This window comes from Manihot esculenta, chromosome 9, assembly GCF_001659605.2.
Source record: "Manihot esculenta cultivar AM560-2 chromosome 9, M.esculenta_v8, whole genome shotgun sequence".
Taxonomy (NCBI): Eukaryota; Viridiplantae; Streptophyta; class Magnoliopsida; order Malpighiales; family Euphorbiaceae; genus Manihot; species Manihot esculenta.
The window spans coordinates 36106182-36163587 of NC_035169.2; the positions used below are offsets into that span (position 1 = coordinate 36106182).

General features: G+C 32.2%; 9 protein-coding genes, 1 long non-coding RNA gene and 1 other non-coding gene across 11 annotated transcripts; 6 read left to right on the top strand and 5 right to left on the bottom strand.

Annotated features, from left to right (window-relative positions):
• Window positions 1-503: 503 nt before the first annotated feature.
• Window positions 504-1871, bottom strand: LOC110623790 (nuclear transcription factor Y subunit B-4). Its single transcript, XM_021768813.2, has one exon. The coding sequence runs from the start codon at window positions 1869-1871 to the stop codon at window positions 1446-1448; it is 426 nt and encodes a 141-aa protein (XP_021624505.1). The 3' UTR covers window positions 504-1445.
• Window positions 1872-6031: 4160 nt separating this feature from the next.
• Window positions 6032-8363, bottom strand: LOC110623643 (probable methyltransferase At1g29790). Its single transcript, XM_021768643.2, has 2 exons — window positions 8024-8363; window positions 6032-7561 (listed from the first exon to the last, which is right to left on the bottom strand). The coding sequence occupies exon 2, from the start codon at window positions 7542-7544 to the stop codon at window positions 6147-6149; it is 1398 nt and encodes a 465-aa protein (XP_021624335.1). The 5' UTR covers window positions 7545-7561; window positions 8024-8363; the 3' UTR covers window positions 6032-6146.
• Window positions 8364-11314: 2951 nt separating this feature from the next.
• Window positions 11315-17150, top strand: LOC110621986. The gene is made up of 4 exons (XM_021766307.2): window positions 11315-11447; window positions 11629-11675; window positions 13467-14300; window positions 14702-17150. Exons 3-4 carry the CDS (start codon window positions 13467-13469, stop codon window positions 16700-16702), a joined length of 2835 nt encoding a protein of 944 aa, XP_021621999.1. The 5' UTR covers window positions 11315-11447; window positions 11629-11675; the 3' UTR covers window positions 16703-17150.
• Window positions 17151-21612: 4462 nt separating this feature from the next.
• Window positions 21613-24924, top strand: LOC110622212 (zinc finger protein GAI-ASSOCIATED FACTOR 1). The gene is made up of 3 exons (XM_021766643.2): window positions 21613-22096; window positions 22800-23196; window positions 23736-24924. The coding sequence occupies exons 1-3, from the start codon at window positions 21877-21879 to the stop codon at window positions 24655-24657; spliced, it is 1539 nt and encodes a 512-aa protein (XP_021622335.1). The 5' UTR covers window positions 21613-21876; the 3' UTR covers window positions 24658-24924.
• Window positions 24925-27180: 2256 nt separating this feature from the next.
• Window positions 27181-35620, top strand: LOC110622987 (acyl-CoA-binding domain-containing protein 4). The gene is made up of 18 exons (XM_021767777.2): window positions 27181-27484; window positions 28188-28258; window positions 28749-28812; window positions 28905-28976; window positions 29171-29365; window positions 29489-29566; window positions 29890-30000; window positions 30223-30289; window positions 30365-30426; window positions 30874-31013; window positions 31587-31713; window positions 31791-31905; window positions 32355-32443; window positions 33393-33476; window positions 33537-33725; window positions 33833-33988; window positions 34200-34259; window positions 35084-35620. The coding sequence occupies exons 1-18, from the start codon at window positions 27326-27328 to the stop codon at window positions 35270-35272; spliced, it is 2028 nt and encodes a 675-aa protein (XP_021623469.1). The 5' UTR covers window positions 27181-27325; the 3' UTR covers window positions 35273-35620.
• A 1748-nt stretch (window positions 35621-37368) lies between these two features.
• LOC110622519 lies at window positions 37369-42402 on the top strand. Its single transcript, XM_021767049.2, has 2 exons — window positions 37369-38821; window positions 39614-42402. The coding sequence occupies exons 1-2, from the start codon at window positions 37714-37716 to the stop codon at window positions 42010-42012; spliced, it is 3507 nt and encodes a 1168-aa protein (XP_021622741.1). The 5' UTR covers window positions 37369-37713; the 3' UTR covers window positions 42013-42402.
• A 1911-nt stretch (window positions 42403-44313) lies between these two features.
• LOC110623558 (autophagy-related protein 18a) lies at window positions 44314-46817 on the top strand. Its single transcript, XM_021768546.2, has 4 exons — window positions 44314-45178; window positions 45585-45798; window positions 46072-46198; window positions 46412-46817. Exons 1-4 carry the CDS (start codon window positions 44351-44353, stop codon window positions 46530-46532), a joined length of 1290 nt encoding a protein of 429 aa, XP_021624238.1. The 5' UTR covers window positions 44314-44350; the 3' UTR covers window positions 46533-46817.
• A 543-nt stretch (window positions 46818-47360) lies between these two features.
• LOC110623559 (probable histone H2A.5) lies at window positions 47361-48167 on the bottom strand. The gene is made up of 2 exons (XM_021768547.2): window positions 47854-48167; window positions 47361-47723 (listed from the first exon to the last, which is right to left on the bottom strand). Exons 1-2 carry the CDS (start codon window positions 48055-48057, stop codon window positions 47490-47492), a joined length of 438 nt encoding a protein of 145 aa, XP_021624239.1. The 5' UTR covers window positions 48058-48167; the 3' UTR covers window positions 47361-47489.
• A 2361-nt stretch (window positions 48168-50528) lies between these two features.
• Window positions 50529-50599, bottom strand: TRNAG-CCC. Its single transcript has one exon. It is a non-coding gene; the product is annotated as a tRNA-Gly (tRNA).
• Window positions 50600-50837: 238 nt separating this feature from the next.
• Window positions 50838-54340, bottom strand: LOC110623039 (formin-like protein 11). Its single transcript, XM_021767866.2, has 4 exons — window positions 52557-54340; window positions 52291-52481; window positions 51955-52190; window positions 50838-51772 (listed from the first exon to the last, which is right to left on the bottom strand). The coding sequence occupies exons 1-4, from the start codon at window positions 54338-54340 to the stop codon at window positions 51044-51046; spliced, it is 2940 nt and encodes a 979-aa protein (XP_021623558.1). The 3' UTR covers window positions 50838-51043.
• On the top strand, window positions 53927-54712 carry LOC122724589. The gene is made up of 2 exons (XR_006352061.1): window positions 53927-54069; window positions 54188-54712. It is a non-coding gene; the product is annotated as an uncharacterized LOC122724589 (long non-coding RNA).
• The last annotated feature ends 2694 nt before the right edge of the window (window positions 54713-57406 follow it).

Sequence of the window (57406 nt, forward strand, 5' to 3'; positions counted from 1 at the left end):
CATTTTTATCAAGAAAACCATCACGTTGTTCCTCATTAGAACTGTACTTGTTAGTGTGTTTTAAGGATTTCAGCTTTTGTCTCGTATTGTTGTCTAAAACTCCACTCATTTGTGTTGGGAAACTATTTTAGTGGGACTTTCCTTACATCTCCCTTTTGTATATAATTGTAAACAAATCTCAGATTCCATAGATACTGAAGATAGTTGAGAAGTGGTCCTCCCCAAAGTCACAGAAGTGCTTGGTTGTGTGTTGATTATTGAAACCCTAATCTTATTTTCTAGGGTTTTGGCAATCACCCACCCTTTATCGGAGTTTACCCAATCCAATTTGCAAAGCATGTAAGTTAAAAAATTGAATGCTTGAGATTGTACTTGGTTTTTCACTCTCTGTGTTGTATAAAGCCTCAATCTTGTGGTCCCCTATTCTAGGGTTATGTTACATTTTACAATCTTTATACTAATTTTTTACAGATAATTTGCAATGGAAATATTCACATGTAATTAGGAAAAGAATCAACAAAGTATTGCAGTATAAATTCATCCTCATTTGGAACAAAATGACCTAGATAAACTAATTATATATTAATCATTCATTCACATCATATGATGTTAGTGGGAAATATATTTGAAACTCTGAAATCTTCATTTTCCCTCTTTCTTCCACACACACACACAAATTGCAAAGAGCAGATCTGAACTACTGTGGACTGCAGATTAATTTTCTTATACTTAATTAGAAAATCCAAACATAAGGATTTGCCAGTAATTGTGTGAACAGTCATAATCAGGTGATGACCAGTGAATGGAAAATCTCAAGTTTTGAACAGACACAGCAATGGTGTCCCCCTTCGCCCACACACACAGACCTCATTGAGAGAGAGAGAGAGAGAGAGAGCTGCTAGGAGAAAAAACAACAAGACATTCTTTTGCTCAACTTTTTGATAGTTTCTATATGAGAAGTATTAGTTTGTTAAATTAATATATTCACAGATAAACTCCAAAATTAGGGTTAGCTAAACTCTGATACATTTGGGTAACTTTCCCTTTTCAAATCTCTGAACACAAATGAATGATTAGGGCATCAATATATCTCCTTCTTCTTCTTCTTCAACAAAACTACTATGAGCTAAAACGAATCATAACGACTGGCAGATGCAATTACAAACTAAGTATACATATATATATATATTCTTAACTAAAATTAAACAGGAAAAGGGAAAGAAAGCAAGAAAAAAGCCAGTTCCAAGAAGAAAATGATTAAGTTACCTCACTACAATCTCCCCACAACACAAGTCATGATTACATCTCCTCAAGACATTGAAGACTTTATTATACTAGAGCTCAGTCGTTTAAACCTCTGAATTCCATAAACTTTGCTGCTGTTTCTTCTCCTTCTTCATCTCTCCATCTTAAAAGAGAATCCAATTTCAGTATTGAGCTCATCATCAATATCTGAAAGAGCTACTGCTGTTACCTTTCTCAAGAACCCTAAACTCCATTGGTGTAGGAGTCTCAGTTTGCAGCTCTTGTTCATCTTTTTCTTGAGTGGAAGCAGTAGCTTTGTTTTGGTTAGCTGATCTCTCTCTTTCAGCCTCTCTATATTTATGTAAATATCTGACTATAGCCTGAGAATAGTTATCAAACCCTAGAGAGCTAAGAGCCCAACAGATGTCATCTCCATTCAATGTCTTGCGATTCTCCTTGTGACACTTGTCTGAAGCCTCACCAGTTACAAAACTTATAAATTCCGTGGCACATTCTTGCATTGTTTCTTTTGCTTCTTTGGAAATCTTGGCAGTTGGTGGTAGGATTTGCTTCATAATCCTTCCCACATTGGCAATTGGCAACAGTCGATCTTGTTCATCTACCATTTTTACTGCTTGGCTAGCTGATTATCAGTGACCTTCTCTAACTGGGACAATATATACATATCTTTACTCTTCAAATTAATTGGGGACATCATGAGTATGATGTCTATGTATGAGCCAACATACATTCATGCACCCAATATCCGAATATGTTTACATGATCATGTAGTCGGCGCACCATTGCTCTATGTCAACATGTATGTTATGTATGTATGTGCGTAATGCATATCATCTACAAAGAGTATAACCAATATTAAAAAATCTATTACAATTTTCTATGAAAAAACTATTAATGAATTTTATTTTTTACTACTTGTAAAAATATATAAAGTTGATTCAAGTTGATCAATTATTAATATTTTAATTCAAGAGAAATTCTTTTTTTAAAAAAAATATTCAAATATATATTGGCCAGGCTTCTTTATATATGAATCCAATAGCCAACAATTTTGAGGCAAATTAATAAAGCAAGTCTACTTTGCAATTGCATGTTCACTTGCTGAAATTGAGGGTACAGTATAGCTAGAAACCTAACCCAACCCTAGCCAGCAAATCATGAAGTTCCCAATCTCAGAGGATCTTTGATGGTCCCCTCCCACAATTATTTCCCTTTAATTTGTTTAACTAATTAAGTCCATCTAATTATTTTCTAACTGTTCTTTTTTGCTTAATAATTAATGAAAATTTAGCACAATTTAATTAAAATATTCCTTCTGCTGCTCAAAGTGAGTGGACTACATTCAACCACGTTGCATGTCTTGGGATTACTCTAAGCAATAATCAACCAAGTTATTTTTAAACACTAGTGTGATTAACTCAAAAACTTAGGTTAATTTTAGGGTTGTCTTTCTGTTTGGCAGCAAAGCATTTGTAGCTATCGTGAATTCTATTTTATAATTGGTCAAGTTCTGAAAACCCTAGAAAAGGGATTTAGAGATATGTATGATTCCACCAAGACCTCTATTAGGTCCTAAGCTAAATTAAAGACTCTAATCTATGCATTGATGGGTTGGAATTCATGCTTCTCAGTCTTGTAGGAGGGACTGTTCGCTCTCAGCTTGAAATTAGTGAGCAGTATTTATATTTAAGAAACTAAATATAGCATTTATATGTAAAAAGTTAAAGTATTCACTAAAATCCTATTTACATTTAGGGAGCAAAGTATATATTTAATAAATTTAAATTCCATATAATATATTATGCTAAATTAATTATAGATTAAGCTAAAAATTTTTTTTAATAAAATGTAAATTTTATTAAATTTCAAGAACGTTCAATTCAAAAAAAACCTCAATCAGATCTGGAATAACATGGTTACCATGAGCAAGCGCATGAGTTACATCATTAACAGACCTACGAATAAAATTAATAAAAATAGAAATCATTTCTGAAATAACAGATTAAATTTAATAAAAATATATTTTGAATTTATTAAATTAAACTCATTAACTTGATATAAAAAAAAATCAATTTTTAAACTTTTTTAAATAAAAATGCTAAATATAGAAATATATTAAAAATAAATTTATATTTCACTTATTTTTATTTGAAAATTATAATTTTCATGGATATCATATACTTTTAAGTGGTTCCTTTTTGAAATTCTTCTCTAATTTTATTATTAATTGTCGAGCTTTAAATATGATAAAAAATTATTTAAACTCCGTCAGAAATTTTAATAAATATCATTTGACTAAAACGATATAAGAAAAAAAATAGACTAAAAGATAAAAAATTTTATTAAAAATTTTCAAATATTGAAAGTGAGTCTTTAATAACAAGGAATACTATTTATAATAGAAAAACACTAATATGTAAAATTATAAAAATATCTAAAAAAATAATTAAAATATAAAATTAATCTCTAAATGATAGAATTTTCATATTAAATTTTGTGATCAGGCCTGTAGGTCGTGCATTTGAAATTCACTTTCTGAAAAGCTATCGTGGATTTTCATCGGACGTCAGCAGTAAAATTAAATTCAGTCTAAATCTGTCCTAAAATTTTAAACTAATTGATCCGTGTCAAAATATACCATTTACCTTCTCTATTAAAATTTATTAATTATATTCTCCTTTTTCAAAATCAAACATCATATCGCCATTTAAGGGTATTTTATTGGTAAAGAATTGAATTTTATAAGCTACACTAGGAGCATCAGGATTTTTTTTTTTTAAGAAGAACAATGATCACTGAGTAAAGATAATCCACAGAGTTTGAAAATGTACTTTTATAATAAATCAATTAGGAATATGCTTAATCATACAAATTAAATATATATGTAGTGGGTCATAATCCAAAATTTTGGTACAAATATTTAATTATCTCTTAATTTGGCTTAATTCATTTTGTAAATAAAAAGAATTTAATTGAATTCTTATAAATGATGAGAGATTTTTTAATCTTTTCAGAATAATTTTTAACTTTAAAAAATTTGAATTCTTTCATTTAAAAAAAAATTATTACAAAATCAATTAATTAATATAAATTTTTACAAAATTCTTAATTACGTATTTATAAATTACAATAAATAGATTGTGATCATTTTTTATAATACAATAAATTTTCATATGTATATAAAAATAATATGATTATATTGTAAAATTAATTATCCATTTAGACTTATTTGGACATAATTTTATTTGTATAAGTCAATAATAAATTTTAATTAAATAAATACTAAAATTATTTATAAATTTTAAATTAAATCGTATGAGAGCCAAATGAGAGAATCAGCCACAAATATTTTTTGCTTTCCAAGCACGTTGCTTTTCTTCTCTGCAAAAAAGTTCTAATAACTTTTGGTAAAATCTCCATTTATCCAAATTTATTAATTCTTGGGTGTCATTGAATTCAACATTTAACTTGCAAAGCAATAGAAAAGTTTTTTTTTTTTTTTTTTTTTTTTGGTGTGTTAAAGGATGCCTTTTAAATATTTTTGGAGAATTTTTTAATATGTTTTATAATTGAAATAGACAATATATAGTTGGCTTGTGTGCTGGTTAATTAATTTGTACATTTAAATATTATATAAAAAAAGCTGCACAAAGCTTCTTTTAGTGAGCATCTAGGGTTTGCAACTTTATTAGGGTTTCCCATTACTCATTAAAGCAATGTATAAAGCCATAAACAAATGGCTAACTATGGCCAAACCATCCCTGTAATTAGGATCAACTTAGAATAAGAAGATTTTTTTTTTTAATTGGTCACCAAATTAATTTATTAAGCTTCTCTTTTCTTCCCTCTTTATGATCAAATGGGCATCTGATCTCATCTTCTTCCACCATTATCCTCTTAATGAACAAAAACAGATTGAGCTTGTTCTGAAAATATTTAAAATTAAATTAGTTTTATTTCTATTTTAGAAATTTAAGTTCACACTCAAAATTTAATGTTGAGATTAGAAGAGGTCTCAACATCGATCTGAGTAATTGATTTTAAAAGGAATCGAAGGGAAATTTCAGACGATAGTTTTAATTCCTGTGCTTTAGGGTTTATACAATGGGCTGATTTTAAACTCCAAACATGTGTTAAAAACCCATTGGCCCATCAAAGTAATTGGTCACAGTTGGTTTATAGAACTCGAGTCTCGGTTCTTGCATGATTTTTCTGTTGGCAATTATAAATAAAACAAGGTGATAGTTAAAAGAAATTACTCAATAGTTCAATATAATTGAAATTCAATGATGCCAACTGTCAAATGTTGACACTGTAAGAGTCAAATTTGATAATTGAAATTCAAAAAAAGAATTGATAATTGAAAATCATGGCTTTCAACTCTATAATTATGGGAAGGTTTATATAATAATTTTCTTATAATTATAATTTTGAACCACTAACTTTTTGGATTTGGTTTATGTTTATATTTACCAAACTTTATTTAAGGTCTCTGGTTTGGTTCAACAATTATAATTGTTGATAATCAATGACCATCCATCAATTGTTGTCAATTAATGGTTCAAAGAGTCAAAAAGTTGATGATTGAAAAATCAAAGCTTTATGAGTAAAAATTGTGTAATTCTAAATTTTTATGAGTAAAAACATGTAAAAAGTTAACTTTAAACTTTCTTATATGTTTTGTATTCAACATTGCAGCCTAAGCTTCCTACAAGCCAAGTCTAACATAAAAAAGACTTGTGGCAATGCTTATATCTCTGTCAAATGAAAAAACAAACTGAATCGGCATAAAATTTGCGCAAATAAATTGTATCAGAATTTCCAATGTCATAGATATATCAGTTTTCAAGCATGTATATAAACAACTTTTGATTACCAGATCAGATAGCCCTTGGAGGTTTTTCTAACACTGCAGATAGATAGAGTTCATCCTTTGACTTGGGAGTAATAACCCACTTGTGTTTCTTGTACCTGAACTGAAGAATCATGTACATATAATCATCCAAATCCTTCCTGTAACAAAAGAATCTGTCAATCCATAACAATCCTCCAGGCCTTAAAATCCGATCCCAGTCGAAAAGGATGAAATCCATCAACATCAAGTCAATCCAGCCATCCATAAACCCAGTGGTGTGAATCAAGTCCATGGTGTTGTCAAAGAATGGAAGCCGCTGGTTCAATGTCACATACAAAGGAATTAAACCTCTGAGGGCAATCATCTCACTGAATGGAGCCCCAAGGTTCAGTGCAGTGGAGATAATGGTAACATTTCTTTCTTTCATCCTTGCAGCAAAAGTACCTGTTCCCACACCAAAATCCAGACCAATCCGAATCTCTCCAGGCTTGATTGCTAAAACATCTGTGATAAAAAAATCTACAGGAAGTGAGCTATTTGTAACCCACTTCAGCTTTTCCTTCTCCATCTCAAAACAACCAGTGCATTTTGAGTAACCCCTCTTGGGATTCTTGCTGGATAAGCACTGAAAGTTCCTGCACTGATAATTACTCCACCTGACATTTCTATCATCTGGCAATTTCCACAAGGATTCATTAATGGGGTATGGCTTCTGGTATACCTTGGAGGCCCTGGTTAGGCATCGTCTCCGGGGCAAGGGATCACATCCACTAACCATAAGCTTCTGAGCCAGATTCCAATCATCTTTACAATAAGATCCTATATCATAGTCCATGTATTCTTCCAATTCTTTCTTCATTAAAGTACAAGCATGCCCTATTGTATTATATATCCTTTCAGTTCCATATATATTAATCTTCCCAACTCTGTTTTCTTTTGGGGATATGTACTTGCGAATCTCCTCTATAATAAAAGTGTTGATCATAGGCTCCTCCTTGATTGTTGAGTTTGCAATCCTCGGAAGCCGAATCTGCCTAAGCGAAAGATGGGCACTGTGGAGAGGCCTAATCACCTCCTGCTCCAAAAATCTCTTGTGCTCCAACCTCGTGATGCTAGTTTTATCCAACTCATCTTTGTGCTTCTCCAAATCTTGCACAGAACGTTCCAGCTTTTCTTGTAATTTCTCCATCTTGTCGAGTACCTCACCAATTCGATCTGTTAATGCTCTTACATCAAACACCTCGTAAACATCATCTACACCATAAAAATGATGGCAGATTTCTTCATTGTGAAGGAAGAACCCAGCCTTGTAGAATTTATAGAGACTTGCTAAGCTTACAACGATAACAAGCCCTCCCAATATGATTTGAAGCCAACCCATTATTCTCATCAATCTGCATCTTGGGAAGCATAACCTTCCCATCCTTAATCAACTAAGTCCTGAAAAAAAACGTTCCTGTTAAATGTCACTTTTTCCTCTTCTCTCTTTGAATTTTCAGCCTAATTAGAGAAAATTCATAAAGATAACAAGAAATAAGCCAAATCTTTATAATCAAAATTATACCATAGCCTCACATATCTTTTACACGGACAACATTCTCTGTTTGGATGCTTAGAAACCGGAAGAAACACAAAGTAAAACAGAGTTTTCCCATATATTGAATGTAGCTTATGAGTACTAGCAAATTAAATCTTCACCTGACCTTGGTTTTTCTACTGATTTTTTACTTGCTTGGAACAGTTAGTAATTTTCTAAACAAATTCAGAAAAACAGATGAACATAGCATTTAAATTTAGCTTCATTCATCATCATACTTCATTTCCAAACAGCCAAAAAGGCGACAGAAAAATTCAAATAAAAGCACAAATAATTCAAATAAAAAAGCATAATGTAAGACATACCCAGATCAAAAGTTGCACAGATGAGATTAAAAACCGCACTGAATCTCTCTTCCTTTGTGGATTTTGGTGTATTTTACAAGAATCTGTGGCTCTCTCTTCTCTCAGTGAAGTCTCAACAAGAAAACATGATTAGCATTACCAAGCAGAGCTTCAGAACAGATCCATAGATCGCTTGGAGTGTCCATTGAGGGTCTTTAGAGCTGGAAAATCTTCAACCTTACTTCAGCTTAATTAAGAATCTAAAATATAGAGATTATTAATATAGAAATGCACGAATCTCATTGTGAAATTCTGGGGAAGATACAATCTCCTCATGCATGTACATTGTACACATGCATGAGCTAAATTATAATATTTGTGTTGCATTAAATCAGTAGTTTTTTATTTAAAAATGAAAGAAAAATGCTCTATAATAATTTTTTTATCAGGACATGGTCAAGTTTTTGTAAAAACGTTTTATTATGTAATTAAAATAAAAAAAATTAATTATTTAGTCCATTTGGTACAATAAAACTTGCTAATTGATTTTTTTTATTTTAAAAAATATTTTCAAATATTTTTAATATTTTAAAAAGTCTAATAATTAATTTTTTATTAATTTTAACCGTTAAATATTATAAAAAAATTTAAAATATTGTAAGAATTAATTATTAAATTTTTTAAAATATAAAGAATCAAATAGTAAAGTATTTAGTGGTTAAAATTAATAGAAACGTAATTACTAGATTTTTTTAAAATATTAATAATATTTTAATATATTTTTTAAAATAAAAAAAATTAATTTGTGATTTTTATTATAAAAATTTAATAATAATTTCTTTTAAATAATAATGATTTATAATTAAATATTTTATATTTTTATATAAAAAATTATATATATATTTTTAAGTTTCCAACATAATTATATAATTTAATTAGTTGACTTCGAAGGTGCGACGCTGAGATTTGGTTCACAATTGCACCGTCAGCTACAACTGCGGCAACTTGGTCACAGGCTGTCAGCTTAGACATAGGAGTCTCAGCCACCACCGTAGAAATGTTGCTTGAAAATTTTTTTTTAAAGGTTTTTCTTAAATTTGAACTTTGATTTTTTTTTTTTTGAAAACTTTGATTTAAAAATACATAAATTTAAACTAATTATAAATTCTTATATTTAATTAATAATGTAAAATGTAGAGATTATTTTAATAAATTCCTAATTATTCAAAAAATATATATTTTTAAATTTATATAATGATGTTGATACTTACAAAATGACTTATAAAGTAATAAATTTTATTGAATTTTATTATTATTTGGGGATAAATCAGCATGTATAATGTACTAAAAAAGATTATGCATTTATAAGTAAAAGTAAATCTCATTCATAATAATAACTAAAAAAAAATTAATATTTATTTATTATAAAATATTTCATTTTAAATTAAAAATTATAATTATTATATAAACTTTGAGATATCAACAACCTTCTCAAATTTATTAAATTAATAGACCGAAAAAAATAATTTTTTAAAAGAATGTGAGACATTTAAAATTTTATTTTTTCAAAAATTGCCTAAATAAATTTATTTCTTTAAAAACTTATACATTGCCTTTAAAGATCTCCTCCAATCACAGAGCGAGAAACATAATAATGGTTATGTGATCATCATTCTCTATATCATTCCATTCCTTTTCTATTGGCAGGCCAAGTGCAACCACACCATGTCTATGTGTTAGCCCCAAAGGATGCATCTCACATATCCTTCACGTGATTATGGCTCCATCAATTTTCTTTTAACTAATTAATTAATCAATCAATCTTCAATTAATTTAAATTTAAGCTTGTTTACGAAATATAATTTATAGGTAAAAAGTATTTTTTATTGAATATATTTTTTGTAAAAATATATTTTTTATAAAAATATTTTTAATTAAAATAATTTATTTTTATTGTTTAATTTTAATTTTAAAAATAAAATATATAAATTTTAAGACTTTTAAATTGTATAAAATAATTTTTCTTTTAAAAAATTATTTTTTTAAAATAATTTAATTTTTTATTAATAAAATATTTTTTATTGATTAATTTTTTGGATGATATAAATATTAAAAAAATATAAAAAAATATTTTTTGCAAGATCAATGAAATTTTAATTTAATTTCTAATTACTGTTATTATTATTAGAGGTGGGTATTAAATTTAAAATTAAATTTAATTGAATAAATTAAAATTTTAATATTTATAAAAATTAAATCAAATTGATTTTATATAAAAATCGATTTAAAATGAATGAAAATTGGTTAAATTTTCTAATAAATTTTTATTATTTATATTTTATTTTTAATATTTTAAATTTTAATTAAAATATTTTAATTTTAATTATAATGTAATATTTCTATATTATCAAAAAAATATATTATTACTCACTAATAAATTTGGTTTGATTTTATTAATTTTTTAATCAAAATTAAGATAATTAAATTTTTTAAAAATAAAACTGTATCGAGTTTTTAAATTAAATTAATTTAATAAAAAATTTTTACTTTTCAATTAAATGTTGTACGCTTCTAATTATTATAATTATTATTAGGATTTATATATAAATAATTTTTTTATTTTCTAAAATTATTAAAATTAAAGAATACTTCATATTGATATTTTTTTTATCAATTAAGATTTTGTTAAAGTTGAAGTTTTAAAAATAATTTAAAACACTTTATTTTGATATCATGAAATAAACACTTAATTAATAAATTAATAACTTAATAATAAATATGTTTCACATGAAATATGTTGTTATAAATATAATGATTTTTCACTTTGATAATTTAAACTTTTACTAAGAGATTTACATTTGTAAGAATATATAAAAAAAACTATGCACCACCAATTCAATATGTCATTACCAATTAACTTTTTAAATTTTATTTAAAAAAATAATAATTATACTTGTTTATATTATGAGCTAAAAACAAAACTCCTTTGTTAAAACTTTTGTTTCAATTAAAATGTAAATTTTTTTTATAATTAATAAATTTTATTATCATTAAACTAAACACAAAATATTAACTATGAAATTAAATTACCAAAGAGAAAATAAAATAATGAGATAAGGAAGAATGAATTTTTTTTAAAACATATAAATTATATAAAGAAATTAAGAAGGATTAGAGTTTAAATTTATTTATAAAGAATTATTTGTTATATTTATTTTAGAAAAATAATCCCATAAATCCATAATTATCTAACTCTATTTTTGCCTTTTAATTTTTACAAGTGTCCAAATATTCCATACGTTTCTTTTTCCCCATCTGCATAAATTTGCTAAGAACACAACACTTTGAACATTTTTCCACCTCCCTTCGAGCCCTCTATTCCTCCATTCTCTGTTCCCTCATTCTTCATACAGCCCTCTGAATTATCGAAACTCAATCAAACAAGGTACCTTCTCTCTACATCTTCATGTTTGTTTTGAATCTTTGGCACTCCTTCTTTCTTTTATATATATATATTATATGATATGGTTTTGGTCTTTGTTTTTATTTTTATTTTGATATATTTTTACTTGATAGCTTAATATTAGATGTGAATTAGAGCATAACTTGAAAACCCGTTTGCCCAGGTTGGAGATTTCACGTTGGGTTTCGTATTTCAGGCTCGTCCCTGGAGGTTAGTTAGTGAACAGTCAATCTATATTCTCTGTTGCTTTCTTGCATAAAGTTGTATATATTTATCTGCTGTTCTTGTTCTTTTTATGGTTGTTTTGTATTCAAACAAGTTAATTTTTTTTTGGAATCACATTAATCTTTCTTTCTGGACTTTAACTTATCAATGCTTGGCTTTAAAAGTTGGGTTGCTTCCGCGTTGTGCTTTGTTCTTTATAGATTTATAACCTCTTATTGCTTGCTTGGTTTCATTGGATCTTTAGTTTCTATTTTCTCTAGTGTTTTTTGCTGATTCCTTTTGTTTTGGACATTGTTGTTTGTGTTGAATCTTTGATGAAAATGGATCTGCAGCTTGTTAATTTGATCTGGGTTGGTATCCTCCGACCTCTAGTGCTTTTCAGTGTTTAATACATTTGGTGTTTGGGTTTTGTTGGCTGATCAAGTGTGCTAATGCCTGTTTGGATGCTTGTGTAAATTGATTGAGGATGCTGGCCTTGCGAGAGGATAGATTGTAATTTTTCTATTTGAAAAAAGATAACCATTGTGCTTCTTTCTAATAACTCTGTTTACTGGTTTTTTTGGCTGATGACAATATTGTTGGCTTGTCATAATATGGGTGCTGATGATTGATGAATCCTCTAATTTGCTACTAGAAAGTGGCAAATTCCTATTAGGTTTTATTCATAATTTTTGGTTTTTTGGTTAATTAAGAATCCATATTCCTTTTCATATTTACCTATTTATTTATGCTTGATTTCTAAAGGACGTCGCTTCTATTTGTCCCAATTGTAACACTTCAAACATAAAATCTGGAAAAAAAGTTATGATATTTATGATGGTTTCTACAGCTTGAAAGAAATTTGTAGCCCATATGATATGAGCTTATTTACTTTTTCTACAGATTTGTAGATTTGCATGCAAACTCCCTCTGTTTAAATTGTGTTGTCATTGTTGTTTATGCATCCTCTAATGCCCTCAACAACTTTTGCATTTTATCTTATTTTTTTTTTCATTGCAATGCAAGCTACATAAAAAATTAAAATATATATATATAAGTAATTAATTTCCAAAACACGGAATATTTCCATCCTCATATATAATACCTTCTATGAATTTTAATATGAGTTTTCACAGTTATAATGTTTCATCTGTATCCTTGATGCTTGACTGACAGTACTTTAACCATGCAAAATAAAAGTAGGCACATTTCAGATCCAGTTATTTCATTAGGCAGTTACTTAATTCAATCATCATTATAGTAAGTTAAGCCAATGAAAACTCCTTTGAGTGATTCAAAATTTTCATTAACAGACAATGGCCAATTTAAGTGCCACACTGTTAAACACCAACTGCTAGTCCTCAACAAATGCTTTAAAAATGTGATAAACTTTCTGCTTCCAGAGCAAGGGCAATGAAATTTCATAGAACCAAAACCTTGCAGAGCATCTCGTTGGACTGAGTTGCTGGGGTGTCCTGTTAGCTTTAAATAAAGTTTTCCAGCATGGAAAGCCGCTAATGTTTGTTGCTCAGCACTTAACATTAATGGATTACTGATTCTGTATGACATATTAGCTCATCTTAAAAAGACTAGAGAGAGAGAGAGTGCATGGAACATCCCATTTATGTAGTCTGTTTGTCTGCATATTGATCATAAACTTTGGATTTGTGTGATCAAGTCACAAAATATCTGGTGAAAATGGACCTGACCACATCATTATCCGATATCTGGTGTCCTTCCTAACTTTTATTTTGAGTTTATTATTCTCGTGATTCTTATTACATGCATATGTTTCAGATGGAGCCAATTCCCCCGAATATCGATGGCAATTCTATTGAAGAATCATCTTTTCAGCAGTTAACTCTTCCAAGCTCTCCTGAGATAAGTGGCATATCTGGAGAGCCACTGGTGAACCCCCGAGTTGGTGATCAGTATCAAGCAGAAATTCCTCCCATGATATCAGAATATGAGCATTTTCAGCTTTTACTGAACCCTTTTGATTCTGAAGTCACAGTTGATTCTCATTCCTTTCTAATAGGTTTACCTATCCCAATTACCTGGGTCCATAATAAAATGAATGACAATAATGAAAGGTGCAGAATGAGCAACCCTGATGATTTAGTCCATGCAACATGGTCAAGCAAATCTAGAACAACTAGAAAGAATAATATTCTCAAGAAGAAAGCTCCAAAACAAAATGCAGAATCACTGGATCTTGGATTAGATGATGGAAATGAACCAAGGCCAGTAACTCTTGAGCCCAAGGAGTCAGGGAAAGCTAACTTATCTCAGCTACATAAAAACAAAAATTATGATCCATTTCCTGGTTCATTAACTCATCCTTGGAGTGATGACGATGTTGATAGTTTTATTCTTGGTTTATATATATTTGGGAAGAATTTTGTTCAGATAGAAAGATTCATGGAAAATAAAGAGATGGGAGAAATATTGCCCTACTACTATGGGGAATTTTACAGGTCTGATGGATATCGTAGATGGTCAGATTGCCAGAAGACAAAACGTAAGAAATGCATATATGGACAGAAACTTTTTACAGGGTGGAGACAACAAGAACTGCTCTCTCGATTGCATCCCCATGTTCCAGTGCATTCTCAAACTGATTTTCTAGAGGTTTCCAAATTTCATTGCTATGACAGATATCAAATATGGCTTAGTTCCTTCTGGCTCCCTCTCTAACAATTTATGCCTTAGTTTCTCAAATATGTATTCTCCTTCTTTTTAGACCTGAAGTTAAAAACTAAACCAAGCATTATTCATGCTTAAGAATCATCTCTTATAACGGCTAGTGCTATATGCCATATCCTTCAACTCCTAAGAACTTTAGGTAATACAGCTGCCATTGTAATTGTCAAATTGGAGGATATGAAAATATTGAAATCTTTATAATGGATAAGTCTTCTTTCTTGTTTCTATATATAAGTTTTGTGGCATGCTGCTTAATATAATTGTCAATGTCACTGTTTGAATGGAACTTATTATCTCACTTCATTTTACTTGTGATTTGTTATCAGGTCTCTATAGCATTTTCTGAGGGGAAATTTTCTCTAGAAGATTATGTATCCAATTTAAGGGCCATTGTTGGCATTCAAGCTCTTGTAGATGCTATTAGAATTGGTAAGGGGAAGGAAGATCTGACAAGTCTTGCCATGGAATCTGCAAGAAGCAATCCTTTATTCAGTGTTTGCCCAATCGGCAAAGCTTGCTCCTCTTTGACTTCCAGTGACATAATCAAGCTGTTGACTGGGGGTTTCCGTTTGAGCAAAGCTCGTTGTAATGATATATTCTGGGAAGCTGTTTGGCCCCGTTTGCTAGCAAGAGGGTGGCATTCTGAGCAACCAAGCAGTCAGGGTTATATGGGTTCTGACCATCATCTAGTGTTTCTCACTCCTGGTGTTAAGAAATTCTCAAAAAGGAAACTTGTGAAAGGTAACCACTACTTTGATTCTGTTAGTGATGTTTTGAGCAAAGTGGCGTCCGAACCTAAACTTATTGAGCTTGAAACTGAAGAAGCTAGAGAGAGCAGCTGCAATGAAGAGGAAACGTCGGTTGCTGCAGGAGTTCTATCAGGCCATAACGATGGATCCATTCGGCAATCCTTTCGTTACCTTAAACCACGAGTTTCTAATTACAATTTGAATCTTGTGAGGTTCACTGTTATTGATTCTGGTTTGGTTGATGAAGGAAAATTATCCAGGGTGAGAGAGATGAGATATGCAGCAGAGGATTTGAATGTTAAATCCTTGCTTACAAAACTTTCAAACAACATTGAAATGATGTTTTTGGAGAACTCACTGAATGATAATGAGCGAGATGCTGTTGATATTTCATTGGATGGTAAATGCTGTGAAAAAACATTTGATGGTCGGGGCTCAAACCATACAAAGTTTACAATTGTGGATACGAGTTTGATACATGCATCATCAAAGGTAAGAGAATTGAGATATCCACCGGTTGACATTATAGTTACTTCTAAAATGACCAAATCCTTGAGGAAAGAAGATTCCTTTGAGGATTCGATGGAAGAGCACATGCAAGGTGCAACCAAAATGCTGTCACATGAGGAAAAGAATGTCAAGAAATCGAGCCACGAAAAGGATGTAATTGATAGCAGTGGCTCAGAACAGAAGGCACTCAACCGAGAAATCAGGAACAAGTTGGTCAAGAGCACCCAGGGTAATAATGATGTGTCAAATAAAAATCAGTCAACAATGACTATCAAGCATAAATTCTGTCGAAGATCAAAATCTGGACAGTCAGAGAATTTAGTTTCTGTAGTCAAACGACGGAGATTAACTGCTTGTTCTAATACAGAGTTGAGCCATGTCATTGAGAATTTCTCTGTTAGCCTGGGGTCAAAACAAGAAGGGTCTTACTTTGCTTTGAAATCTTCAGAAGGAGGCAACAATACCTTTCAAGTCAATCCTCCTCAGAAGTCATCACTAAACATTTCCTTAGCTGAAGGCAGTCTGGAAGAGAGCACTGGAGTTCTGATGGGTTCAACTTGTTTCAGTATGGAAACATCCCATGGGGAAAATGTTGAACTTCAAACCCCGTCTTTGATTGATTTGAACCTGCCTCAATTTTCATTGGATTGTGAAAATGATGAACCAGCATCGATGAATGTAGAAAGCAGCCAAGGAGCAAAGGCTGATAATACATGCTTTCTCTCCAATTCAGATAAGACTGATCCTGGGGCACCGAGTGCCTCTGTTGATGCTAGTCCTGCAGTAGATCAGCCTAGTTCAAAACCTAGAAGACAAAGCACAAGAAAACGACCTTTGACCACTAGAGCATTGGAAGCTCTTGAATGTGGACTCTTCGGTATGAAGAAGCAAAAAAGCTCACAAATACACACAAAAGAAATCTCATTCCCCAGTTCTTCCCACCAGGTTCATAGCAAGGTCAAAGTAACATCAAGATGTGATACCGTTGGCCCAGGCATTGTGAATGAAAAGGATGGAAATGCAAGTGAGGCCTTTAACGAGAAAAGATTTTGTCCAAAAAACTCCTGATTAAGAGATGTCCAAAACTACTACATCTGGAAGTTTGAGGACAGCTACATAGTGACCTGCCATTTGTTGTAGAAGAATTGTCTGAAGTACCGCTATCTTTGGAGTGACTCTTTGCTATGTTACCTCTAAACTGTATACACTGTCCGCTATGCTTTCACCAGCCAAGCATAGAAGTGGGAGTACATCTGCTTCAACATACACATCCTTAGAACACTGTATAATATACTGGTCACTGTGCACCACCACACAACGCACATAAACATTTCTAAAATGTACTGGCATGCCATCAAGTCATTTGCATTTTGCCTCAGTGTTTTTTTTGGTGATAATGGAAACAATGCTTTTTGCAACATTGTAGTACCTTAGGATTGAAAACAGAAGGTGAACCCAGCTATGTGAATTTCCTTCAGATTTTTAAATAGCAGGAAGATCATATGTCTTGATAACTTGTACTCTAGACTGTTGCCAATTTCTTCAGATAGAATTCACATTGAACATGAGATTAGGTCCAAACCATAGGTTGGATCTCTAGGCTTGTTCTCTGTCACAGGCCACAGGTTCTGCAAGTTACATTAGCAACTGCAGCTAGCTACCTTACCTGATGCTATACATATGTATAGTTTTTTTTTTTTTTTTTTTTTTGCATCTTTGATCGGATATGCAACTAGGAGCCGTAACACTGCACTCAACGCTTGTTGGTTGATGCTTATGTGTATAGTTTCATTGCTATGACATGCAAATATATATATATGGTAAATTATTTTCTATTAATTTATTAATATTCCCTCAAATTTGATTTAAAGTCGCTTACAGAAACTGACCAAAGTCCCTTTGCTTCAAATTTTCAATGATTCCTATAATTATTTTTGGCTTCTTCTTTTGTCTCCATCAATTACTGATTAGACGTAAAAATCTTTATTTTCTTCTTTTCTTTTATATAAAATATAAACATACAATATAAAATACTTTACTGAATTCTTATATAAAAATATAATTTAATTGTAATTTCAAATTATTTTGAAAAATTATAATTTACTTTTAATGAATATATAAAACTAGTGAGTTTATTTTTTTTTTATGCAGATTATATTAATGTTTTGAATTTTTTTATACATAAAAAAAATCTGAAATTAATCCCTAATTGCTCAATTAGATGGGCATTTAGTTCTTACTTTCTTTAATTTTGAAAAGAAAGGGAAAATTAAGCCTAAAAAAATTATGTTTATTTCTGATGGGTAAATGATAATAACCCAAAAAGAAAAAAAAAATTGAAAATTTTTGGGAGAAATAAAAGTAATGAGATATCTTTTTCATATCAAAATCCAGAGCAAATCTAACTTTTTCTCATGATGACAAATTTCTACATTTCCAGGAAATTTCAATGAGCTAATTAAAAAGGTTTGTGAACTTTCTTTTTACTCAAGTGATTACAACTGTCTTTCCCTCATTGAAGCAACTTCAATCATTGGGCCCCATGCCTCTCACTATAATCATAACATAATTAACTCATAAATCAGTAATTATTGTCATGCTAATCCTTATTTTTCATGAAAATACATATATATATATATATATATATATATAAATTTAATTTCAAATCATTTTTTACTTATTGAAAAATAATATTATACCCATTTGAATTATTTGATTCATGTGTATTACATCATTTAATAGAATATGAAACTCACATAATCAATGATCTAAATATTTTCTTAATTCTAATGATTTAAGAAAAACATTATTGATGGTTTGAAAAATTAATTTAATTGGACCTACAACTTTGGTATGGTTTGTTTAAACTCATTATAGCTGATAATTTATAATTAATTGAGATATTGATTGATGTTTAAAAGCAATTACCTTTAATTTTAAAATCATGATTATGGATAAAAGAATCTTGCATTAGTTACTATAATATAATTAGAATTAATAATTTTAATATACTAAATTTTAATAAAAATTGAGATGAAAAAGACTATATTAGCATTCAATTAAAATGCTTATATAAACATGATAAACTTAATTAATATTTTAAAAATATTCCACTTATTAAAGGATCAATTAGATAGGAAAATGTTTAATTAAGTATTGAAATTATAAAATTCACTTAATTACAAATAATTTTAAAAAAATCTAAAACAAGTATGGCATAATAATTTTGGGCATGTGGCCTATGGGTCCAGTTAGTCATTTGGATTCTGTCTCTTACTGTTGTCTGTCGCATAACGTACACGGATGGAAGCCTAGTACAATATTCTTTTTTTTATTAAAAAAAAAAAAAAAACTAATATATTTGTAGAAAACAGAAGAAACCCAACTACTGAATTTAAAAATAGTTCATGGCTTCGTATTCCTTAATTATAAAACTATAAAATAATTAAATGGGTAGAGCTGAAGTGATAAGAAAAAGGAGTTGGTGAAGTTGATTGGAGGTTTAAATAAGGGAAAGTCCCATCAGCATGCAGATATAATACACTTGTCACGTACACATTCTGTAATTTTCCATTGCGCGTCACACTCACTCACACATCAACTTCTGCCTGAAAACCTCATTCAATACACCAAAATCTCCAATAAATATTACTCTTTTTAATATATTTATTTTTTAAAAAAACTCATTAAAAAATCTGAATTTTCCTACATGTCCGATGCTCTTGCCTTTTATTTTTTTTAATTTTAATTCTTTTTTCCATAAAAACGATTTACGGAAAAAACAGAGCATATTATTATTTTTATTCGTTTGACAGAAAACAGTAAAGCGATTCATACTGTCAAAAATTAAAATAGTCAAAAATAATTATCGTTCTGTGTGTAAATCACCGACAACTTAATAATTTTAAACCATTGAGAACTTGATAATTCTCAGACAGTTAATATATTGAAAGATTTGATTACTAATTACAAGCTGAATATTTTATTTTTTATGAAAATAAAAATTTTTAATTTTAGTATAAAATTTTTTCCATAATTTTTTACATTTTGATGGTTACTTTTCAATCAATAGATAAGGATTAGAAGGAAACTCTTCGTTAACGTGAAAAAGTCATGTGTCTATTTTTGTAATTAATTTTTCTTTAAATTTTATCAATTCGGTTATTTCGAAAGATAATGTTGAATGGAAGTTTACTAGTTTTTATGTGTTTATGGAATCGCAACGACAACGTCAGTCTTAAAACTTTATTCGAGTTTTATCTCGTAGAAACTCTCTTTCGTGGCTTTGTTTAGGAGATTTTAATGATTTATACTAGAAAGATGGGAAAAAAGTAGAAATATCTTTGCCAAATTATCTTATGCAAGAGTTTAAACAGGCATTTGAGGAGTATATTTGTCAAATTATTTTATGAATGAATTTGATTTTAAATGATTGTAAATTTTTATTAGACTTTAAAATTGATATTTCTGTTAGATGAATTCGTCGTAATACTACTCTAACTATTCATATTTTAACTAGAGAATCTATTAGATATAATTGTTTTTTTATTTAGAATGATCTCTTTTTTGTTTGATGAAATTTTATTAATATAATAAGTGGTTTTGCTTAAAAAAAATCCTAATAATTTTAATTTCTTAATATATTTTAACATATTTCATTAATTAAATATTAAACAAATATTTTTTTTTATTTTTAATATTTTAAAATTTAATTAAAATATTTTAATTTGAATTAAAATCTAATTTTTTTTCATATTATCATAACAACATAGTATTATAATTAACTAATCTGATTATATCCATCAATTGTTTTTATTAAAATTAAACTGAATTAAATTAAAATAATTAAAATTTTTAAAATTAAAATTAAACTGATAAAATATAAAATTAAATTAAAAATTTAATTTAATTTAATTTAATTTAATTAGTTATTTCTATTTGAATTGAATACTACTTATTAAAATTACTAGATTTAAATCTTTAAATTATTTATATGTATTAATAAATTGAATTTGTAATGGCATCACTTAAATGAAAACATTTTTATTAAAATTAATTTAGTTGATAAAGATGAACATTTTCTATTTTTTATTAATAAAGGATTTTTTAGAGAATACATTAAAATTATTTAGTTTATTAAATTTAATCGATGTGAAAGGAATAATTTTACAATCGTTTAAGAAAAAAAGTTTTAATTAGATGATAGTACACTCATGGTAAATACAAAAACAAGGAAATTGAAAAATTACCCATCATCATAATAGATTGCTTGACCGAAGAGATGACGAAATGACGATTATACCCCTGGAGTATGCATGAAATAAGGGACCTAGGCTTTTAGGAGAAATGCACGTGAACAAGGAGAATTTTTGTATGATTGTTGGGCTCTTTTCGAGAAGGATTCTGATCAATGCTCGCCCGTGACAGTTGAGGGTCTTTTCGTCACTCTGCAGGATTCCATTCTCCCTCTTTTTGTTATTTTCACCGTATGCTGATGGCATTTTCGGAACTAAATTACCCTTCACCGAAATAAACACTCCCTCCATCACATTTATTTCCCATAAATTAAAAAAAATTAGTTAATATAATTAAAATATATTTATATTAATTTTTTAATAAAAAATTAAAAATATAAGGACTCAAGTTTAGATCTCACATGTAATTAAGATATTTTAAAGTCAGGCCGAATTTATATTATCTTTACTAATGTAAAAAATTGAGAAAAAAAAGTAAAAATAAAAATATAAAAAATAAAAATTTGCAGTTAGGAGGGAAAAGTAGGTAAGGTCCCTTTCTTTCCTCCATCTTTTGGCATCACTTTACAGCAATTTCTGAAAATTTTAAATCTCGAATTGGTTCTAAATATTTAAAAAAGAAATTGAGAAGGGGCAATTCATTAATATCCAACAACAGAAGGGGCATATATATAAAAAATATAATATTTAATTATAATATGCACATCAAAACAAGACTGTTCTTATTGTGTTTTTTCTCATGACAAAAAGAACTCTCTCTTCTCTCCACCAGAAAATGAAGTAGAGAATTTTCCTGGTTTAATTTTTGTCTTCCTCTATCAGCAACAAAACCCAAAAACTTCCTTGTTTTTTTCTTGCTTTTTTTTTTTTTTTTTTATCACCAATAAGCTCCATCTCTTTCTTCAGACAGCAACAACAAGCAACAGAAATTAAGCAAAATCAAGAAAGAAACAAGAGGATTTTCACTTTTTCTTGGCTTTTCCTTCAATGTCAAATATCACGGGTGAAGGTGAAAGCTTCTCTTCTGGGAATACCACTGCTGTTGGAGAAGTAGAAGTTCATCAACAACAAGAGCAAGAGCAAGAGCATCTTAATCACTTAAACTCCATAGCTTCAAGAACTACAACTACCGCTAATGGATCCACTGCTGAAGAAAATCAACCTACAACAGTTTTTAAGAAGAAGAGAAGCTTACCAGGAAACCCAGGTCAGTTAAATATATATAGGCATGCAGTTCTTCAAACTTTGATTAATTCTCTTGCTTTTTATTTTCCATTTTTCTAATTTCTCTTTGATATTTTTCTTTGAATGTTACCTTCAAAAACAAAAACTAACTTCTCTGATCTTCTACTTTTGAAATTAACGAGAAAGCATAAACAGGAGTCCGTGTATCTGAAATTAAACACAATATTCTAAATTTTTTTTTTCTTTTGTACTTTAAATTGATCTCTATGATCTGTTAATCACAATCTGTTATTAGATTCTGTCTGATGATGTATCAAGTAGTTGGTGATCCTTTTTATCTTTTGGATCACAACAAAAAGAAAACCATGTGGTACAGATTCAGTTCAATTCAAGAGAGGCATAATTAATTAATTAATTAAAAAAGACTTTCACTTTTCTGATTTTTTTAAAAAATTATTTTAGGGTTAAAAGAAAAAAGAATGATAATTGGTTGAAGAGGGTTCAATTATTGGCTGGGATCTCAATAATTGCATTGAACTGTTGGCTTTTTCTCCCTTTTGTTTGCTTTGTTTTTAACCATATCTGGCAAGGGAAACATATATTCCTTCCTCTCATTCTTTCTCTTGGAGTTTAATTATCTTGTCTTTATCTGTAATATTAATTAATCTGCTTAATTAAGAACTTAATTATTGAAATTAACAAACAGATAATTATGAAACATGCAGACCCTAGTGCAGAAGTTATTGCTTTATCACCAAATACTCTAGTGGCTACAAACAGATTTGTATGTGAAATATGCAACAAAGGTTTCCAAAGAGAGCAAAATCTGCAATTGCATAGGCGAGGACACAACCTGCCATGGAAGCTTAGACAAAGAACAAGCAAAGAGATCAAGAAAAGGGTTTATGTTTGCCCAGAACCTTCATGTGTTCATCACAATCCGGCTCGAGCATTAGGTGATCTTACAGGAATTAAGAAGCATTTCAGTCGTAAACATGGCGAAAAGAAATGGAAATGTGAAAAATGCTCTAAGAAATATGCTGTTCAATCTGATTGGAAAGCTCATACAAAGACCTGTGGTACTAAGGAGTACAAATGTGACTGTGGCACCATCTTCTCCAGGTTAATCTAACTTTATTTTATATATTTATTTGATTTTATTTTAATAATTATATTATAAAATTTTTTGAAATAGAAAACGAATTAATTGTTGAAATTAATTAATTAATAATATAACGGATCATTTCCTTATTTAATAGTTGATGAATACTTCATTAATTAGAGTTTGTGCTAGTTAATTACTATGCATATTTAATATATAGCACATGGATTGGATATAAGATATCTAATTTCTTTAGTGTCTTTGTTTGACATTAATACATTAAGTAATCATTATTTTACCTAAATCTTAGTTATTCTCTTTATTTAAATCCTTTTTATTGATTTTTTAAAGGAAAAAACTCCATGTTTAGAGATTACGTGTTCAATATAAATAGAATCATTATATGAACATGAAAAAGAATCAAATATTCAAATATCCAAAGTCTTTGTGTGGTCCCATATAACGTTGGACTGGACGGTGGATCATTATTGCTGTATTGAATTTAATATAGGAGCTCGACTGACTTATTAATTAGGGTTATATTTGAGTTATCATGCAGGAGGGACAGCTTCATCACTCACAGGGCTTTCTGCGATGCCCTAACAGAAGAAAATAACAAAGCAAATCAAGGATTATTGTCCAACATGGAAGAAAACTTGCATGGCCAAATCCCAAATCTCATATCCATGCCTGTGAACAAAGCTTCCAACTTTAACCATTTGGATACCAAAATCCCATTATCTCTGCCCCACGAACTCATGGCAATGCAACCTAAAAACTCAGGAACCATGCTTTCAAGTAGCAGCACTACAAGCCTTTTCGGTGGAAGAGCCATGTCAAATACTTCAACAATCTTTGAAGGAAATAATGGGCATTTAGCTGCTGGAACATCAGCTTCAATGTCAGCCACTGCATTGCTGCAAAAAGCAGCTCAAATGGGTGCAACTGCAACTAATAGTAACCTCGTGACCTCTCCCATGACCCACAAGAGCTTTGTAACTAGTATGGCACCTTCAACATTTGGTCAATTGCAGACGTCAAATGATCAGTCTCAAGTGACAGCAGCAGAAGGCAACGGAGGACTTATCGACCAGTTTTTCAGTGGGATTATTGAGAACTCAGCAGCAAACCACATGGGAATGTTTAATGGGGTTTTAGCTCAAAACAGTGCATTTTTCAAGAACATTGAGCATGGAAGCAGCAATAATAAGAGCTTCTTTCATGGTGTAAATTCAAATCCTGGTTTAAGAATCCCATCGACCGCCGGAGCTAATAATAATCCAAGTGGGTTAGCGAGGTTCCATGGGGATGTGATGACGGTCGATTTCTTAGGAGTAGGAGGATCAAGACAAAGGAATATCCATGAGCAGCAGAAACAAGAAATGGAGTTTAGAGGAATTGGTGATCCAAGAATTCATCAAGGTTTGGGTCATTTTGAGCAACAAGCTGCAGCTTTGGAGAAACCCATGTGGGATGTCTGAAGAATGAAAACAATATTTCATGAGTTCTAGCTGGTCCTTGTAATGAGTTCTCTCATTTGCCTTTTTTCCAAAAAGAGATTTTAGCTTTTTCTTTTCTTTCTTTCTTTTTTTACCCTTGGATTTTGATATCAGCTGCCATGGAACAACCTCTAAGATTCTTTGCTAAAGATCAAAGATGAAGAGGATTTTTAATGCGAAATTAGTAATTTAGTATCAGTAGAAGAAATTGTAGAGATGATTATTAAATAAATTCTTCTTTCCTAGTTATATGAGTTATTATACTATATTGATCAGTATCGCAATTATTATATAAAGCAGCATAATATTTATCTAAACTGAATTTATATAGAACCATAGTGTGAATGAATCAAGCTTTATGTAGATTTCACTATGATGCTAATCTAAGCTAGATAATTTTTTTTCATATAAAACGAATGTGGGTCAAAATAAAATGTAAAAAAAATTATATAAAAAACCTTATAATTTCTTTTTGAGATTACAACACTACTATATCTAATAATTGAAGTATCACAACGGCAGCCTACGAGTATATGCCTTACGAGCTTTGTGTTGGAGTCATCTTAAGAATTATAAAATTTTAACAAAGCTAAATAAATTAAACGTATATATATATATATCAAGACATATATTATTATTATTATTATTATTATTATTATTATTATTATAAGAAGAAGATTATGAGAATTTTATGATTATATCTTAAATAAGGTACATCTCCCATGATTATACTTAATTTTAATTTTAAAATGAGTTTTATTGTTTATAAATTTGTATTATTTAATTTTGACCGAAATTAAATTTATAAATTTAAAGATATTTGATAATCATTAAATAAAAACTCATTAATGTTGTAATTACAAATTTAATTTATTAATAAATACATTTAAATAAATTCAAAAGTTTTCGAATTCTAGTCTCGATAAAAAAAACTCATGAATGTTATGGTCCAAAATACTCAAATTCATACAGGGCCAAGTTGGTTTTAGTCTCGTCGAGCTTCAGCCCAGCGAAGGAAGGGCTATTAATTAGCTTATCGAACTCTGAGGACAAGACAAGCAACTCACAGGGCTAGTAATTGTTTTCATACATTTCTGACCCAGTCTTGCCAACAAGAAGTCTGCCGGCTTTGGCTTTTTATATATATTATTAGTAATTACGAACGATTATTTCTTTTCATATTATTAATAATCGTCTACGTATAATTTTTTTTTTATAATTATGTCAAAAAAATACATGTCATATTTGTTCAGTGAATATATTGTGTATATTTTAACTTTATTAGTAAATATTAATTAATTAATTCAAAGTAAAAGTTGTATGCAAATTAATTTATTAGTAAATCAGTTTAAATGTTAAAAAAATAATTTATATTTCTAATTGATATTTTATGTTTGTTTGATTTTATATTTTACAGACAATGCTCATTAAAAATATTTTAAATAAAAAACATTTATGAGAGATTAACTTATTTTTCATTTATTTATTATAATTTTAAAAAAATAAAATATTAATAAATTTATATATAATAGTATTAATAAAATTTTTAAAATTTAAAAATCATTGTATTTTAATATTAATAAAAAAATACTTTTTATTAACTAATTTTTTTAAGTATACCAAAATTTTTATAATTTTTTTCATAAATAAATAGAGACCTAATGAAACTTTGCTTTTTAAGGTAAAAAAAATGAAAGAAAATAAATATTTCATTTTCAAAAGTTGTCCCCTTAATCCTTTTGTTTGCTGTTTATTTATTTCTTCAAAATTAAATTTAAGAGAGGTGTTGAAACTGACACATTCATGCTATACACACATCTACTTTTAAAATTATTCAATTTTTATAATTAATGGAATATGCTTTATTAATTACTTATTACTAAATTAAAGTAGATAACGTAAATTTATATTTTAAAATTTAAAATATAAAATTAATATTCTCTCTCATAATTTTTATCATTTTTTATTTTTTAATTATTTCAAAATTATTATTTATTTTTTTATTATAATAATATATAAATTACCCTTATAATTCTATTTTATTTTATTTTATTTTTAAAAAATTTCACAAAATATCTCTTACTATTTTTTCTTATAATTTTTATTTATTTTTTCATTCTTAATTATTTTAAAATTATTATCTACTTTTTTATTTTCATTCCACTAATATATAAATCAACTATTATAATTTTATTTTTTTATTTTTTCATATTTTAAGAAAATTCTCAAAATTTCTCTTTTAATATTTAATAAAATTTAATACATTTGAAATGAATATAATTAAAAAATTATATTTTTTAATATATTAATTGAAAAATGAAATTGAACTTCTTCTTCATCAACTTCACATCTTAGAAAAAAAAAATTAAAAAATGAAAAAAAAAGGAAAATAAATCTTAAGGCAATAGAATTAGAATCCAATAATAATAATAAAGAGCATTGAAAAACAAATCCCGACAGACCATAAATTACAGAGCAGCACCGAACGTGCCACTATAATATTTCGTCCCAACCGAAACAGCTTAAGCTTGAACATTTTTAAAACGCAGCTCTTCGAACCTTGAAACGCACGCATAGGTTCGTCGTTCCCAAAACAAATCTAAACAAAATAGAGAGAGCGAGAGAGACAGAGAAAGAGACGGAAGAGGAAATGGCCATGGCGAGGGCAAGCTCTGGCCTCGCGTACCCGGAGCGATTCTATGCAGCGGCGGCGTACGCTGGATTTGACGGATCTCCTAATTCAGCCAGTAGCGTCTCCTCTAAGTTCCAAAACGACACCGCTTTGCTCCTCTACGCTTTGTACCAGCAGGTAGCTTAGCTTAGTTTAACTCCTCAATTCTCATTTTCACTCTCTTTTTCCTATGGACGATCCAACGACTTCCCACACTTCATGATTTCTTGAGATCTTAATCATTATTCTCTACGTAACGGTGCTCTTTTTATTTGTTTAACGTGAAATATATTTTTATGTGATTCATGTTAGTTTAAGCTTATATTTTGATAGCTTTAATGATATATTGCAAAAATTTACTGGTTGTTAGCAAACAAATTGATAATTCTAATATCTGAAAGTGATTCGAAGTCATTTGCCGCAGGTGTTTTAGTGCAATTATTTGTTCGTTTCTTTGCTTTGATCGTCTTCTATTCACCCGTGCTGGAAAATGCTGTTTGTAATGAGTCTGTTTGAGCGCGCGTTTGGGTGGATCTAATATTCTGAATCTCAATGTGATATTGAGAATGCTTATCCGTTGTCTAGACGTGAATCTTGATGTAATTGAGGCTAATTCAAATGAATTATATGGTTTTGCATTTTTTTTTAATAAACAAAAACTGGTGGGGTTGAGACTGCATTTTGTGGTTGGATTAAGTCGATAATTTATTTGTGCTGTTGGCTCGGTATTTGCTCTCTGATCTGTTTGTATGCATAATGATTTGAATGGATAGCTAGATCTGGAGAGGTCAATGGGAGATTGAAACTATACTAATCTGTGCTAGTTGAATATGTGATGCAGGCAACTGTAGGACCTTGTAATACACCAAAACCGAGCACTTGGAATGCCGTAGAACAAAGCAAATGGAAGAGGTGTGTGTGCATATGCATGTATATTTGTATTTCATGCACATGAATTCACAGGTTGGACATGTATACATCTTTCGTAGTTTATACTACAATGGCTTCTCAGTTATTTTGTTCCATACTATTGAGCTATCTGTAACACTTCGTAGAACATCAGTTACAGAAGACTTTTTTCTGGAAACATGGAGCAAATAATTTGAAGGAAATGGAACAAAAAGAATAAAGATAAAGCAATCTTTGGGGGAAAATCAATTATGTAATATTGAAATTGGAGAATGTTTGCAAATTGTTTTGCATCTGTTTGTGCTTGTGGTAGGTGAGTAGCGTAGTTTTAGTAGTTTATAAGTTTCTGAAGTGACTAGGTAGACAAAGATTTAGATGCAGTGCCGAAAGCATTTTACAAGTAAGGTGTACAATGTATATTATATTTTGATCATCGTAAATCCTTATCTACACTGTTGTAAATGCTCTTCTAAAATCATTACTATTGTTGCAGCTGGCATGGACTTGCAAACATGCCTCCAACAGAAGCAATGCGTCTCTTTGTGAAGATATTGGAGGTCCGTAGCACTGGATCTTTTAAGTTCATGTTTTCATGAATTACTTGGAATATGGTTTAATTGTTATTGTTTCTTTTTTTCTTCTTTTGTAGGAAGAAGATCCGGGTTGGTATTCTAGAGCATCTAACTTTGTTTCTGAGCCTGCTGTAGACATCCAAACAAATGTGAGTGCACTGGGAATACAAAATGGAGTTTGTCTTTGGTGGTGCATATTCTTTACCATTGTTATTATTTTTTCCCAAAAGTTTTTCTTGATTGATACTTGTACACTTGATAGACGTGAAGGATAATGAAATATGTGAGACAATATGTTCAGAATTACATGCTTATAGATATTTTCAAAATTTGCTTGCCATAGCATAACCCAAAAGTTGAGCCTGCTGTGGAGAATGGAAATTCTTTCCCAGAGACAAAGACCATTTCCAGTGAGAATGGAAGAATTGTAGAAACTCAGGATAAAGATGTTGTCTCAGAAGGACTTGGTTCAATTGTTGTTTATGATCAATGGATTGCCCCTCCAATATCTGGCCAACGCCCCAAAGCCCGATATGAGGTATTGTGTGTTTATCACTTTTATCTTTTTAAAATGTGAACTGTTCTTGGTCTCTTATTATTATTTATGTTTCTACTGCTTTCAAATCCATCCACTCATCAAATGTGTTCCCATATTTGCCAGCATGGAGCAGCAGTTATTCAAGATAAGATGTACATATATGGAGGAAACCACAATGGTCGTTATCTTAATGATCTTCATGTGAGCACATTATCTTCACTTACAAATCTATGCTTGTGGGCTACTTCACTGACTAGAGTGTTATTGTTGTATACGGGATTATGCTTCAAATGCCAACTTGTTGAATTTAAATGGAATCTCTTGGAATTTTAACTGTTTTTAAAATGCTTTGTGCTGACGTTGGAACATTTAAGTCGTAAATTTTGTGCCTCAGTATCATAAGCTCTTTTAGGAATTAATATTTTTATGCTTAGCTGTTTACTGTTGAAGAAGAGGGTGGTGAATTCTCTATTTCTTTCAGTATCTACATGAAGAACTTATCCCAAATTTGAAGCACAATGCAGGTTCTGGATTTGAGAAGCTGGATTTGGTCTAAGATTGATGCTAAGGCTGTGGCTGAGTCAGATGAATCAAAATCCCCAGCTAAAATAACTCATTGTGCTGGTCATTCGTTGGTTAGTAATTAGTATATAAATGATTTTTCTTTTTTGTGAACTTATGAGGGCATGATTCTGGCAAATATATGTTGCGTTTTCACTGGAAGCAAGCATCAGCCTGATACTGATTATGCCAATCCAGTGATGTGATATGATATTCTGTAATCAGCTTCTATAATTGCTTATTAGATTATGCCAAACCAGTGAGGTAACATGATAAATTCTTTTCTGTTTTCACAGATAGCTTGGGAGAATAAGCTTCTATCAATTGCTGGACATACAAAAGATCCTTCTGAAAGCATTCAAGGTATGATAAAGGATCTTTAATGTGTTTTGCTGCGTTCTCAAACTGCTTTAATGCTTTATTCCTTTTCCATGACAGTGAAGGCATTTGATCCACAAACTCGCACTTGGTCAATCTTAAAGACATATGGGAAAGCACCGGTATATCACTTAAGCTTCTTTTACAATCCAAAATAAGGAAATTAAAGGAACATCTATTTTCTCTAATTTATCTTCTCACTATATTAACTGAAACAAGAATCTTCTACAAATCAGAATGAAGAAAATTAGTTACTGTGATATTAAACTTCAAGTTTGAGGGGGTTCCTCCTGGTTTTCTGATGAATTTGTGACATTCAATAAACTGGAAAACACAAATTTGTAGTTATTCTTTGCTAACTGTGTAAATTTTGTGGTAAGATTTTGAGCGGAAAGTGGTCAAACAAGCAGAATTATGAATCATGAAATGAAATTTTGTACTGGAATGTAAAAGCATAATTTTGAATGACATGGGAATAATTGCTCTCTGACAGCTGTCTCTTCAGAAGTTTATTTAATGATATTGATTGCTTAGAAAATGTAGGAATGATTACTTCTATTGCATTGCAGGTCTCACGTGGGGGTCAGTCTGTTACACTTGTTGGGATGAGCTTAGTGATTTTTGGTGGACAAGATGCAAAGAGATCTCTCTTGAATGATTTGCATATTCTGGACCTAGAAACTATGACTTGGGATGAAATTGATGCTGTGTAAGATTATTCTTGCCATTTTGGATTCTAGACTCTTTTACATTTTCCATTTAATACCATCTTGTTTGTTTGTTATGGTTGAGGAACGATTGAAATTTACCGAAGTCTTCTAATAGCCATTTAACCAATATGACATCAATTAAAGTGATATTCTTTTGGTAGACAGTTAACCTGCATGGCATCAATTAGAGCAATATTCATGAGTATTAGTGCTGTGAAATTATTAACTGCATGTGTGAACGTAGATGAGTTCGGCCAATTAGATAGGCGGGGACAGGATTCAAAAGGAGATGTTTGGATTCTTCTGCTGGGTGGTGATCCTGTAAATTTCCTTTTACATGTTGATTCAAGTTCTCTTCTAGCACTACTAGGATTTGAATTTAAATAAACTCAAAAGGTCACAACCAATTATGATTTCATTGTACTGCATCATATTCACATCTCATGTTTCAAATCAAGCCTGATTGTTTGATGTAAATAGATCATTTGAATTTATGTTGAAACCATGCGGTTTGGAATAGATTTTTGTTGAAAATGCTTTAGAGATTAATTTGTACTCCTATTATTTTGTAGTGGTGTTCCTCCTTCTCCAAGGTCTGATCATGCTGCTGCAGTTCATGCAGAGCGCTACCTTCTTATTTTTGGCGGTGGTTCACATGCCACTTGTTTCAATGATCTGCATGTGCTTGATTTACAAGCTGTAAGATAAATTATCCTAATATCTTTTGTTATTCCAGAAGGATTGCCGTTAATATGTGTCAGGTAATGTATTTCCAGATGGAATGGACAAGACCAACACAACAGGGGGAAATTCCAAGTCCACGGGCTGGACATGCAGGTGTGACAGTTGGGGAGAATTGGTTTATTGTTGGTGGTGGAGACAACAAGAGTGGTATGGATATTCTATCTTAAGCATTAAACTATTAATCCCTATGCTTGGCGTGTTTATAAGTAAAAAGAAAAATGAAAAACAATATAACAAAAACAAACAGCAATTCCCTTGGAGAATATCTTCTTGAAAATTTCTAAATGCTGATCCTACATCCTAGCCCAACTCATGCCAGTATCTGTCACAGTGTTGAACTACTTTTTCTGTAAATAGTCTAGTGATGCGTCACTGAAGGCACAAAATCCTAACAAAACTTGTCAACACAATTTTTCGGAAATTAGCTTTTATTATCTTGTCTTGTATATATAAAATCTGTTGAGACATGACTATTGTCAAATCCTTTTTAATTATGTAATAGAATAAAATGCTCTTTTTTCAGTGTGTTTCAACCATAAAAAACTTCGTATTATACTATATGAATGTTCTGCATTTCTTTTGTTTACTTTTTACAGGGGTATCTGAAACTGTTGTCCTCAACATGTCTACACTTGTTTGGTCTGTTGTTTTTTCTGTTGAAGGGCGTGTTCCCCTTGCCAGTGAGGTACTTTATGAGATTATATATTATTTATATGCCATAATACTGGAAAGTTGTACAGGATTCATCAGAATGTTAATTGTCGGATAGATGAAATTCTACATGGATGCTCGAGTTCGATCTTGCATCCTGAAAATCTAAATTTTTAGTGAAGGATATCAAATCTGAGTTGACCTTTAATGCATGGCCCCTTAAATTCTCACCTGTTCAACTATTGGTTAAATGTAAAATGATTGAATGCAATCAATGAACTGAGATTTTGCAGTGAGAATGACAGAATCCTTTTGCAGTAAGTATTTGCCTAAATACAAAATTATATAAAAGAAATACTGAAAGAAAATAACAAAGGAATTAACAAGATAAAAATGGCTGCCAAGGGTCCCCAGGGAAGATTCCCCGTGCAGATTGCTCTGCCCCTCTAAACCAGAAACGTATCAACTTGACACATGCCCTTTCTCACACACTCTTCTTCTCCTTATACTCTCTCTGCCCCTTGGCTAGCTGTCCCTCCACATGTATTCAACTTCCAATTCCCTCCATTCTGCGATACATCCTTCCGGAAGTCTCTTTGCTAAGCTCCCACTTTCCACGTTCCTATAATAATTAAATTGTGTGCTTGAATTTAGTATAAATGCCGTAATGTAATTCAGAAGCTGCGAAGGAATGCATCTAAATATATCTACATTTTTCACTTTCTTGTTGCCTATGGTATTATGTCTTGGAATTATCTGTAGACCACCATTACTTTTATATGTATTTGATCTTAGACTCTCCCTCTGGAATGTTTGTTCCTATCAAATTTTTCATTAAATTTTTGGAGGGGTTCATTAAGGTGAAATGCAGAAAACTGTTGTGCATGTTAAATGCAATGGTAGCTAACCTTTTCCAACTATCTAGTTGCTTTTTTACTCAGGAAATGCAGTTGTGGAATTTATCTGGCTGTCTTTGATTGCAGGGCTTGAGTTTGGCTGTGAGCTCCTACCATGGTGAAGATATTCTTGTATCATTTGGGGGATATAATGGACGTTACAGCAATGAGGTTAGTTGTGATTTTAGCTTCTCTTTCTCCTCACTCTTCTGATTTTGATGTTTCGGCTAGGTCAATGTTCTTAAACCCAGCCACAAGTCTGCCTTGCAATCAAATATTATGGAGACTCCAGTGCCTGATAGTGTTTCCACTGCGCATAATGCTACAAATGCAACCAGAGATTTGGAATCTGAGCTTGAGGCAGGCCAAGAAGGCAAAATAAGAGAAATTGTCATGGATAATGTTGATCCAGAGCCTATGGTATGTCAAATTGCAAAATGCATTCATTTTTTGACTGCTGACGTTGAAGTTCACACTTTTTTCATGTATCTTTACTTCTGTACTTGAAATTTTTGGGTTGCATTCAGAAATCTAAGGGTGAAGTATCCAGTGAACAGCTTATAGCAACTTTGAAGTCAGAAAAAGAAGAACTTGGATCCTCTCTTAGCAAGGAGAAATTGCAAAGTATCCAATTAAAGCAAGAATTAACTGAAGCTGAGGCTCGTAACACTGATCTTTACAAGGTAATTAGCAGACATATTTGATTGGTTAGTAGTTCCTAAAGCTTTTCTTCTGTACCTTACAAAAATATCTAGCACCTGCTTTTCACTAATTAATGTTTCGGTTATCAGGGCACATAAAAGGGTTTCTTTCTCTTAGCCCAACAAATGCCCTACATACCTCCCTCCCTCCTCCCTTTTTTAAATGACTAAAATCCTTTTCTTGATATTTTAGGAGCTCCAATCTGTGCGCGGCCAGCTTGCTGCTGAGCAGTCTAGATGTTTCAAATTAGAGGTACATCCTAGCTATTAGCTGCACATTCTGTTTTCTTACTTGCAGTTTGATTGTGGCCATCCATTTGATGTTTGGTGATGGTTCCTTTTTTCTTATCTGGTGTGCATGAACTCAATTACCAATGGAAACATATCATGAATATCTTGGGATAATTTTATATTTTTTTTTTCTCTTGTTCCAAGGCAGGTCATGCATGTAAAAAAAACTTTCTTCTATAGCAAAATAAACTGGAAAAGGTGGTTATAATAGATTTCTGAGAGAAATAGGTAATAGAAATTCCCATGCAAGATTTACTAGTTGATCCATTTGTAGTCCAGGTAAAGTCCATTTCTTGTGATTGGAATAAACAAGAAGAAACGAGCAAGTTCACTTTCGTGAAGAATCACCTTTATAGTAACTGTCAACTCAAGTGTCGTTATGTTAACTAGTTTTTCAAGCCTCTCAACTCAGATGACCAACTATAACGAATCGCAATGTAAATAACAAGAAGAGCATACAAGTGTAAGTTATGAATTATATGTACCCATACATGGCCCTCCCTTCTAATAAAGAGTGAAAAAGACAATAAATTATTGATGTAAATTGGAAGGGTGAAGGGTTTTCTTCTAATAAAGAGTTAATTAGTTAGTTGATAAATCTCCAATTATAATGAACTCCTTGGATATCTTTGTAATTTGAGGCTGTCTCATGATGATCCATTTAGGATGACTTTCATCTACTGACTTTTTTTTCTTTTAAATAGGACACCAGCCTAAAAAATTGTTGCTCTTTGTGTTGCATGTTAGATTGAATCAGCATATGCTAATTACTCCTTGAACCAACAGGTTGATGTTGCGGAACTAAGACAAAAACTTCAAACAATGGACACACTACAAAAAGAACTCGAACTCCTGCAGCGGCAAAAGGCAGCTTCTGAACAAGCAGCCTTAAACGCAAAACATAGTCAGGGCTCTGGTGGCATGTGGGGTTGGCTTGCTGGAGCCCCTGGTGACCAAAGAGAAGATGAAGCCTGAATTTTGTCAACCTTGTTAAGCAATGATCATTAGATTGGTTTTCAACAACAACAAAAAAAAAGATCATTAGATTGGTTCTCATATATCAATTTTTCTATCAAATAGTTTTCATTTACTTAGCCTGGTTCTTTCTATGATGGGAATAAAATTATCAAAGCTATTGTTTCAGAACAAAACCCCCTTTGTGGGGGGGGGGGGGATTTTGCAAGAAAATGTACTGTTAGTTTAAGCTATGTAGTTTCAATACAACTGCTGCAGCAATTTTTTTTTTGTGCCTCCATTAAAGAGATTGTATTTGAAGCAAATATATATTTATTTGAGTGAAGTATAGGTTTTCATTACTCGCCATTCAAGTTTGAAGAATTGTGCACATGTTGCAAAAATGGAACTATATGATATGTTAAAATTCTGTTCTAATGTTAATGTAGGCTTTCCTAGGGAGCATTGTTTTTGCCAATTAAGCCTTAACGCTTGATCACAGCTATTACTATTATTGAAGTAATATATAGTCGTCGAAAACCATTGGCTGCAGCTTAATATAAATGGGTGTTGCGCCTAAAATATGCCATGAGACTCCCCAACTAATGTAATGCATGTAGTTGTTATATCCATATTCCACTGTTTGAAATATGGAAATTTGCAAAATTTTAATTATAATCATTTTGTTAATTCTTGTGAAACAATCTAACTCTTTCAGCTCAAACAATAATTTATTTATGTATGTATATATATAAAGAATAGTTGTATCATGCAATTGAATTCTTTTCTTTTTCTTCCACAAGCTTTGTTATTAAAAAAAGGCCTATACAAATTTGGCCATGTGGAATAAGTGGTCTTGAATATTTAATAGGCACACTAAGTTAATAGATGGAACTATGAACCTAGAAAAAAAAAAAAAACAACTATGGACCTAAGCACAAACCATTAAGTTGTTGAAACGTAAAATATTTCATAAAACTATTTTTTGCCAAAAAAAATTATTATCTATCCATCTTAAATATTAATATGATTTTAATTTCATGTAATTGTAAACATATTTATTATTTAATTTTTATAATTTTAAATATTTTTATTGTTTTATTTTTTTTAATAAAATGACTAGAATAATTTGATTTAAAAAACATGAAGATTTCAGTTAAATGATTTTAAAATAAAAGCAAATTAATAAATTTCTTTAAAAATTGGGAATATAACAACAATTCTTATTATCCTTTAGTATAATTATGATAAGTTTAATAAAATTAATAGAAAAAGGAAGAACAGGGGAAGGATAAAAGAAAAGCAAGAGTAAGAAAAGAGAAAGAGAAGAAGCAACAAGGATGAGTTTCCTCTGCCTTTGAGCGAAGGGAACCTGCCCTTACTGATGGTGTTTTTTCTTAGCAAAATTTTATTATATTTTATTTTGTATAGTTTTGTGTGTAAAAGAAAGTGTGATTATGTGCTGACTGTGTTTGGTTTCTCAGAATTGATGGATTGATGTTTCAGACGGCGGTGAGGGATCGTGGAATTTTCGGTGCTGAACAGACTGCTCCATGGCTAGTTTAGATTGAAAATGCCATAGCACCATTTTCTTTGCCTCTGTTGAGGCAGAGTTGTGTTTTTAGAATTTTCTGTAATTGACTTTGAACGGGTCTGAATGAATGGATTGGGTTTTAAATTGTTATTGTTATTTGTTTTAAGTTTATTTCTTGAGAGTCATATGCTCTATATATCCGGTTTGCTTTTTCTTATTTAAATTTATATACTTTCTGTGTATGTTTTAGGAGTGTTTTTTATTTTTAAATAATTATCTTTTTTATGATTATAATACTTTATTAAATATTTTTTTTCTTGATTTACCCTTCAATAAATACTAGAGTATTTTGAAAGTATTAGTTAGATTCTTTATAAATATACAAATATTAATTTAAAAATAATATATATTGTTTATGTTTATTTTTATTTTTATTAAAAATTAATATATTTATATTATACATTATATAAGTATCAAGATAACTATTTAATTTAACCATTATTGGATTTAATACCGTATAAAATTAAACTCATATTTATTTTCTAAAAAAATATATATGTGGAAAAAAAAAAAAGCCATAAACCTAATAATGTGGCGGCAGATGATAAATCAATGGTTTTCTCAATCCTTTACTTTATACCGTCGCTCTATCGAATGATCCTTCACGAGAAGATATATAACTTTTATCCAGAAATCGAGAGAAAATTTACGCTCCCCGGATTTTCTTTCCATCCAAACACTCCTTTTCTCTTACTGATTTCTCTCTCATTTGCATCTGTCTAACGCCCCTCCATTTTTATCACTTTCTTAGGAAACAAAAGCGAGCCAAATCGCCCTCACCAGGCGAGAAAAGAAGGTATGCTTAGTTTATTTTCGAGCCTTTAAAATAATATATTTCTAGGGTTTCGGATTAGCTCTAGTTCTTGCAATGATATCTGTCGTAAAAAGCGATAGAGAATTAGTAACAAATTCGAATACGATCGAAGATAACCGAGGAGAAGCTAGGGTTTCTGGTGACGTTGCTGATAGCCCCGATGAAGAGAAAGCCAGGATTTCTGGCTTGGAGCGTGATTCCAAAGCTCAAGGGAGTGGAGCTATTGCTAGGGTTTTAGAGAATAATGGATCTACTGAAGAGCTTAACGCTATGGTCGGAGTTGGTGAGGTTGATGTAGATGAGGAAATGGAAGAAGAATCTGGAGCTTTTGAAGTAACAAACGAGAAAAACCCAAGTTTTGTTCAATTCGACCTACAAAATGACCGATGTGCCGTATCTAGAGTTAATGCGAAGGGAGAGGTTTATAATTCCTTTATGTCTGAGTTCGATGATTTTGTTGCCAATGAGAAGCATGAGGCCATGGCTGGAACATCTAGGGCATTGAGTTATGGTTTTGAACTGGGTGATATGGTTTGGGGGAAGGTGAAATCACACCCATGGTGGCCAGGGCATATTTTCAATGAGGCCTTTGCATCATCTTCGGTGAGGCGCACCAGGAGAGAGGGTTATGTTTTAGTTGCATTCTTTGGGGATAGCAGTTATGGGTGGTTCGACCCAGCTGAGCTTATTCCTTTTGATCCCTATTTTGCTGAAAAATCGCAGCAAACGAATTCAAGGAATTTTGTCAAAGCTGTGGAGGAGGCTGTGGATGAGGCGAGCAGAAGGCGTGGGCTTGGTGTGGCTTGTAGGTGTAGAAATAAGTATAATTTTAGGCCAACCAACGTGCAAGGATATTTGGAAGTTGATGTACCAGATTATGAGCCAAGAGGAGTATACGCGGCAAATCAAATAAAGAAAGCTCGGGATGGGTTTCAGCCCAGCGAGACTATTGCTTTTGTGAAGCAATTGGCTTTGGCACCACAAGGGTGTGATCGGAGTACTATTGATTTTATTAAGAATAGGGCTACAGCTTTTGCATTACGTAAGTCAATGTTTGAGGAGTTTGATGAGACATACGCACAGGCATTTGGAGTTCAGCCAAAACTTCCTGCTAATGATCCAGCAAGTTTATTAGATCAGCCTGTTAAAGATCCAACCCGAGGTATCATCTCATTTTCTTTATCCTGATCGTTGTAATTTTTCTAATGCTTAATTTTGACCGTGTTTTTTTCTCTTACATGTGTTCTACTAAAATATGGAACATATTGTGACTTGCACTTTGGAAATGCCAAGTCCTTGTATTATTAATGGAAAACTGCAATTGCTTTACTTGCGTATTTTATCTACCATGGTTAGCTAGGAATTTTAGTTGCTGTCTCAGATCTTACATAATGGGTGATTCTGCCTTTTCATTGTTCTTTTGACCTGACAACTTATTTGGATCTTTAACTGTTAGGCCTTCATGTTTTTATTATCATGGTTCTTGGAAGATGACAAATAGCTTTAATTATTCTAGGATACTTGTGCATGTGGAATGTTGTGAAGCTTGGAGAAGTATCTATTGCAATGAAAGCATTTTGGATATTATAGAAGTATAGGAGATAAAGTCCTTAAATAATTTGTTTTCACTTCATCCATTCCTCTGAGGGAAACTGGAATATATGGAGGTGGATTTTATATCACTAAAACATTCTAGAGGATGTGTTTAAAGCCCTTAATGCAGAAATATGCAAGATCTTTTAAGCATACTCATACCTATGTTGAAGACACTTTTCATATATGGGAAAGAGTGCCTTGAGAAATTGATTTCTATCACGACTAATATGTGCTTGCATACTAAATTTGGAAGGATTAATATCTGCATGGATAAGCCTTTCAAGTTTTATGTTTATCTATGATATAGCACTGAATTCTTTCTGTTCTTATTTTTTTTCTGCCTTGATTCCTTTTCCAGCCCCTTTGAGTGGTCCACTAGTGATAGCAGAAGCTCTTGGTAGTGGAAAGAGCCACAAAAAACCTGTGAAAGTGAAGGACCATTTGAAGAAGGATAGGTACCTCTTCAAACGAAGAGATGAACCTGTCGACTCACAGACCCTTCAGCTTGGCCAAAGGCAAGCAACTTCCTCGGCCCCTGCAGCATATGAGGAAGGTTCATCAGCAATATTAACTGGTGACTATGTTTTGCAGAAAAGGGCTCCAATACCTATTTCAGCAAAACATGAAAATGCTGGAATTATCATCAAGGAAGTTGCAGGTCCTAGTGAAGATGTACTTGGTAAAGAAGCAGTAATCTTAGATCAGGGTCAAAAATATCTGGGTGGTCAAACTACCCGAGATACTACTTTAGATGAAAAATCATCTTATGATAAGGAGAAGGATGCTTTGCAAGAAACAAAGGACAAACTGGGGTCGGATGTGGTTGCGGTCCTCACAAGTATGGGTCAGTCTGATATTTCTGTGAAGGGATTGTCTCAGGGTGTAACAGATAGTGCATCACCTTCTTTTCAGGAAGGTAATGCCGTTGTTGATATTAGATATGATGAGAATGCAAAAGCTTCTAGAATGAATGAAGATTCTACACAAACTCTGAGTTTTCCTGCAAGAACTGAAGGAGACAGTAGTTTGGATAAGCTTCATGATGCTCGACCAAGTTCCCATCTGTCACCAGTTGATGCAAAGTGTCCTGTTGCAGTGAGTTCTGATGTTGGAGTGAAGAAGCCCAAAGTTCTTAAGCGCCCTTTGGGGGACGTGGGCTCTGAGAACTCTATTGTAAAGGTAAAAAAGAAGAAAAAGAAGTTGGGTCCAGAAACAAGCCCTGATCTTCCAAAGAAGCGTTTGGCCATGGGAACAGGAGGGGCATCAGTGGGAAAATCTAGTCTAATCAGTGTGGCTACCAGAGAAGATCCTCGGGTAAACCACCAGAAGAAAGATGTTGGCACCAGTAATTCCTCATTCAGTAGTGGGGTAAATATTGAGCTTGAGGTACCACATCTGTTAAGTGAATTGCATGCACTCGCTGTTGATCCCTGTCATGGTGCTGAAAGGAAGAGTCCTCCATTTACAATGCAGTTCTTTTTGCGATTCCGGTCCTTTTTTTACCAGAAAAGCTTGGTTTCATCACCTCCATCTGAGAGTGAGCCCATTGAAATTCGTGCAACTAAATCTCCATCTGCCGTTGTTGTTTCTGACAGTTCTGCTGGTGAGAATGTTAGAGATTTCTCAACTGCAAAACCTGTAAAACCCATGGTCAGACCAGATGATCCAACAAGAGGTGGACGAAAACGACTGCCTTCTGATCGTCAAGAAGAAATTGCAGCAAGGAGGTTGAAAAAAATCAGTCAGTTGAAATCGTTAACTGCAGAAAAGAAGGCAGTTCAGAGAACTTTGGAAACCCATCGATCAGAAGGGAAAGAACTGGCGACAGCAGCTCCACCAAAACCAGCCAAATCAGAGTCTTCCAAGAAAATAGAGCCTCAGCATAGAGCAGTAGAGCCAACCATGCTGGTGATGAAGTTCCCTCCTGGAACATCTCTTCCCTCTGTTGCTGAGCTGAAGGCCAGGTTTGCTCGATTTGGCTCAATAGATCAGTCAGCTATCCGTGTCTTTTGGCAGTCCTCAACATGCCGTGTTGTGTTCCGGCACAAGCTTGATGCGCAGGCAGCATATAAGTATGCTGTTGGGAACAATTCCTTATTTGGTAATGATGTTAGTGTGAGGTACAGTGTTCGGGAAGTAGGAGCTCCTGCACCTGAGGCACCTGAATCTGACAAGGGAAGAGGAGATGACACTTCCCTTGAGGCTCCACGAGTCAAGGATGCAGCAAATGAAAGACTACTTATGCAGCAGCTTCTTCCTCAGTCAAGCATCCAGCTGAAGTCCATTTTGAAGAAACCAACAGGCGATGAGGCAGGGCAGGTAACTGGTGGTAATGGTGGTAGAGGGACAGCTCGTGTAAAATTCATGTTGGGTGGGGAAGAAACTAGTAGGGGAGAGCAATTGATGATTGGTAATAGAAACTTCAACAACAATGCTAGTTTTGCTGATGGTGGTGCACCTACTTCTTCTGTTGCTATGGATTTTAATAGTAAGAACTATCAAAAGGTTATGCCTCCATCTCCATCTCAATCGCCTATTCTCCCCCCTCCTAGTCAATTTGCAAAACTCCCATTTAATAACACGCATCATACTGAAGTAGCTCCCAGAAATTTTCATAATCAGAATATTCCTATTGCTCCACCTAGCACGCCGAGCATAGACATTTCACAGCAGATGCTAAGCCTTTTGACCAGGTGCAACGATGTTGTAACCTCTGTAACGGGCTTGTTAGGCTATGTGCCTTATCATCCTCTCTGATGGCTACTACTGTACGGGACGATACTCGCTGAATTACTACAAGAAAAAGCCACCGAACCCATGTCCAAACCTCTGCATGCATGGCTTTTTGTAATAAAGGAGACAAGCTGCACAATTTTTTCCTCATGGGACGTGTTTGTGGGCACCAAGAGCTGCTAAATCAGACGCTAATTAAGGAAAATACATATGGATAGTGATTGGTCTTGTGTTGTGTTGCTTGAGCCTTTTGAGTAAATGTAACCGTATAGATAGTGCCATCTTTTTTTTCTTTTTTTTTTTGCATTTCCTTTTTTATTTTCTGGGTAATATTTACTCTTATAGGCTTGACCAACTTGACTCTTTGCTTTGTGCTTGAAATGCATGTTAATGTATTATTGGACTTAGATTCTAGTAGTTGCTTATGTTGTCATTTGGGTCTGATATTAAGTCGGAACTTAGAATCACGAGTTGGGATATGATTTTTGGGATCATTATTAACTAAAACTCTCAAGTCGCATGTAATACCGAACATCCGATAAAGGTTTCCTAAAGGCAGATTGGTTCACTTGCTTTTTACAAAATTATTGTCGAATTTTCACTACCCAGAAAATCTTTTTAACATTATTGCAAGGTATTAGTGGAGCAATATCAATCTAAATTCATAATTTCCCAAGAATAATATGTTATAAAAAATGGGGTGTGCTGTAGGCCCACATATATCCTGCAATGAAATCACTTTTCTGGTTCTGTATCAGCAAATATAATACTTCTGCTACAGTTAGGCCTAGCCCATCCTTCAAATCATTGTATTGTTATTAATAGTAATGAACCCACTTTTTCAGCAAATTATTTGATACTTTGAGTAGAGATGGTACATCAATCTAATAGTATTAAGATAAATAATTAAAAATTTTAAATTTAATAAATTAAAATTAAAATTTTATCTTAATATATGTATGATTTTTTAATAATGTGAATTTAATGAGTAATTTTTATTTATTTTTATTATATATTTTAATATTATTAATTTAGTGGACCCCTCAATATAATCAAATGGTACCTTTGGAATACCGAAAAATCTCCACTTTTCCAGCAAGGTGTGAGAAGATAAAAGAATGTTTTGAACAAAAAAAACGTAGAGTGATGCCCCTTCATGCTAGGTGTGAGAAGATAAAAGAATGTTTTGGACAAAAAAAATAATAAAGAGTGATGCCCTTTCAAGCTAAGACAGAGTCACGATTGCAAAGATTTAATAAATCGATACACAATCTTACTCGTGAAAAGAAACACATGTAAAAATACTCGATTTGTCGTCAAAATTTGTTCTTTAGTTTGAGTTTTTTTATAAAATTACTGTTAACAAGTATAATCCAATAGGTTTCGTTACGTCCGTAATTATAGTATCATCAATCAATTAGTAAGTGAAATCCCCTATCAATTAACGGACACGAATCAAATTTTTAAAAAATATCATAATTAACTCCATCTTCTCATTGTATAAAAGTTAATGATCGCAGAAATAAAAATATGCATTTTCTTAGACAATCATTCCTAAATTTTAAATAATTTTTTATACTCGCCCTATTTTTTAATTTACTGACTTGACCGTTAGAATAACTTTTATAAACCTCTACCGCCTCACTTTTTTTTTCAAAATTGATAATCATAACAAAATCATATTTCGATTCATCACAAATATTTACAATTTATCACACTTATAACCATAAAATTAAATTAAAATTTGAAAAGTTAATAATAAACTAATATAATTCGTAAAATTTTATTTGACTAATAAATATTTTTTTATTTTATTAATAATTTTTTATCAATCTTTTATTCGCTTATTTTATATATATATTAATAAAATTTAAAATGTAAATAAAATTTTATGAGTTTAAATATATTTTATTTTATTTTATTTTATATTATTAATATACAGTATAATTTTTTATATATGAAAAATATATATATATATATAAAAGGTTGAGTGTATACATTTAATGAAATGTTTAATATATAATGTTGATATGTTATATTTTATATACTATAAATCTATTTCCAATAAATATTTGTTATTTATAATATATTTATTATTATATTAATAAATATAAAATTTAAATTAAAAAATTATAAATTTAATAATATAAAATTTTAAAAATTAAATTATAATTTATTGTTAATTTTTTAAATTCAATTTAATTTTTTTTTAGGATTAAACTAGTTTCACTATAGAAACTTTTAAAGTTTTAATTAGTTATAATTTTAGCAAATTGAAATTATTTCGTAAAAAAAATATCCAACTCATTGCCAAGTTTCTGTGCCACGTCCCTTGCCTCCCTATTATCTTCTCATCAATTCAATGACCACCGTATCCTCTCCAAACCCTAAAAACCCTAATTCCTTCTTCCACTTCATGGCTCAGCTCCACCGCTCCTCTACCATTCCCCACCACAAGCCGCCGGATTCCGACTCTGAAACCGTCAATCCTTCCTCTTCCTCAACTTGCCCCCCGCCCTTTCCCCCTTGTAATCCCACCCAATTCCCCGCAAGTTCCCCATCAATCTACCACCTTTCTTTTAACCAAGACAATGGGTGCTTCGCAGCTGGCCTTGACAACGGTTTCTGTATCTACAATACCGATCCCTTCATGCCCTTCTTCCGCCGGGACTTCGACTCACGGGGCGGCATCGGCCTTGTAGCCTTGCTCTTCCGCAGCAACATCCTCTGCTTGGTCGGTGGTGGTTCCGATCCCCTCTACCCGATAACCAAGGTAATGATTTGGGAAGAACATCACTCCAGATGCATTGGCGAGTTATCGTTCCGGTCAGAGGTAAAAAACGTGAAACTCAGGCGGGACAGGATAATCGTTGTGTTGCCTCAGAAAATTTTTGTCTACAATTTTGCGGACTTGAAGCTGGTGCACCAAATCGAAACGACATTGAACCCAAAAGGGTTGTGTGAGATATCTTGTACTTCATCGCCAATGGTTCTGGTTTGCCCAGGCCTCCAAAAGGGTCAAATTAGAGTGGAGAATTATGGGTCGAAGAGAACCAAGTTTGTTATGGCACATGATTCGAAAATTGCGTGTATGACAATGACTCAAGATGCTAGATTGTTGGCTACTGCCAGTTGTAAGGGCACTTTGATTAGGGTCTTTAATACCTTGGACGGATCATTATTGCAGGAGGTATGCTTCTTGTTCAGCTAATTTCTGAATCCCTTTACTCATAAATGTGTGTTGTTATGTGAAAACTTTATGTTCATACCTATAATTAATAGGCTGATGATTGTAAATTTTAAGGATGCATCTTCGAATGTATAGTTTCAAATTTTGGGTTATTTTATCGCATTAATTGAAGATATATAGTGAGCATATGTGAAACGCTTGGGTTGAAGTTTTTGAAGCCATTAAGAGCTTGAAGGTTGCGCTTTTAATGGGTTTGAATCCTTTTTTTTTTTAAGTGTAATATTTAGGTGAGCACATCTTCTGTTAGATTGTGTAATTGGAAAATAAAAACATTTAGTTTGCTGTCTATTTGAAGTTTTAATATTATTTGTTGAGTTTTGACCATTTGTTGTGACTACAATTTAAGGTCAGGAGAGGCGCAGACAGAGCTGAAATATACAGTCTTGCATTCTCTTCCAATGCACAGTGGTTAGCTGTCTCAAGTGATAAGGGTACTGTTCATGTATTTAGCATCAAGGTTGACTCAGGATTGATGTCATTGGCGAATGATAGATTGCATACTGCAGCTGAAACAAATAATTCTAATGGTTTAGGCATTTCGTCTCTTTCCATTTTGAAAGGTAATGGTTTTATCATTGCAGCTTTTATCTGAGACAGATTTTGGATTTGGATTTAGTATAGTTGATCCAGCAGATCTTAGTTGAGGTTATGGAGGAAGACTTGAAATTATTGCAAAGGTTTTGGCCCGACTTATAATTCTAGTGCACCAACTTGGCGAATTCAACTAAATGATATGTGAATCCCAAGTTGGTGAACATGGACGTGCCAGCTTTGATTACATATCAATGTTTTGGAAGTGAAGCAGGCTTATCCAAGTTTGGTGTCTTTTGCAGGTGTATTGCCAAAGTATTTCAGCTCAGAGTGGTCAGTGGCGCAGTTTCGGTTACCTGAAGGGTTGCAGTACTTTGTTGCATTTGGCCGCCAAAAGAACACAGTTGTAATCATTGGTATGGATGGGAGGTAATGAAACACCAGAGCATTCTTGTTTTGCTTTTGGTTTACTATATTTCTCTGTTCACCTAAAATTAAGAGAGCTTAGTTTATTGCTCTTCATAATTTCCATGCCTCTAGGGCAACGGGCAATGTTAAAAGTCTAAAAATATGGTAATTACTTTTAATTCATTTTGCTGATAAATTCAAAATACAACGATTTTGTGGTATTGCATTGTGCAGCTTCTATCGATGCCAATTTGACCCAGAAAGTGGTGGAGAGATGACTCAGCTTGAATATCATAATTTCCTGAACTCAAACAATTTCTTGAAGCAAGGAGAAACTTTTCCCAATACGATGTAAAGATTTGTTTTATATTTTGATTGTAAATACATCTTTAGAGTATTAGGAATTACTTGTGAATGTTAAGAAAATAAGTAATTATATAGCCTAGAGCTATTTGTAGATAATGTTACCTATGCCGCATAACCGGTAATATTTATTTTACCCTTATATTCAGCACTAGAATATGTTTGGAACAAGGGAAGGCCCTTCAGGCTTTTGATGACATTTTGTTAATGATATTTTTCCCCAGACGAGACTTATATTTAAGCTTTTCCCCGGTCTGGGTCTCTTCATGTTCTCAACACCAGCTTGATCTTTGCCATGATTGCTCCACTTTTTGAAGGATGGTCCTAAAAGTTCTTGTGACGGAATCCTATTCACAGGCTAAAACAATCATATATTGTATTGAATTATGATATCAAAATGTCACCAAGTCATACGAATGAATGAAGGACGCGAAGCTCGCTCGCACTTCGTTGCATTCGGTAATAGTTAATTTTTCCGAAGAGATTGAAGGAAGCAGGCCTGAAATTTCCAGTCTTGAGAGTAAAAAAGTGCAGCATGTAAAGGAGAAAGTAATGCAGAGAGAATCAGGAGCTCACCGGAATCAGAGTTGCTGTTACCGTACAGAATGCGGCTGAAAAGGCTAGTTTGGCAGAACTCACAGACAACGGCCCTAACCATCAAGAACTAAATATGTCATTGTCAAAAAGTATTAAGAATGTAACCTTCGCAGCAGTTGCTTTCTGACGATTTCTGATCTCAATGTCAGTTTTGAAAAAGCTCAATTTCAATTAAGGTAATTTCCAAAACACCATGATAATTGAAAAAGCAGAGAATACAATGTAGAAAACTATGAAATTTCCATTATAGAATTTGTCGTTAGCTACAAGGATAGTCAAATTCACAAAAGAACTATCTCCTAGATCCTACATTCCGTTGTTGGAACTAATACATAACTAATAGGACTCATTTTTAAGAGCTTTTGGTAGACTTGGGGGATTTGGAATCGGAAGCTTTATCAGTGGCAGCAGATTTCTTGGGCAAAAGAACTGGATTGATGTTTGGTAGCACACCACCACTAGCAATGGTCACACCTTGCAGCAATTTCCCCAATTCCTCATCGTTTCTAACTGCTAAAAGCAAATGCCTAGGGTTAATTCTGTTCTTCTTGTTGTCTCGTGCTGCATTACCAGCCAACTCAAGCACCTATATCAACAAATAAACACAAATAAATAGAATTCCCTGTTTGGTAGCCTAGAAAATGGTTTTTAAAAAATCATTCTAGAATACCAACTCATTGCATGTAAACACAAAGCATATCAGATCTGAAACAAACCTCAGCAGCAAGATACTCGAGAACAGCAGCTAGATAAATCGGGCTTCCGGCCCCAAATCTCTGAGCATAGCGACCTTTTTTGAGAAAGCGAGCAATTCGTCCGACCGGGAATTGGAGCCCCGCTCGAATCGACTTCGAAACGGCCTTCTTCCTGTCTCCTCCTCTTCTTCCTCCGGCACCTTTCTTCTCCTTAGCAGTCTCCATTACTAACTAGTACCAGACGAAGAGAAAACTGAAACTTTGAAATCCAAACAGAGCGTGTTAGAGGGAAAAAGTGTGAGAAATGCAACGTGTGAAATTGAAGATTGATATTTATTGAACTGCACGCAACGTTGGCGATCCGTGTGCTTTATGATTCTACCAATTAAATTGTGCATTGGTTTGATGATCAGATGATTCATATATACCATGCTGGCAATCCTCAGTTTGCTGTTGGCCAGTGATGATCTGTTTAGCGACTGGAATATTTTTGGATTGTGAACCGTCGGATTATCTAAGCTAGCAATATTATTGAAGGATTTTTTTTTTTTTGGTAGGGTGTAAGTTAAAAATTACCAATATCTAATTTGATTCATTAATAATAAAATCGGTTAATGATTGGATCCAAGTTTTTTTAAATGGATAATCAATTAATAGTTAACTAATATTAATTGTTTAATTAAAAAAATAAAGAACGAATATTAAAAAAATTATATATAAATATGTTGAATTAAGAAATGATTTTATGTACTAGTGAGTTAACCTTGCTCACCCCATCAAATCAATATACTATCCAACTGCAAATAAATAATTATTTTCTTAATCAAAATACTGTATAATTAGATACAAATAATCACATGATTTTACAGATAAATTATATTTATAAAAATATATAATTTAAAAAAATAATAAATTTTCCAATTGAAATGAGTGATTTTTTCCGACTACGTTACGATACCTCGCCCAGGAGTCATGATATATCCAACACAGAAATATTAGCTTCATCTGGGAAATTAATCAAGATCTTGATTTGCATCTCTCTCAATCTAACAACAAATCTCAAAGCCTCATTCATAGCAGCCCTAGCAGCAGCCAATGCTTCTTCAAGATCTTGATGAGACAGATAATGTGAGCATATTTGTGTTAATATATGATCATGTCTCTGTTGATATCTCATTGCTCTTTCTTCAGCATGCGCCAATGCTTCATTTATAATCTTCAATTTCTTTGTTGCAATTTGCTGCTTCTGCCATCTCTTTAAATTGGGCAAAAACAGAATGAATGATGCAGATAAACCAATGATGGTGGAAGCAATGCAAACATAGCCCATGAAATTGAAAGCTATAGCTTTTCTGATTGAAAGGGAAAGGAATGTTTGTGATGAATGTGTTGATGAATGATTCCTTGCTTTCATCAATGGAGATTTAGTGACCTTTTGCTTTGTGGAACATGCTAGTGTTAGCTTCATTTAGGATGTTTTTTAGGTTTCCAAATTAATTATGCATAAAAATATTGAACAATGCTTTGTTAAAAAATATATATAATTAGAGGCATATTAATTAAATGTTCAATATTCTTTAAATAATATGTTTTTTAATAAATTATTTATAAAAAAAATGTATAATCTAATTTATTGGACTAAAAAGATATCCCTTCCTTTTTTTTAGAGTGCAAGTGAAATTGTATTTATCTAGTTAAAATAAGACATAGTTACAACATGAACTACATAGAATACCAAAAATTCAATCCATTAAAAATTAAAAACCAAACAAAATAAATAAAAATGAATCAAATCATTCAAACAGAGCATATCAAAATAATAAATTAGACCATCAAACAAATAAACAGTCAAAGGTAAAAGCAATTACCACACCACACTGCCACATCTCAAAAATAAGCGCGCTTGACAATATTAGCTGGAACAAAACTCAAAATCCATAGATGGCAAGCATAAAGTAAAGAAAAATCAAAACATCATCACACAAATATGCAAAAGGGAGAGAAATAGGTCATTGGTGAATTTATCCAACAATAAAAGCAAAATTAAAGAAGAAGATACTGCAAAACTTAACTGAAAAAGGTTGATGGAAGTGATGACTATCGAACGTATCAGGTTTCGATTTACAATACCACACAAAATAATCCTTTACACTGAAAGCTAAAGTTGAAGCCCTCGAGTACAAGTTCCTCCATCAACATTTCACTTGCCAGTGCCATATACCTAAAAAAATAAACAAAATCAAAAATCAACCCTTCCATCCATAGCAAGATGATCTAGAAGAAATGATAGTTTCAAAAAGAGACTCTATTTCCCTCGTCCTAATACAAGACAAAAGAAAACCACCATCTAAAATCAAGAAAAGAAATAAAAAATTAAAAAAATTAAATTAAAACAAAATGGCAAAATAAAATCCTAAAACACCAAATTTTCCATCCTTATGTTCCATCAGCTTATCTTTCTCTTTCAGAAAAAATCTCTTTTTTTATTTGAAATTACATTTTTAAAAATATATCACTCCTTAGACTATTAAAATTTGAATACTAATTCACCTGCTCTTTTACTTATTTATCTTATTATTTTTAGTACTATATTTAAATAAATTATGAGAAGAAATTTTTATTTTATTTTACATATTTTTATCTCTTATCTTATTTTTCAAAAAACATTAAAATTGAAAAAATATTATAAAAAAGTATGCGCATCCGGGGAATCGAACCCCGGTCAGTACCGTGGGAGGGTACTATGATACCACTACACCAGATGCGCTCACTGCTCATTTATGAACAGAACGTCATTGCAATCGGTTTTCAACATTTGTATGGACATACAGCAAAGCTTTTTGATTAATATATGTTTGTCTCGTAATGGCCTTTTGTTTTTTGTTTAATATTACCGACTCGATTAGATTTATGTTAAGCCGAATATTTCATATTCGGATATGAATTCAAAACCAATCAAATACTTTAAAAAAAGTCTTATCATCTTTTGGGCGTTGGTTATGATGTCTTAAATTGTTATTAGAAATCCGCCAACCAAGTAGTTGAGTCTGAATTAAATCTCTAATCCCATCTATATGCAAGAATTCTAGGCAACTGAATCTAAACGAGCCCAAATTCTGCATGAAAATTCGTAATAAAAATAACAAAACCAAAAAGAGAAAATACATTTTTTATTTGTGATTGGATGATTTCCTCTTATAAACTCATTAATCTACCGAAATGGAGCAAGTGGGTTTGGACTACGAGGAACTTTCAGTCTGCTGAGCTCTCTGCACACCTGATCCAACATCCCTAGAAAGTCTCTAACAATAACAAAAATACGAAGTGGGTTTGCTTCTTCTTTGCTCACATCTCCATGAAAGTACTCTGTAATTTCTCTAACATGTAATAGTACTCTGTGTTCATCTTCTTGCAACTCCTTCAGATTCCTTTCTGCATAATTTATGAATGTTTTCATTGAATGAACAAAGCTTCCACTCTTTTCATCTTCGGACAAGTCCTTGATTATTAAATGTTGCAGTTTAGACATTCCTTCAGAAAGGTTAGAGACTGAGCTTGCAAGAACATCCAAATCAATTGTAGCTGTTTTCTTGACATTATAGAGTTCTGTACTTAGACCTGAAACAAGCTCTAAACCCATTCTTCTGTAATCTTCTTCTCTTTGTTCATTTGTCTTGCTTCTGTTCTTCTGACTGATTCTTCCCATAATACTGTCTGAAACTCGAACCCCTTCTGTTCGAATTATTTCTTGGACTACAAAATGGAGTAAGCTAGTTTTGCCATCTGTTCCTTTCACATCAGCAAGTTTAAGAAGAGCATCAAGCTTGAATGCCTTAGCACCACCTCTAATTGTTCCAACGTTCATACGGTTTCCTGTTTTGAGTACTGCTTCAAGTAACTTCAAGAAAAGTCTACTTGATCTGAGTTCTTTGCAGGCATCCTAATGAAAAGCAGAATAAGGGACGGACATAAGTAGAGTTGAATTATACTAGGATACACTATAGAGTTATTCAAATAACCTACATGCACAGTCTCTATGCACATAAGCTGTTTGAGGATATTCCTAACAGTAAGTATAAATATAAGCATACAACTGATTTGGTGTGCGATTTGATCAGTTACCTCCAGCATTGAGAAGGAATTTCTCAGATGAACCACCTCATCTTCAAAAGTTTCTCTATAAAGCATTGCTTCAACTCTTAGAAAGGCAAATGGTATGGTAAGTGCTAATTTAACAAACTTTTCTGCAGGTCCCAATTCATTGATGTCTCCTGTATAGTCTGCAAGCTTAGCCTCTTCTTCCTTGGTGGGTACCATCTTTGTCAGCGCCTCTAGTTGTTGTAAACTCAAGCCATCCCCTGCTTTCCACAGTTCAAATAATATTAGTTTCCGTTTTGCTTCTGCTCCAAATTCATTGTCATATTTTATAAAACTCTGTGAAGATTTCTAAGCTATTACCTCTTATTAATGCTTCACATACTTGCTCAGGAGTTGCATTCAAGGCTTTTGAGAGTATGGTTAAGTTCTGCAGTCTCTTTGGCTCTAGGACATGTTTGTTTGGGCATGGGGTTTTACTCTTTTCTTCATCATTCTTCATTGTAACTTGTAAATTATATCCAAAAAGTGATTCAATCATCTCCTCGTCCAACCTGTTTTGCAAATCACTGATTGGTGAACTCCAATCAGAAGTGTAAATATATTGATGAAAATGAGGCAGGACTTACTCGAATGAGCTTGACCTTATCTTGTCCCACACCATACTACGATCAGGTGCAGCTCTAACTTTGTCCCAATGAAGAGGCTTTAATTTTGGCAGTGGAACTCTAGCTTTGCCCTGTGAATATTGAGGAAGCTGAGACGGTGGAGGAGGTGGGCCTTTGGTGGAGCTACTATTTCCTTTCGTAGATGGAGGTGAGCAAGGTTGAGGAGGTGGACCTTTGGTAGAGCTACTATTTCCTTGTAGAACTGGAGGAGGACAAGGTGGAGGAGGTGGACCTTTGGCAGAGCTGCTATTTCCTTGTGGACATGGTGAAGAGGAGGAAGGGATACTCGAAAAAGCTTGTAAAGTCTTGGGAGATGTCTGGGCTGATGAAACCAACTCATTTTGAACTGTCTGGTTTGATCCTGAAGAAGAATCTGATTTCCTAGGAGATGACAAATTTGGCAGTGGAGAAGAAGATGAAATATGGAAGGGCATAGTTGGAGCTAGAGCAGATGGAGCTTGAGAAGGAGGAGGAGGTGGTGGGGCAAAATTCACATCAGAATCTGATGGAGATGAAACTGTCAGATTATCTGCTTTTCTTATTCCTGGAGATTGAGGAAATTTTGGTTGTAAATTCAAAGCAGGGGTTGAGATACATTCTGAAGTGGCTTGCGGAATGTCTAATTTTGTGGAAGAAGTAGCTATTAGAGAAGATGATGAAATCTTGGTCACTTTTGAAGGGGAAATTTCTGATATCTCAGTAAGACTACCAGCTGAAGCACTGGAAAACCTGAAATAAGATGAACGTGAATCGACAAAAGAATGAAAAGATTCATCATCAGAGGAATGGCCTTCAATGGGAATAACTTTTTCTGCAGGGGAAGAGTTTCCACCATCAGATTCAAACTTGATAGATTCTACATCCTCATGAACAGACATGATTTCCCTTGTGGAAGAACTATTAGCATTATCAATTTCTGATTTTATCATCAGTTCTTGGTTTGATTCCTTTCTTTCATGAAATGTATCTACAGTAGTTTGTTTAAGACAAGTATCATCTAGCTCTAAATCCCTTTCTGATGATTTAAGGTACAAAAGATCAAGAACAGGATTTAAGCTCTCCTTGCTTGCTGGCTTTTGGGTAAATGTATACTTCGATTTACCTCTGGTTCTTCCTACCTTTTTTTTATACACCGACATTATTCTTGCAGATATTCTTTTCTTCTTTCTGAATTTTCCAGAGACCCAGATAAGCCCAAGAACACTGACAAAAAAGGCAGCTCCTGCTGACACAAGCACTCCTGCTAAAATTCTTCTAAATCTGCTTTTTTCTCTGTGCGTTTTTAGAATTTTGGGCGCAGGAAGGATTGAATTTGAGTGATGAAAAGGGGAATGAGAATGTGCTTGGATAGGCAACACTGAAGCAGTAGCAGGGGCAGGAGCTGGAGCCTCAGCTTCTATGGAGGTTGAAGGAGATGATGCTGGTGACTGAAACTCACTTGGTGGGTTTCCTGTTTTGGAGCCTGTCAACCCTAGTAAGGCTCTGAATTTTTGCACTATCAAGCTCGCATATTCTTCATTCTCGTCCTCTCCTGAAACTTTCTCAATCTGCTTCTCATTACCATCTTCACCACTTTCCTCCATGAATTCAAGCTCTTGTGGGCTCTGAAGTTTAAAGCACTCTGCTGCATCAAATGCGGACGCATCAGCAATCAAAATGTGGGTTCTTTGCAATGACAAAAAGATGAAAATGGATACAGTAAGGACGAGCATCATGTGGCGAATCTGAGAAGAATAAGAGCCCATGTTCTTCAACCACAAATCATCAGAGCATCAATATCTAACTTTCCGCATAGAAATAGAGTCTCATTTCTGCTGCATTCTTTTTCAGAAAAGAAAATAATAATAAGACAACATTTATTATTGGACGGTGCAGGTACTGTGCAAGGAACAACATGTATTTCAATGTTTAATGTACTCCAAGGAATCACTGAGCATGGCAGTTGGAGTTGTACTGGGCCTTCTTTAATCTTTTACTTCTCTGTTCATGCACAGCTTGAAATTTTTTTATTTATTTTTTTTATGGTTGGAATTGTAATCTAATCCCAAAATTTATATGTTGTGATCCGAATTTAAGATTAGAGTTTTGAGAGTTCTGATAGATATATCACATTTATTTCATCCTAGTGGAATTTTAGCTCTGCTTTTTCCGTATACATAGATTTTACGGTCTAACCATCTTAGATTTATTATGTTTAGTCTATTTTTTTTTCTCTAATATTGCAATTGACGAGTGTGTTTGTGGATAATAGTGTGCGTTTGTTTCAACACAATCTTTTATCTCTTTTCACCTCCATAAATTCTCCTGTAAAGCACTGTTAATGTGAAGAACAATTTGTCTTTAAGATGTTGTCCACTATTTTCATTTCTTGATTCCCTTTCTTATGTATTTGTTACTTTCTGGATATGCTCTTTGTTAGAGAAAAAGCTCCCTTGTTGATTCTTTTCGTTTTGCTGTTCCATTACATCCATCATGTAACTTACAAATTTTGCTCAGTTTTTGAGATAATAGCAGCTAATCCATCAAGAATCAGACAAAGGAAAAGTTTCTATAAGCTTCTATAAAGGGTCCCACTCTTGTTGGACTTGCCTACCCATCAAAAGAGGTCTTGGTTGAAGTCTTCTCCAACCCCTATTATTGAATTGTGAAAAAGAGATGAGAGGAGAGAAATGGTCCATCACTCATGTGTATGTGACCCTCCAATTGAGACACAAAAAAACAACATACATGAGGGAGAACAATCTTAAATGATGAACTATGTGAAATTGAGTGATTGCTAATTTGCTACTAGATTACCACTGGTATCTTTCAGTCAATCACAAATAATTTTTTTAAATATATACCCTCACTTTATTTTAAATTTTAATAATATTAATTTTTTATTGATCAGATATACATATACGAGACATTTATAGATAAATTTTCCATTTTCAGATGCGAGAAAATAGTCTATTCGGCCCCTTTTTGGCATCACAATGTGCAGTTTGGTAGGAGTAGAATTGATTTGAGAACCCTTTCAGGAAGCAATTAGCACCATGGCTGTGCTGTTTCAGCAAAACAACAGAAAAGGAGAAAAAAAGAAACTAGGAGTGGTCCAAGATTAACCAACTACATCAACAGCATTATAATTAGCCGTTGTTTTGATAAGTCAATCATGAAAAGGATTTTGGGTTTATTTCCATAACATTAATTCATTCCATTTTGGAAATTGGTAGGGAAGAATCATATAAAGCCAAACAAAATAAAGGTAGTTCCATACAAATATGAATGTAATGGGCCATAGTAAGATTTATATTTAAAATAGTAATTATAATTACCATATTAATAAATTAAATCAATATATTAATAAAATTTTTTTGATTAATTCGATTGTTAAATCTTAAATCAAGAAAAATCGAATTAAAAACCTTAGCAAACTGCAATATAGACTTACAAGGTTTGTTTCTTGTTTCTACTTTTTTTTTTTTAAAAAAATGAAGCAAAAAGAACTGAGGACAGTGTTGCTCTAATCATGGAAGAGATGGACCCAGACGATGTAGGATTACATTGAGGAAATGGGTCGCCGTTGATAAAAGAACAAACTCATACCCATTTTTTTTAACCGGAGAAAATATATTGTGAAAATAATTTTTATTTTTTTTGTCAAACTTAAAATATTTCAGTATATAGCTTGAGCTAAGTCAAGAACAAAATAAAATTGGAGGGCAGATCCAAAAATATAGTTATACCCAAGATGAATAAGAGAATTTAATAAGAAGAAGTTTATGGACTTTAAAAAAATAAACTCTCTACACTGACCCAAATGATAAAAAATAAAAATAAAAAACAGTACAAGAGAAACTCACACATGATAAAATCTACTACTAAGCCTCTGTACGATAATCTCAAGACGTGGATCAGTCAAAAGCAGCGAAGTAAGGAGGAGCAGCACCATGAAAAAGAGTCTGAAAAAGGATTCAAGAGATAGCGCACAGGCGGTAAGGCAGAGCTCTATTATATAACAAGCCATAATTAGAAAATTGGGTGTATTCAAAAAGAGCACCACTAATGTCTCTTAGGGTAACATACCACTGAAAAAGTAAAGGCCTATCATTACCGGCAAAGGCTTGGCTCCATCCAACTTTAAAAACGCCTAAACCTTTCATATCAAAATTCTAAGGAGACATGCATCAAGCAGTTGGAGTTCCACTTCTGTACCCAAAAAAACTCAACCAACCTGTAAAAGAAAAAAGAAAAGGAAAGAGACCAAGAAAGATGCATGCTCTAATCCAAAAAAGCAAGCCCTTGCAGATTAAACTTCGATATGAGACCACAACACTGCACCATTAACAACGACTCATGAACGACGGATCCAGAAAATTTATTCAGACTGTTCGAATTTAATGAATATCAATAAAAATAAAATATATATTCAAAGTATTTATAAAAAATAATAAAATATTATAATTAAATTACAATTTATTTAATTTTTTTATTAATTAAAATATATTAATAACAACTTTATTTTTAATATTTATATATAAGTCAACAATAAATTTATAAAAAACTTATCTCTCATTCTATTATGAAATTCACTTTTAATAATATTTATTATAAAAAAAATATTTCTATTATGAATATGATATATCGTAACATAATAATTTAATATAATATTTATTATAAATATTATTTTTTAAAATTAAATTATCTAATACATTAGTTATAAAAATAATATTTTCATTTTATTTTTCTAAATTTAAATAATTTAATCTATTATCTATAAAAAATAATACTTGTTTATATTTAAGTATTTTTAAATTTAAATTATGTAA

Coding starts and splice junctions, on each gene's coding strand:
- LOC110623790 (XM_021768813.2), bottom strand. CDS start 1,871: ATGGTAGATGAACAAGATCGACTGTTGCCAATTGCCAATGTGGGAAGG.
- LOC110623643 (XM_021768643.2), bottom strand. CDS start 7,544: ATGGGAAGGTTATGCTTCCCAAGATGCAGATTGATGAGAATAATGGGT.
- LOC110621986 (XM_021766307.2), top strand. CDS start 13,467: ATGGAGCCAATTCCCCCGAATATCGATGGCAATTCTATTGAAGAATCA. Junction 14,301..14,701: donor CTCAAACTGATTTTCTAGAG/GTTTCCAAATTT, acceptor ATTTGTTATCAG/GTCTCTATAGCATTTTCTGA.
- LOC110622212 (XM_021766643.2), top strand. CDS start 21,877: ATGTCAAATATCACGGGTGAAGGTGAAAGCTTCTCTTCTGGGAATACC. Junction 22,097..22,799: donor AAGCTTACCAGGAAACCCAG/GTCAGTTAAATA, acceptor TGAAACATGCAG/ACCCTAGTGCAGAAGTTATT. Junction 23,197..23,735: donor TGTGGCACCATCTTCTCCAG/GTTAATCTAACT, acceptor GTTATCATGCAG/GAGGGACAGCTTCATCACTC.
- LOC110622987 (XM_021767777.2), top strand. CDS start 27,326: ATGGCCATGGCGAGGGCAAGCTCTGGCCTCGCGTACCCGGAGCGATTC. Junction 29,366..29,488: donor GCCCCAAAGCCCGATATGAG/GTATTGTGTGTT, acceptor CATATTTGCCAG/CATGGAGCAGCAGTTATTCA. Junction 29,567..29,889: donor GTTATCTTAATGATCTTCAT/GTGAGCACATTA, acceptor AGCACAATGCAG/GTTCTGGATTTGAGAAGCTG.
- LOC110622519 (XM_021767049.2), top strand. CDS start 37,714: ATGATATCTGTCGTAAAAAGCGATAGAGAATTAGTAACAAATTCGAAT. Junction 38,822..39,613: donor TGTTAAAGATCCAACCCGAG/GTATCATCTCAT, acceptor TTCCTTTTCCAG/CCCCTTTGAGTGGTCCACTA.
- LOC110623558 (XM_021768546.2), top strand. CDS start 44,351: ATGACCACCGTATCCTCTCCAAACCCTAAAAACCCTAATTCCTTCTTC. Junction 45,799..46,071: donor GTCTCTTTCCATTTTGAAAG/GTAATGGTTTTA, acceptor TGTCTTTTGCAG/GTGTATTGCCAAAGTATTTC. Junction 46,199..46,411: donor ATCATTGGTATGGATGGGAG/GTAATGAAACAC, acceptor TGCATTGTGCAG/CTTCTATCGATGCCAATTTG.
- LOC110623559 (XM_021768547.2), bottom strand. CDS start 48,057: ATGGAGACTGCTAAGGAGAAGAAAGGTGCCGGAGGAAGAAGAGGAGGA. Junction 47,724..47,853: donor TCGAGTATCTTGCTGCTGAG/GTTTGTTTCAGA, acceptor TTGTTGATATAG/GTGCTTGAGTTGGCTGGTAA.
- LOC110623039 (XM_021767866.2), bottom strand. CDS start 54,340: ATGGGCTCTTATTCTTCTCAGATTCGCCACATGATGCTCGTCCTTACT. Junction 52,191..52,290: donor ATGTGAAGCATTAATAAGAG/GTAATAGCTTAG, acceptor TGTGGAAAGCAG/GGGATGGCTTGAGTTTACAA. Junction 51,773..51,954: donor ATTCCTTCTCAATGCTGGAG/GTAACTGATCAA, acceptor GCTTTTCATTAG/GATGCCTGCAAAGAACTCAG.